The sequence below is a fragment of the Peromyscus californicus genome, unplaced genomic scaffold (assembly GCF_007827085.1).
Source record: "Peromyscus californicus insignis strain IS unplaced genomic scaffold, ASM782708v3 Scaffold_5__1_contigs__length_169319896, whole genome shotgun sequence".
Lineage (NCBI taxonomy): Eukaryota > Metazoa > Chordata > Mammalia > Rodentia > Cricetidae > Peromyscus > Peromyscus californicus.
The window spans coordinates 147,170,048-147,236,912 of NW_026294573.1; the positions used below are offsets into that span (position 1 = coordinate 147,170,048).

Consider the following 66,865-nt stretch of genomic DNA (forward strand, 5'->3'; position numbering starts at 1 on the left):
GAGAGTACAGACTAGAATTACACAGGGAAAGAACAAAAATAAAAACCTGTCCCTTTAATCCCAGGGCTCGGGAGGCAGAGGCAGGCAGATCTCTGTGAGATCGAGGCCACCCTAGTCAACAGAGTGAGATCCAGGACAGCCAGGACTACACAGAGAAACTCTGTTTCAAAAAAACAAAACAAAACACAAAAAACAAAAAAAAAAACCCACAACAACAACAAAACCCTTGTCTAGTTAGAATAGGAGACATTTCTTCCAGCCAAATGTCTAGCCTCCTTCTCAGGGATCAGGGGTCCTCTGGGCATGCTCAGTAACTTGTGAAGAGCTTTCACCTTTTGGAAACACGAGGAGACAAAATGCAAATGAAAAGGGTATCTGTGAACTAAAATGATGTGCTTTCATCAGTGGGACCTGGACACGCTCCCACTGTGAGGAACACAATGATCCTTCAAGGCCCTATAAAGCTACTATAAAGTCTCCCTGAAAAGGCAGATCCAAACCTCTTCATTTGTAGCCCAAACTATGCATGGCTCAGAATGAGGAGCCACACACAGAGTCACAATTCTCAAAGATGATGGAATACTGGCAATTACATCTCCAGTTTAGGTTCCATCTGGTTAAAGCTCACACCCATGAAAATGTTAACAAAATCAGAAAATGACAACTCTGCAAATGCACCAACCAAATATGAAGAAATGAGCCACACCTATCCTGGATGGGGCCCTGCAATACCGTGTCTGGCAACCAAACAGAATGCCAGTATCCTTCCGGGAAAACTTGCGGGTTAATCGATAGAGTCCTTCTTAACAACAGCCCATAAACTATCAATATTTCTTCCCACTAGCTTTAGATTTAAAGGAGAGAAAAAAAGGCATACAATGAAAGCTTTTGGAACAAAGCCCATTTTTTGAACATGAGGTCTTACAATATCATCCAGGCTGGTCTCACACCCTAGCTTAGGCTCAAATGATCTGGTAGTTTCTGATGTATATACCTGGCTGAGCTGTATACTCAAAAAAAGTAAGTAAATTCATCTAGAAGGGTGACTTTTTCTTTTCTATAACATTTGTGTGTGGTGCATATGTGGGAGTCAGTTCTTAACTTCCACTATGTGGGACTCGGATCAAATTCAGGTTATCCAGCTAAGCCGCAAGTGCGCCATCTTGCTGGCCATTTTAATTCAATTAAAAAACAAAAACAAGCTGGGTGGTGGTGGCGCATGCCTTTAATCCCAGCACTCGAAGGCAGAGCCAGGTGGATCTCTGTGAGTTCGAGGCCAGCCTGGGCTACCAAGTGAGTTCCAGGAAAGGCGCAAAACTACACAGAGAAACCCTGTCTCAAAAAACCAAAAAAAATAAAAAAAGTCATTTACTCCAGAGTTACACCCAAATCCACAGTAGCACACAACTCTCACGCATATACACTACACTGATACCATGTTCTTGGATTACAAACTTCATTCCAACCTACATTTCTTCAAGGTCTTCAGACATACCAGTGAGGAAAGGGGAGGCTCCTCCTCATCTCCTTCCTAGAGAAACCTCCGATTCTCCATATCATTTTGGGCCTCTCTGATTTAGCTTACATGATAGGTCCTTATAGTCCTTACCTTCTTTTCTGAGGACGATCTAACTGCTTGGGCCCTTAAATACAAACCCATTCTTTGGGTAGAGTCCTGGCCTGGTCATTTGTGTGTACAAGTCCATCCTCGGTTGCATACTAAAATGCAAGTTAAAACAAACAGGATCAATAGATGGACAGCTTGTCACTGTGGATGTTATTTTAACTAAACAAATTTTAACAAAAATATATGACACGTAGACCCTAGGAAATAACACAAGCCACACACACTGACCTCAAGGCTTTATTTTATTACTTATCAAACTCTTTACTAGGTGGAAGTTACTTTGAATATATGGATTAAAAACGGACACAAAACCACTAGACCACAATTAAGGAGGATCAAATCCGATCTTTTTGTTTTTTGCATGTACATCTGTAGACCAGAAGAGGTCACTGGATCCCACAGATGGTTGTGAGCTGCCATGTGGGTGCTGGGAATTGAACTTGGAACCCCTGCAGAGCAGCCAGTGAGCCATCGCTGCAAACAGAATCTGATCTCCTAAGTTAACATGATAACTTCCTTCCGGTAGGACAGGATATCATGTATTTGAGCATCAATTACCTTGTCAGGCATTATACATTAACCTACAAACCCAGTGAATTTTAAATTGTTTTAAATTTGAAATAAACCACTGAAATAAATTCTCAGTTGGGTACTAAATAAAAATTTTTGTATGAGTCATCAAAAGACCCAAAGTCAGAATGTTGAGGAGGAAGCCAGTATTTATTGAAAACTCAAAGCCCTTGAAAGTAATGGCTAATGGAAAGAGCAAATGAGAAGTATTAAAGGTGTGTGAGGACTCCCTAGAACCACCAGGATAATTAATCCACCATCAAAGACACCAGAGCCTTCAATTTACTGGCCAAATTAACCCTCTCACTGCCGAATGCTTTCCAAGTATTTGCCTCCTTCAGAAATTCTACTCCCCATTTCTCTTCGGCATAGTCTCCTTCCTTCCTTTTATTCCTGACAGGGTTTTCTCCAGACCATAGACTAGACCCAAACCTCGCCAAACTCTGATCTTCTTGCCTCTACTCCCAAGTGCGGGGCTTCTGGACATGTGCCACCATGTTGGGTTTATGAGTTGTTGAGGCTGAAACCCAGGCTTCCTGCATGCTAAGCAAAAAGCTGCTTCACTGGTGGAGCTGGATGGCCACCCTGCTCTTGATACACCTGAGGCTAGTGCTAAGCCCAAGGGTGGCATTACAAGTGTGTGCCACCACAACCAGCTACAAGGTTGGGTGGCCACTCTGCACATCAGAATTTCTCCCTATTTAAAAACCCCATACTCTTGCTAGCTTTGTACCCCTACTCTCATAAGTAGGGAATTCACAAAGTGGGAATAGTTTATGAGAGAAATGTTACTGAAGTTAATGGGGAAATATATCTAAATTCTTTATTTAAAGAGCATGTTTTCCCCCCCTTTTCTTTCTTTTGTTTTTTCAAGACAGAGTCTCACCATGTAGCCCTAGCTGTTCTAGAACTTACTATGTAGACCAGGCTGGCCCCACAGAGATCTGCCTACCTCTGCCTCACAAGTGCAGGGATCAAAGGTGTGCGCCACCACATTCAACAAAGATAATGTATTTCTAAAATGACATTTGTCATTATGACACCAAGTTTTATATTCATTTAAAAGATAAAACTGGCCGGGCGGTGGTGGTGCATGCCTTTAATCCCAGCACTCGGGAGGCAGAGCCAGGCGGATCTCTGTGAGTTCGAGGCCAGCCTGGGCTACCAAGTGAGTCCCAGAGAGAGTCCTACACAGAGAGTCCTACACAGAGAAACCCTGTCTCGAAAAACCAAAAAAAAAAAAAAAAAAAAAAGAAAAAGAAAAAAAAAAGATAAAACTGGATACCACTGGCAAATTTCATTTATTCAACCAATTATTTCCTGGATATTTGCTTAATATATAAGCATATAAAATTAATCAGTAATTATAATCATACAAGATTAATCAGAAAGAACCAGAAATAAAAACATTAACAACAGTAACTGGCATGGTGATGCATGCCTTTAGTCTCAATATTTGGGAGACAGGCAGGTGGATCTGTGAATTCCAGGCCAGCCAGGGCTACATACTTAAATCCTGATGGAAAAGAGAGAAAAAGGATGGGGGTGGGGGGGGGGGGGGGGGGGAAGACTAGAGACAAAAGCAATAGAAAATGGCCAACAGCGATCCAGTACACTGTGGGTGAAGACAAGCAGACTGCACGAAAGGGACAGTTTAGGAGAAGTCATCTACAGACCTTACCACCCGGAACAAAGCCAAGGCAGGTAGGACCCCATAGGAACCAGCTCTTACCTCAAGAGCCAACAACAAATGGGGTGGCATGGACTTTTAAAAGACAGTGGAAATTGGGTCGGGTATAAAGATTTGTTTTTTTTTTTTTTTTTTTTTTTGGTTTTTCGAGACAGTGTTTCTCTGTGTAGCTTTGCGCCTTTCCTGGAACTCACTTGGTAGCCCAGGCTGGCCTTGAACTCACAGAGATCCACCGGCCTCTGCCTCCCGAGTGCTGGGATTAAAGGCGTGCGCCACCACCGCCCGGCGGGTATAAAGATTTGAATTCATGCCTCACAGCTTGAATTATTGAAGGCAGATATTGGAACTACGGGTTTGGATGACTGAGTCCCAAAGCAATCCTGATTCACTGATCCAGTTTATAGATTCTAAATCTTTAACAGGTGTGCCCTGCATGCCTATAAGCTCAGCATTTGGGAAGCAGAGCTGGGCAAGTTGAAGGCTAGCCTGATCTACATAGTGCTCCAAAGATCAGCTGAACTACATGAGTGTATCTTAAACTAATTTAATAAATAATAAAATAAAAATAAGTTCCAAACACTTCTAAACAAGAGCAGAATATCTAGAAGAAATAATGTAGCATCATTGTGCTTCTGATTATAGCAGATAATCCTAACTTTGAATGACTCTAGGAGTTCCTCAAGAGAATGTATCATTTTTGAAGCATGTCATTTAAATTTTAAATCTTTCTCATTTTTCATTTTGTACATATATGTGCATACACACAGGCATGCTTAAGCACACATGTACGTGCCACAGCACAGAGATGGAGGTCAGCGGACAACTCTCGAGAGTTGGTTTCCTCCACCATGAGGGCTCAGGTAGTCAGGCTTGACTGCAAGCATCATTACGATCTGGGCTATCTTGTCAGTCCGTGTCAGATTTGACATAAATCTAGAAACGATGCTAACTATGAGTTTGGGGAAATAAGTATCTATAATTGCCAACCATGGTACTTTTTACCTAAGATTAATTTTGCTTAATCTCATTATTAATGTATGTGTATGAAAGTAAATGAAATTGGTCACACCAAGCTAAACCATTAAGCCCAGCTGACCATTAAACTTGAAAATGCCTCAGAGTTCCTACAAAGGGAAAATACAAAAGTCAAAGTATTTTCTCCATAAAACTGAGTAACTTTTTCAATTCCCTTCTAGTAAAAACTATGTAATTTGTAGAGTGGCGGTGGTAGTACACACCTTTAGTCAGGAAGATCCTTGAGTTCAAGGCCAGCCTGGTCTACAGAGTGAGTTCCAGGACAGCCATGGCTACACAGAGAAACCCTGTCTCGAAAAGCCAAAAAACAAAACCACAAAACGGCTGTATAAAGAGAAAAAGGTGGACTGTAGGTAACCATTTAACACCCAGTCCTCCAGAGGCTGAATAATCATTTGAGAAGAGCACGAGCTACTGACCCATCAAGAACCGGGAGTTATTCTGGAAGAACATGCTAAGCCAGGAAGAAAAGGTGACTTCCTCCTCTCTGATAGAAAATAGTCTTTGAGACAATGATGAATAGGGTAGTGGACGGGGGCTATCTAACCAGACACGGTTTTACTTGAGACCACGCCCTCCAGAGTCATGGACCACGCTTGGGAAACACATCCTGGCAGTGGACTGGCCTCCACAGACCCAGCTCGCTCACACAGTGCTGTGCATGAGCAGGGCCATTCTGGAGTCGGCTAGTCTGAAAACTCGGGCTAATTTTAGCACTATGAGGAAAGATTTGCCCGTAGACCAGTAGACTACATGTTACTGGTTTGTAGACATGGTAGGAAGTGTACTGGACTTTAAGTAATCGAGTGACTTCAGGAAGGCATGAGGTTTGCTCAGATGAATGGGAAGGAACAGATTTTATTCACTGTTACACACCTGTTGCCAAGAAAAGCTTGTTCCTAAAGTCAGAAGACAGTGATGGACATAGGCAGCAGCAGAGATGGATGAGAGCAGTCAGCGGCAGCAGAATCAGGTCATCTCATGGAGGCCCAGCGCCCTTCTCCAGCCCAAGTACCCAACAAGTCTGTTAGCTGGGCTGTCTATTTATTTTCTTTTTCCAAGAAAAACAGAAGTTTTTCATTTTCATTTTTCACCAGTGCCATTAGAAGAGGTTTTCTGATTTTTAAATACTCAAGCTTGAAACTCCACATTTATATGTTTATTTTTATTTATTTTTTATTATTTGCAGTACTGGAGATTGAACAAGTACTCTACCACTAAGCTATATTCCTACCACTCCTTTTATTTATTTACAAATTTTAAAATTACTTGTACTTATTTTGTGTGTGTTTGGGAAGGTGCATATGTATGCTGTAGAATGTATGAAGTCACAGGACAACTTCCATGAGTGAATCGCAGGAATCAAAATTCAGGTCACAAGGTTCGGTGGTAAGGGCCTTCTTAAAAAAATAAAATAAAGTTAAGGTGGGTGTGGTGGTGCATGCTTTTAATCCCAGCACTTAGAAGGTCCCTGTGGGTTCGAGCCTGCTCTACACAGTGAGTTCCAGGACAGCCATAGCTACATAGTGAGACCCTATCTCAAGAAATGAAACAAAATTCTATTTTATGTGAATGAGTAATTTGCTTGCATGCATGTATATAAGTGCATGTGTGCATCCCTGATGGTTGTGGCCAGTCTTGTGGGTTCTGAGAACTGAACCAATGCCCTCTACAAGAGCAGTAAGCACTATTAGCAGGCCATCCATCTCTCAAGCCCCATTGTTTTGTTTATCTACTTACTTATTTTCATTTTTTGAGATAGTGTCCCACTTTGTGGCCCTGGCTGGCCTGGAACTCATAGACCAGCCTACCTTTTCCCGTGATTAAAGGCATGCACCACTATGCCCATCTTATTTTATTTTTTTAAGTCAAGGAATGAAGAGACAATTCCAAGGAAAATGCCCCTTAGCAACCCTGTTCTTCATGCACACACCTGTACTGCTCACCCTCATGAACTTTCCCATAGCACACAAGTTTTAAAAGCACAGACAGATTACAGGGAAAGAGGATTATGGGGCCAGAATTACGACAGCAGAGGAAAGCCCTAATCTTGTCAGGAGGATGACCTGGAGTTAGGTCCTCACCAGAGACCGGACCTACACGCTTCAACAAGCAAATCCATCAGCACAGGCACACATGTTTCAGAGAATCAGTTTCTTTCCTAGCTGCATTTTTTTTAGGCAGACCAATCTTAATAATAAGGGCCCTGAGGATTTTTCTTCTTCAAGCTACTGACCTGGTAACCTTGGAAGAAGTTAAGAATTTCCTTAACTCCAGTATTGTAGGCCAGGCCCTGCATTCTGACCACCGTGCCAGGCTGGGGCGGGACACTGCTAAGATTAGCAGCTGTAGGGAAGTAGCCAAGACTATTAGGCGAACCTGGGGGGCTAAAGGGAGAAAAAGCACAGTGAACCAGCAGGAACACACAATGTGGATATTTACTCTAAATATATTACTTAAGAAACTGATGTTTTGAAGGTGACGTTTCTTATGCTGCGATGAGGTACCTTTCCTAAGACGGTAAGATTGTCACAGAGGTTCTGCCTCGCGTTTCCACAGCAGCCAAGTGGAGAGGAAGGGGGGTTAATGCAGTGTTAGATGCAAAACTTTCCCGAACCTCTCAGGTTCTCAAAGGGAGAGAGAGGAAGAAGAACTAAGCCGTCTCAACCACTCCACCGCTTCCAAAGCCCAGATCATTGATGGTTAATGAGCCAGTTTTCAAGAATATTAAGGCGTGAAGAGGCATGGCTATATGGGACTAATAGGAACCACAGCCAGAGACCGAAAGTGTCAGAAGTGAACGGCCCCGAGAACCAACGGCTCCCCGTGTGCACAAGGAGACACGAAGCCCAAGAATGCCACAGCAGAGCAGATCACACCAGGGCCATTTCTGCCAGTGTGACTCTTTAAAAACAGGGGAGGGAAAGAGTTAGAAGGGGCACTTAACAAGCTGAGCTGATCACCATTGAAGCGAATGAGGCCTCCTGGCATTATCAGGAGCCATTTCCTCCCAGAAGCATAAGACCTGTCTGTGCCAGGCTCACGATGTACCTCTAGTGACCATTATTTTAGTCTCATTAATGAACTCACCAGTCAGCTTTATGAGAGTCCCACCGAATCTGCTCTCTACAATTGGAGTCCAGATCATTTCAATTTGAAATATGTATAGGAATATTTTTTAACCCAGTCATGAACTTAAGAAGCAATACTGACTCCAACTTTAGATCAGGAACCTCTAGTCATCTTCCCGTAGAAATAACTGTACCACTCCAGAGTAGCCCTCTACGTAATTCTGCCAAGTAGGTCAGCAGATGTGCCTCTAGCCCACAGATTATGTTAATTAGCTCAGAAACCATTCATTTGCTGTTTCACAGGGACAGTCAACACCTTCAGTTTCACAGCAGTGTTCTCAGAGTATGATTTAACACATCCAGTCTTAATCTTATGAATAAGATTGTGATATTCTCTTACTCTTATTATCATTTATTAAATATTAGAAAACAGCACTGGGCACCCCGCACTAAACCTGTAAGTCTCTAAATCGGTGACCTCAACTATGTGACAAATTTGAATTACCCAAGGAGAACTTCACACTTCTGAAGAGAGCCCACCTGTCCACCCATCCAAATTACAAATGCAAGACTCAAGAAAGCCAAATACCCCATGACTGTACCAGTAAGTAAAGCAACTCAAGTGATCTTAATGAAAACCAAGATTGAGATCACTGCTTAAGAGACTTGTGCAATCAACACTAGAATTAGGGTGTGTGCTGAATGGCTTCTAACGCTCTGGCCCCCCTAAAGCCAACACCTCCGAGTTTTTACAGAGGAGAGATAATTTCCTATAGAAAACATATCAGTTAGCACTTTGTCAAACGACAAAACCACACTAATCTCTCAAGTATAGTATTTTCTTCATATTTAACCAATATTCAGTGAGTATATCTTTTCATACCAAATATCTGATATAAATCTAATATACAAAGACCACATATTTCAATACAACTAGACTCTTCTATAAAAGATATGAGCCGGGCGGTGGTGGCGCACGCCTTTAATCCCAGCACTCGGGAGGCAGAGCCAGGCGGATCTCTGTGAGTTCAAGGCCAGCCTGGTCTCCAAAGCGAGTTCCAGGAAAGGCGCAAAGCTACATAGAGAAACCCTGTCTCGAAAAACCAAAAAAAAAAAAAAAAAAAGATATGAAAGTCTTGTCATGTCCCTAGCATATTTATTTTCATATACTGTCCTATCACATTTTATTGCTTTTGTCTGAAGATCTTCTATAAATTCAGTTTGGAGTCTTTGGCACCTTCAAAATATATTCAAGATGGAGGCAGATAAGGGGCCAGTGAGAGGCACAGCTTAGAGGGGAAAGGCACTTGCTGTCAAGTCTGATCCCTGGGACCCACGTGGTGGAGAGACCCCCACACACAAACACAGAATGAACATAGATATTAATTAGATACAGCAGGGATGCTGCCATTTTTTTTTTTTTTTTTTTCCAGACAGGGCTTCTCTGTGTAGCTCTGACTGTCGTAGAACTCACTCTGTAGACCAGGCTGAACTCGAACTCACAGAGATCCGCCTGCCTCAGCCTCCCTGCTGGGATTAAAGGCGTGCGCCACCACGGGCTTCGCAAACAAAAACCCAAGTAGTCACCATAAGGATTGACGGCTCAGTGGAGAAATGCACGGCTGCATAAACCATGTAACGTGAGTTCTGTCCTTGAAATCCACACAGAAACGGAAGGTGACAGCTGATCCCACAAAGTTGTCCTACAGCATGTGCGTCTGTGCGCACACTATTAGAAGAAATCTTTTAGGAAGCCCCAATTCAAAATTTAACATTATACAAGACAATTTATTCAGATCTTGAGGCAGCAATTATTCCAACGACCTACAACCCAACTTCAATTTCATCTCACTTCTTTCTTTCAGTTTTTCGATACAGAGTTTCTCTGTGTAGCCCTGGAAGTCTTATCATTTTCCTAGCATACTTATTTATATACATTATCCTATTGTATTTTATTGCTTTTGCCTAAAGATCTTCTATAAATTTGGAACTCACTCTGTAGACCAGGCTGGCCTTGAACTCACAGAGATAGCCTGCCTCTGCCTCCTGAGTGCTGGGATTAAAAGTGTGTGTGTGTTCCACAGCCACCCAGTTTCTAGTCTCATTTTTTAAAACTATAATTACCTATTAGATTCTAGAAGCCATAAGGAAACTTGAGGAACCTGTCTATCTCCTTGAGAGGGAAGAAATTTCTACAACCTAAAATCTGAATTCCAAGATTTTGCAGGGATTACTCAAATGAAGAGCAAAATGAACACATTTTAAAATAAAACTGTCAGAGGCAAACATGTAACTTTATATAGAAAATCAAAGGACAGTTACTAAAAAAACCTAATAGGACTAACAAGTTGGAACATGTTAAAGAACTCAACCATTAATTGCTTTTCCATATAAGACAACAAACATCACCACAATTAAAAACAATTCTATTTATAGAAACATCAAAAGGAACATTCCCAGGGGAAAACACACAGAAACACAGGAGTTGTACACTACGTATTCATAAAACTCATGCTCTAGGCCTGTTTCAAGTTGGAAGCAGGAGTACAAGTCATCCTCAGCTGCACAGCGAGTTCAAGGCCAGCCTGGGGTAGTCAGGGTGTTCCCCCAAAGAACCAACAAGCCAGGTTTATAAATAGAAGCTTGAGCTTTGTTAAGATTCTCCATTCCCTGAGTCGGGGAGATGTTTCAGCTGCTAAAAGCATCTGCTGTGCAAGCCTGATGACCTGTCCAGTTCCTGGAACACAGAAACCTGGATGCAGTGATGCACATCGCATATGATGAGATCAGAAGGGGAGATAGAAAAACTGGCTCCAAGCACGTCAGCCTGGGGTACACTGCCCAGCAGCTGAGATGAGGAGACCTAATTCAATAAAGTAGAAGGTGGAAACTAACTCCCAAGCCCTTAATATGTCAGGAGCATGGGTGCACCCATACAAAATTAATAAAAAAGAAAAAAGGGTTCTTCACCAACTTCAAAGTCATCATGAAAAATGCCCAGTATAATCCATACATTTTTAGTTAAGATCAAATGCAGTAAATAGCTGAGGCTGACTCCAAATTTGTAATCCTCCTGCCTCAACCTGAGTGTTAGGATTATGGGCATTATAAGTTTCAAGGTAGCTCAGTAGCAGAGAGTATGTTTAACTTGTATGAGAACTTCAGTGTGGTACCCAGTACCACAATTAAGAACAAAGGCAAGGGAGATTGCTTAAGAGGTAAGGTGTTTGCCCTGTGTGAGGATCTGAGTTCAAATCACAGGAACGCACGTAAACAGCTGGATGTGGGAGCGTATGCAGCTGTCTCAGTGGTGGTCATATAGGAAATGAAGACAGATGGGTCTCTGGAAGCTTGAAGTCTAACTAGATTTGCCTCACAAAAAGGTAGAAGGTACCAAGACTGCCCTTAACCTCTACATGTGCTCGGGGCACACATACACATTTATTTCTTTTTGGTTTTTTAAGACAGGGTTTCTCTGTGTAGCCCAGGCTGGCCTCAACCTCACAGAGATCTGCCTGCCTCTGCCTCCTGAGTGCTGGGATTAAAGGCATGTGACACCACTGCCCAGCCACGTACAAATTTATTATACACTAAAACAAAGAAATAAAACTAATAAACACAAAGTTCAGCTTGTTAAGTGGTTATGGAACAACAAAATTTAGACTCCCTATCTGAAATCCTACAAAAAAATAACTCAAATTGATGTGCCTGTCAAAATGGCTTAATCCCAATAACTCATTTCCAGCCGACACACACAGATGCCTGTACTCCCACACCATACAGAGACCCACTAATAAATTTAAAAAAATTAAAGGTGAACTCAAATTGAGTCCTTTATCTAAATATGAAAGCTTAAAATATAAAAACTCAAGGAAAGTACATCAAGCTTTTGTACCTATACTTAGATTTGACACCAGAAGTGGAGTTCAGAAAGGTAGAAATGATGCACACACACACACACACACACACACCCCTTTATATGTATCTCAAAACAAGTAACAATCAAAGGGCTGAGAAGATACATTATCAATAAGATGCTTGCCATCAAGCAAGAGGATGGAGTTCAACCACCAACACCCACATAATAAGACACACGTGCTAGTATTAGTTGCATCTGTAATCCCAGTACAGGGGAGGCAGACAGGTGGCTTCCTGGAGCTTGCCAGCCAGTCAACCCAGCTGAACTGGCAAGCTCAGGTTTGCTGAGAGACCCTGTTTCAAAAATACAAGGTGAAGGTGAGGAAGACCCAACACTGATCTCTGGCCTTCACATGCACAAAAGTACACACATGCACACACACCCACACATGGCGATGGGATGGAGGTGGGAGTCTGGATCCACACAAAAATGTAAACTCAAATCTTTACTGTTGCCTAGTATATATTAGGAGTGTGACATCTTTTACTATCATAATAAAGATGTTTTTACATAAGATTAGATATAATATAGAGAATGTAAGGAGCTCAAGCACCAAGTTCTCAAACTATGCTTCAACTACTAACATAAAGCAAGACTGCCAGGAGCTTTTGAGGGTTGAGATTTTCACGTCTCAGTGGATCAGTTCTCACTCACGCTTGGAATGAATGATTTAAGTTCTACAGAATGTTAAACACTTGACAGCACTGGGAAAGAACGAAATGAGCACCAAGGGCGATGTCAGGATCACACTGAACTCCAGGCTCTTCCCATGGTGAGTTCGGGCCTCGTAAAAGAAGCTGGCCAAGAGACCGCGCTTGAACTGGGTGACGGTCCTGGGGGAGAGGCCTGAGAGAGGGATGGGAGGAAGAGGACGAGGACAACAAGGCTCTCAGAGCTGTGGAAACCATCGCAGCACCACGACTGTGAAGACAGGTCAGTGGGACGCTACCACGGCTCCCTCTGTGCAAGGTGCCCCAAGAGCACGAACCACAGCGTCTCTCCTCCTCAGAAGTGGACAGAGGTGAATGCAGAAACTCACAACTGGTCAAGATGCAGAGTCGAGTGCGCAACCGCGAAGGGGATATCTCTAACACACCCTCCCCCAAGGCTCAGGGACCATCACAGAAGGGAGGGCAGGGGACAGGAACAAACCCTGCCTTCCGCCCACGACTGGCCAATCTCCACTCAAACACAAAATTTATGTACCAATTTAAATACATGTGTTTGGTAGACAAAGGAAAAGAAAGAATGGGATCATGCTCTGTACCCAATTGTTTCCATTGTCTCAAGGGCCTTATTGTCACAACAGATTACTAGTTAATGTTGGTGTACCTCAAGTACTTAAGTATTTTTTTGTTTTTTGAAACAGGGTCTCTGTAGCCATGCTAATCTAATCTAGAACTCGTGGTAATCCTCATGCCTCAACCTTTCAAGGTGCTAGGATTAAAGGTGTGAGCTACCATACTTGGCAAATAAACTCGTTATTTTTTTAAAAAAATTACTTTGAAATTTATTTAAATTCAATAAAGAACTTCCCCATGTATATGCAAGTTCTTTCACAAAGGGGCCTGATCAGCGAACTCTGGTCACTGATCTTGGTGGCAAACGCCTTGACCTGCGGAGATATCTCCCTGGTCCAAATATTTTGTTCTTAAATTTTAGTTTTAAATGACTCCAGGCTGACTGCTCAGTGATAAGAGTATTTACCCTGCTTGTATAAAGGCCTTAAGGCTCAAACACGGTACAGGGTGGGAACCGGAGAGATTTTACAACATGAAAATAAATACCCCATGTTTTAGTAAGTTTATGTGTTTGTGTAGGTAATACCACTCGAATTAGGGAAAGTAAATTAATAAACACATTAAGAGTTAATCCAGGGCTGGAGAGACGGCTCTGTGGTAAGAGTGTGTAGTGTTCTTCCAGAGGACCCAAAGCTTGGTTCTCATGCCCATCACCAGGTGGCTCACAACTACCTGTAACTCTATGCACATATGCATAAATGAAAATTATTATATAAATTATATATTACATATACAAAAATAAAAATGCTGGTTGTTTTATGTCAACTTGACACAAGCTAGAGTTATCTGAAAGGAACCTCAATTGTGAAAATGACTCCATAAGATCCAATTGTGGGCCGGGCGGTGGTGGCGCACGCCTTTAATCCCAGCACTCGGGAGGCAGAGCCAGGTGGATCTCTGTGAGTTCGAGGCCAGCCTGGTCTCCAAAGTGAGTTCCAGGAAAGGCGCAAAGCTACACAGAGAAACCCTGTCTCGAAAAACAAAAACAAAAAAAAAAACAAAACAAAACAAAAAAAAAAAGATCCAATTGTGGGATATTTTCTTAGTGATTGATGAGGGAAGGCCCAGTCCATGGGGGGTGGTGCCGTCCCTGGGCTGGTGGTCCTGGGTTCTATAAGAAAGTAGGCTGAGCAAGCCATGAGGAGCAAGCCAGTAAGCAGCACCCCTCCATGGCCTCTGCATCAATCAGCTCCTGCCTCCAGAATCCTGCCATTTGAGTTCCTGTCCTGACTTCCTTCGATGACAAACAGGGATATGGAAGTGTGAGTCAAATAAACCCTTTTTTCCCCAAGCTGCTTTTTGGTCATGGTGTTTTATCACTGCAATAGAAACCCTAAGATATATACATACATATATACGTGTGTGTGTGTGTGTGTGTGTGTGTGTGTGTGTGTGTATCAATCCAGAAGCAACAAGATAGATAAATCTAAAGCATGGATCTTCAATTCAGAATTTTCATGTCTGAATCCTCCTATAGAAGTTAAGTATTAAAGATGAACTTTGGGATACAAAAAAAATTATAAGCTTTATTGTTTAAAAATAAACTGCTATATTATATGGGTGTGTATATGTGTGTGTGTATCCCCCCAGGACAGGGTTTCTCTGTGTAGCCCTGGCTGTCCTGGAGCTCACTTTGTAGACCAAGCTGGTGGTTACAAACTCAGATTCCCTGCCTCTGCCTCCCTACTGATAGGATTAAAGGCATGAGTCATCATGACAGGCTTGTTTGATTTTTTTAGATGTAGGTACTTCCTCCTCTATAGCCCTGGCTGACCTGGAACTCACTAAGTAGATGAGGCTGGCCTTCAAATCAGAGATTTGCCTGCCTTGAGTGCTAAGATTAAAAGTGTGCACCACCATACCTGACATCTGACTAGCTTTTAAAAAAGAAGCATGTACATATTTAGAAACATGCATGGGGGCTGGAGAGATGGTTCAGAGGTTAAGAGCACTGGCTGCTCTTCTAGAGGTCCTTAGTTCAATTCCCAGCAACTACATGGTGGCTCACAACCATCTATAATGAGATCTGGTGCCTTCTTCTGGTGTGAAGGCATACATGCAGGCAAAACCCTGTATACACAATAAATAAACCTTTTTTTTTTTTTTTAAAAAAAAAGGAAATACACACATGTATTTTTTTAAACTAATAATGACACTTTTGGGCTAGGCAGTATTCAAGATGAAAGTCTTTTACTCATTATACATCTATACTCTTAGACTTAATGATGAGTATATCCAAAATTTTAGAACTACTAGGTGAAAAAAGACGTATTCATCCAAAGTCATAGTCCCAAACTTAGAGAAATGATTAACCATACATGTTAGTTCTTCTCATCTTTGGCATTTCAATTCAATACTCATGGTCATTTCTAAGAGAGTCCTTCTTACAATAAGGCCCAGGCAGTGAGTCAGTAATGGAGGTGACTACGGACACATACTAGAGGCAGAAGAACTACATTAGGGGCTCATCATCTTTTAGTCCTGACATTTAGAAGACATAAAGAGGCAGACAAAGAGTGTCCTGATACAAGAGCCCACCAACAATAAGCATTCATACGGGGTCTAGAGGTCAGCTCACCTCAGCACTCACGGAGTCAAATGTACTGCCTTCCACACACTAGGTGAGCACTTTACCATGAACTCCGCACCCCACCCTACCCCACCCCAGCCCCTTTGGAGCCATTCTAAGCTATTAAAGGACAACTTCCTGGTAACCATCACGGCTTTAACCCCATTCTTACTCCCCAGCAGATTCTCAAAGCGCCTAATCAACAAGTGTGGTTAACTGGTTCTACTGTGAGACCCCAGCCTTCACCAATTACATCATTTGGTAAGATGCAAGCAACGAACTTTTGTTCCACCCCTGGGACCACACAGTGGAGTCTCCAAGTTGTTCTAACTTTCTCCTGTGCACACTGTCATGTGTGTGCGCATGCGTAATTTTAAAGAAATATAAATTTGGTATGGTAGCACACACCTGTAATCCCAGCACTTGGGAGGCAGAAGCAAGAGGATTACTGACAATTTGAGGATAGTGTAGACAACAAGGGGTACAAAGTGAGACCCTGTCCTTAAAAAATAGAGGGAGGAGAAGATAGAAGGAAAAACAAGCACATGATAAGACGCACTGACATTAAGACAAGGCTCCCAACTCCCCAGCGCACACCCTCTCTGTTATACAGTTCCACCTCCCAGAAACTGGCTGCAACGGAAATGAAGTAAAGACATAACATACGCGGACCCTAGGAAACACTGAATAATTTCAACCTGGATTTGTTTATAGTATTTATTTAAGGAGCAAAGAATACAAGCGCCGGGAAATTTAAAGCAACTATTATTTATTACGAGCTGACATTCAAGCTAAAAAAAAAAATACAATTGTTCCCATTATGAATTATTCTGTTTTGTGATTCAACTCCATGTTGTTACCACCTGATCCTAAGGAACAGTTACCCACTTGCAGTCCAGTAACAGGAGGTGGAAGGGAGAGCTGAGCTCATGGTCAGTCTAAAGACTATTCTAGTTACATATCGCAAAATACATAATAAACTCCAGTCTGTCTTAAAACGACCTATTGGTCAGAGATATGACCAGAAGCTGTGGTCCGCCATGCTAACCTTCAACGAGAGAGACAATATTCTTTTGTGAGCTCACACACTGGTTCTCAAAGGAGTCCTTTGTTTCTGTCCCTTGCTGTCACTTCCTGTATAACCTTACCTGGGATAGTACGCTGTGTAGTTCATGAAGAGCTGAGTGCCTGCTGGGTAGTATGCGGTGGAGGGCTGCAGCGCCCGTGGACTGAAGAGCAGAGACGGCTGATAAATGGCAGCTTCAGTAGGAATCACTGCTGTGGGAGCTGGGAATGTGTAGGAGGGAGGAGACAGGCCTAAATAAGCAAAGAGAGAGACTCTGAGCCACGTTTGCGACAGCTACCACGGTTGTTAGCACTCACGCCACTTACTCTTCCCCATCTACATATTTTATAAACATTATTTTTATGTGTCTATGTATACACCTGTGTGCGTTAATGTGCAACACGTGCAGGCAAGAGCCTTTGGAAGCCCAAGAGGGTGTTAAGGGAAGCTGTGAGCTGCCATGTGTGTGCTGAGAACCAAAACCAGGTCCTCTGCAAGAACAGAAAATGCTCATAACTACTGAGTCATCACCCTACCTCAGCTACGTATTTTCTTTTCTTTTATTTTTTTAAAGATTTATTTATTTATTATGTATACAGTGTTTTGCTTGCATGTATGACTGCAGGTCAGAAGAGGGCACCAGATCTCATTACAGATGGTTGTGAGCCACCATGTAGTTGCTGAGAATTGAACTCAGGACCTCTGGAAGAGCAGTCAGTGCTCTTAACCTCTGAGCCATCTCTCCAGCCCCTCAGCTATGTATTTTAAATGAAAAAAAAAAAAAACCCATCACAGTTCTTTACATCCCAAGCAACTTCCTTCTGATTTTATGGATTTTTTTACCCTTTAGTAGGACACAAAATCAAGGCTATGAGGCTGAAATGCTGCACCATGCACTGTGCCAAAGCACATGTGTCTCAGGAACCGTTCCCAGGGACTAGATAAACGATACATTATGTTCATCCAAAAGCAATCCAAAAACACAGGCTTTGAAGCTCATCTACACCTTCAGACGTATACAAAAAGTCCAAGTAGGCAACAGCCCAGAGGAAATAGATATATAATGCTTTCCCCAAACCAGCTGATAAAAAACTGGCTTAGCTGGGCTTGGTGGTGCATACCTATACTGCCAACACTCAAGAGGCAGAGGCTGCGGTTATCGTCATGACTGAGACCAGTCTCCTCTACATAGCACGTTTCAACCCAGCTAACGGGGCTACATCACGAGAGTGTGACTCAAAAAAAAACAAAAACAAAAACAAAAAACAATGAAACCAAACTAAACCAAACGAACCAAACCCCACATGTACAAAAGGTATCTCAAATTTTGAATAAATGAAATCTAGGGGCTGAGGGTATAGTTAAGTGGAGTGCATGCTTGGCCTGGGTTAGGCCCTGGGTTCAATCCCTAGCACCATGGGAGGATGGAGAGGAAATTCCTGTATCTTCTAGCTATCCTGCATTTTCTTTGATCTGAAACTCCCTAAAACTGGAGCTGGTCATGATCACTAGCTTTCCAAGTAGCATGAATACACTAGACAGACCATATGCACTGACTGGAATATGGATAACTAAGCTGACAGAATCTGGGGTCCCTGACTTTAAGCAGCACACTGAGATCCATTAGATTCTGTAAGTAGCAGATTCCCAAGGAATAACTTTCACACACAAGTCTCTAGGATAACTTCTGGTTTTCTTTGTTCTTGGTAGTTTCTCTTTCATTATGAAGAGCATGGTGGGCAGTTATTACCATGGATTTCTGGTTCAACATCTAAGTAAGTATGTGTGTATATACTTATCTATTACAGTGCCATGGGCCCAGCCCAGGGGTTTGTGCATGTTAGGTAAGCATGCAACCACTGCACTACATAAACAGCCCTTGAATGTTTGAGACAGTCTCATCATATAGCACAGGACAGCCTCGAACTCATAACTTATTCAGCCTCCCTAGTGGTGGGATTCACATGTGTACAATCACACTTGGCAGTGATTAAAAACTCTGCTAATGTTAAGCAATGAAAAACCTTTAAATTATGTTGTTAGGCCTTCACGATTACAGAATGCCGACACTGTCAACTGAGAAGAATGGACCAGGCACATAGGTGGCTCAGTGGTGGAGCATGAGAAGGCTCTAGGTTCAGTCCTCAGCCATCACACACACAAAGCCCCCAAGATCTCAAGCATGACAAAATTATGTAGCCTGTGCTCATAACTTGCTTGTAAAATCATCAAGAAACTCATTACGTACATACATGTTACGTGCCATTAACAGGTGTTGGGCCTATAGCTCAGTGGTAGTGTACTTGTCTAGAGTGATCAGGACCTTGAGTTTGATCTCCAACAACACAAAAAAGGAAAAAAAAAGGTACATATTCTGTTTCAAAACAAAGAAAAGTAAAATAAAAACAGACAAGACACGAGAAGATCTGGGCATTCCTCAAGTGGAAGTACGGCTATTTCTTATTTTCCTAAAAGAGAAACCAGGCGTATCTATGTATGGGGTATAAAAATAAAGTTGACTGTGAAATGGACTTTTTCTTTTTTTTTTTTTTTTGACATTTGGCTGCCCTGAGACTAGCTATGTAGACCAGGTGAGTCTTGAACTCTCACCTGCCTGTGCCTCCCTGTTGGCCTCAAAGGTGTGCACCACCTTGTCCAGCTTAAGCTGACTTCTTAGTGAGTTAAAGTGCCATACTGTAATATATTAAGACTATAGCAGGGGCTGGAGAGATGGCTCAGAGGTTAAGAGCACTGGCTGCTCTTCTAGAGGTCCCGAGTTCAATTCCCAGCAACTACATGGTGGCTCACAACCATCTGTAATGAGATCTGGTTCCCTCTTCTGGCTTGCAGGCATACATGCAGGCAGAACACTGCATACATAATAAATAGATCTTTAAAAAAAAAAAAAAGATTATACCAACATTTCTCTAAATTCATCAAGAAAATCTTCCATGGGAAGTATCAGCCCCATCAGCAAATTGCTTTAAGTCTTTGAGAGTATATAAAAGAGCAGGCTATTTCTTTAAGTCTTGTGGTTGTGATATAATGAGTAGTCACCTGAAGTTTGTGGCACAGATGGGCAGAATACAAACAAATACATACTGAACTTCTGATTTTTGGGTTTTTTTTGAGACAGGGTTTCTCTGTGTAGTTTTGAGCCTTTCATGAACTCACTCTGAAGCCCAGGCTGGCCTTGAACTCACAGAGATCCACCTGCCTCTGCCTCCCGAGTGCTGGGACTAAAGGTATATGCCATTATTCACCCAGCTGCAGAAATATATTCTTAAAAAATTGTTTGTAAAGACTAGGTCTTCAGAAATATAATTTTTTATGAATACAGATTTAAAATTTCTCCTTTGCTGGGTGAGAACCATGGCTGAGACCTACAGTCCTAGTAGTACCCAGGAGGAGGAGGTGGGGAGTCACTGAGCTTCGGGGTCACATGACTACATTTTGAGCTCTAGGCCAGCCTAGTCTCAAAACTTGATTCTACAAGAAACTGCACAAGAAACAATGGGCAAATTTGCTTCATGACATCTGACGGATCGTCACTAAGGGATATTATGCTAAATGGTACTGACATCAACAGTGATTTACAGACAGAAGACATTCAAGTATTACCCTAAAGTATTTTTTTTACACTTAGTAATAAATTTCTAAAACCTTGTATCTCATGAGCAATAAACTATTAGATATTCACCAACAGCAAGCAGCAGGTAAATGAAATTATTAGAGTTCAGGAATTCCAAGGGGAAAAAAAAGGATTAAGCCCCACCAAACACTCTACAAACAATACTTAATTAAACAAGTTAATTGACATAGATCCCTCTTTGCCTCAAAATAACTCAATGCCTAATAGACTGCCATTTTAATAGAATCAAGCAGATCAACCCAGTGTACTTTTCCAGTTATCTCTGAACTCTATCCCAAGTTCTTTAAACATATCCAACATGTTATGTGAACTTAAATATATGTGAACTTAAATGTTAAAACTGCATTTTTCAAAAAAGGCTCATGTTTTAACATCAGGTTTCCAAATGCTCCTTAGCCATTAACTAGAACTTGCTTCTAGACTACGGGGCTTATTCCTCTCAAACAGGATTCCAGATCGCTTGCACCCAGTTGCCAATGAGCAAGAGCACAGCTTGGAATTAAGCACTGATCCTGTGATCCAATCAAATATTGGCTAAGTCAATTACGCATTTATATATAAACGTAGTTTACTAACTTGCTCATTCCAGATATCCTGGAGAGCAACAGGAATGCTCTCCAGGTTATCATTCTGAAGACACAGTAGATGCTCAAAACAGTTAAGAATCCAAAATGGGCATCAAATCACCCTTCTTAAAGTTTAACATGTAGAAGAACAATGAGTGAGTAAAAAATAAACGAAGACAGAAAGGAAAGGATCCAGCCAGATGTACCTTTTACCTTTAAATGCGTATTAATTTATCTACATAGCCAGGTTGCCTCCCAGAGTCAGTGCTTATCTGGAGCACACTAAGCCTCAGAAACCCAATGCTTATCACTGGAAAAGCAAGAATATAATTTGAAAGGAGGTGTCTGTAGCATCTCTAATTATGGGTGTCCACAACCAAGGTCTTAACTGATTACCAGATACTAGTGATTTCAGATGGGAAAGGCTTTTGTAACCACCTCGCCTGCCTCAGAAAGAACCAGGGCACAGAAAGCAGCTTAAGCACCTACCAGCACACAGCGTAGAAGAGCGCCAAGACCCAAGAAAAACTTACATGGTAACTTACATGGCGGTGGGGATAAGCCATTTCGATTTAAAGTGCCCCCCATTAACACAAAGTTCATCTCCTCAGCTGAACACTGAAAGACTTCAACGTATCTGTCCTTCATGGTTTTTTTATGATACTTCTGTGCAGCCATGAACGCTCTGTCTGCAGACTTCATCTGGATAAAGGCATCTCCTGACGGGCGTCCCTGAGTGTATGAGGAAGAAGAGAAACAAAAGGAGACTGTCTCCTTCAACAAGGAAATAAATGGTCGCCTACAAAGCATGCAAGGTGACAATCACCCGTAGTATAAGACATGTTTAGCCACAAAATCTGGGTGACAGTGTGATCCACTGAAATCTGATTTGGATTTCATTCCCTAATCACCAGAATGGCCCACAAAATCTTGAAGAAAAAGTTCTGAGAGATCATGGCTGAAAGTGATCCCTTTTGGTTCCTATTAAGTTAGTATCAAATTTACAGTACTTTAAAAGGTCTCGTTGTGACTGTAGTTTCAAAATATAGGATTATAAATTGGATTTTTTTCCTCTCCTGAAAAATCCGATTAAATACCATTTGATGAGAAAAGCTAGTAATATATCCTCCTTCAGGAAACTAAATAAGCCTGTGTTGTCCTCTGGCTCTCTGTTGGTTCCTCTCTGACCTGCTACATCCTTTTAGCTTGTCGCTCACCCCTGGAAGATTAGGTTGGAATGCATCTTAAGGGTAAGTAACAGGGAGTTGCAAGGTATGACGCTAAGCATCCAGATGCTATCTGCCATTCCGAGAAGCTATTCTCTCCCACATGCTCCCACTCTCTCCCAACTGCTCACAGAAGTATTCAGGGGCAGCTTTTGTTAGCTAAACTTCCCCTCTGGAAAAGCAAGCCCCTAAGTCTGTGTTGCATACAAGTAGAACACCTTGGTAATATCTTTACATGAACAACATTGGAGAGGAAAAATGAACCAGTTTATAGGACTATTTTTAAAGTTAGTTCTCCAAGTCTTCTAGGGAACATTTATAATATTATACCGTTTCACAAATGATTACCATGCAAGTTACCATAATAGTCACCATACCAGGGAAATTAGCAACACACCAGTCCATGATAGAAACCAACATTTTCCAGGCAGATAAGAGCTTGGTCATCATCAGAGGAGCATTTTCTCCCAGGTCACGGAGGTCAAAGGAGAGGCAACCCTATCTACTGTTGTTAATCAAAGGGTAATGGGCCCGAGGTTATTAGAAACAGTGACTTGAAAGGAGTAACTCCCTAGTGCTGCTGAAGAGTGGGGAGTTCTATTTCAAAGGCTTCCTAACAGTGAAGCGTGCTCGGAGTGGTCAGATGAAAAGGGTGTGGCTCACACAGATTCAAGTGTTAGATGAACACACGTGGTGTAGACTGTGCATGGGCTCAGGAGCTTGGACTACCTGTGCCGAGAAGTGGAAGGTAGTTACAAAAGTGAACAAACTCCAAGTGGGAAGTGGGAAGCTAGCAGTCAGAAAAAATTAGTATTTCCACTCCAGGTCTGTAGTCAATCCATGAACACTCTGAGAAAACGACTGTTTTCCAAAGTTAAATTCTTTGCTTTTAACAGAGTTCCTGAGTTTTAAACTAGTGCTACATGGCCTGAGTATTTGGAATGTTGTCCTGCTTAAGACAGCACAAAATACCTAAGAGGATTAATTCTGTTTCACCAAACCTGAAGTAGCACCAAGCAAGGAAGTAAATACATCGGGCATATGGAAAGAATTCAGTCAGCCTTTTATAGAAAAGCTTTGCAACTATTCTTTGATGCAGCTGAGACTAATATCCACACATGGCTACGGAGTGCAACTCTCCAGGTCCTCATTCACCTGAACGTAAATGGATGTCTAACACATATCTAAAAAGAATCTGAAGTAAGTCCTGTGTACCGTCTGTGGATATGAAGCACTTCAGAACGTGGGTATGTAAGCTCTTTGCTTACATTTGGACTGTGACTACTCTCACATCAAAACAGACGAGTTGCAAGTTCAGTAGCTACAACAGGAAAACGCTGCATACACTCATAATATACTGCTGATAATGGGACAGCTTTCTGCAATGAAGGAAACAGAGCTGAATTTCAACTATCACACTAATAGCAGGCTAGTTTTTGGAGTATATCCTAAAGGTTTCTTATACGTACAGCCAAATCTTTTCTTAAAGACAATGTAAAACTTTGGACTATTTATTGTACTCTTCCTAGAGGGGGAACCTTGACCACCAGAAAGAATGGGCAAACACATTTTTCAATAATCAACTTCCTTACCTGGTGATTCAATACCATGTGAACCCCATGCGTACGAATATCTGTGGAAAACTCCCCCAGGAAGTCCAGAATGTCCTCTACTGTGGCAGCATAGGGAAGACCTCGCAGACGTATACAGTCTCTTACATTTGTGGGGGGCACAAATTGCTGAGGTAGTACTGGGATAATGGGAGGGGTTGGAAGTGGAATCAGAGGCGTTGAGGAGAATCGGTTCAGCACCTATATACAAGACAAAACACAAGTGACTTCAGTCTTGCTGCTCCTATGTGTCCTATAAAGCACCACCAGTGTCACCAGGAATCCTGTTAAATCCAGGATCTAGTGAGACACAGCTGTGGCGCACACTTGAGCATGGAGGAGACCATAAGTCGAATCCTCGAGGGGTAGGGATATGCTGGGGCATACTCATGGCTCTACTACACAACTACCACAAAATATCACTGGTTCTCAGGATCCTTGGGGGATATGTAAGTGCAAAGAAGTTTGAGAAGCCCTGATGAAGGGCTCATGCATTTCTTCTGGGAAAATGTGATGTCCACTTCTATCAAATACATGGTAGTACAGGCCTGCAATCCCAGCCCTCAGGATGCAGATACAAGACGGCTGTCCATTAATTTAAGGCTGGTCTGCTGTATAGAGTGAGTTTTAGGTCAACCAGGGCTACATAATGAGACCCCGTCTTTACAATAAAAGCACACACTCCATATAATACTATGTACTTGTTAGGCAGTGTCTATCTGGGCTAATGTATTTAAAAATCTAAGCATACTGCTAGATGTGGACTTTTGTGGTCATTTTATTCTTCAACTTCATTTCACTAAGTACATTTCACATAGTGTTCCCTTAGTATTATCTTCACAGTCCAACTCTAAACTCAAAAATGGCCTCAGGTACCACCATGCCAGTTTTTAAATATTTTTTTATTAATTTCTTTCTTGTGTCTATGTAATTTCTATTTAGGAACTTACTTAATATATGAATGCATACTTCAACTTAATAAAATAAAAATTTAATGCAAAGGTCCCAGGAGACCCCATGACACCGACCTGCTGAACTTCTGCCGCCGTGCTCCTGAAGAGCTCGATGTATCTTTTACCCAGCAAGTCCTTATGCTTCCGCAGGGCGTTCTGAGCATATTCCTCACAAGCAAAGAGCACAAAAGCATCTCCTGTCGGTCTGCCATCTGGATAGGTGACGAAGAGGATGCCTTCCTTTCCTCCAGTGATGGGGCAATGCTGTCCGAAGAAGGCTACCACCTCTTCCGCTGTAGCTGTGAAAGGCAGTCCCCGCATGCGGACAATGACTTGATTTTCCTTGGAGAGGAACTGGGCTACCTCATTGGACGTCCCTAGAGAAAATGAGTATTAGAAAACACAAGGAGAGAGTTAAGATATCTATATAACAAAATTGGATAAATGATAAAACTCCCAACAGCATGCTTATGTTGCAGGGAATCAAACCCAGCACCTTACCCTATCAGGCATGCGCTCTACTACCGAGCCACATCCAAGGCCCTTCTGGCAATGTTCTGAATCTATAGTGAAGATCCACGCCACCAGTGGATTTTTTTTTTTTTTTTTTTTTTTTTGGTTTTTCAAGACAGGGTTTCTCTGTGTAGTTTTGGTGCCTGTCCTGGAACTCACTCTGTAAAATAGGCTGGCCTCAAACTCAGCTTACCACTGGATTCTTAACAATAATATCCTAGGACTCAGAATTCCCTTCCTGCGAATTTGAAACTCTTCCCAGAGACTTTTCTAAAGTGCCCCTCTTAACTTAGGAAGCTGGCCAGCCAAATCGGAGTGTCTACCCATTCTTCTCACAGGCAGTAAAACCATCATGGTACTTACAGACAGGTCCTCGGTCGGGATCAAGTTCAGTGCTAGTTTTTTCCTAATGAGTTCAACGTTCAACAAAAGGCACAAATCCTAGATCCAGAATACCTAGGTCTCCTCTAAGCTATCCTGTCTACTAGAACAGACTTTATTCAAGCTTAACATCTATGTCTTAGTTCCCACATCTGCTAAATGAACAACTTCATAAACTATGAGAATGAGCTCGGTTAATAAAGCACATTGTGTCTATAATTTCTTCATTACCTTTAATTAAGAAACTTTTATAGAGAATAACGAAAACACATGCACAGTTCTAATATTTACCATAGCATTTGTATACCCCTGCATGGGGCAGGCACCGACAGGCACATCTGCAGACTCCCACCAACACCACTTTCTTCAACAGACAATGCTTATCACACCATGCCCAGACAATGAAATCCAGTTAACTCGCTGTCCCAGTCTGCAATGTGCTTGCCGTCAGAGTCTAGGGCACAGGAAGAACCTAGCCACTCCAAACACATCAGCTACTCCCAGTTAATCTCAAATACTGCTGTGGAAGTTCAGAAACTGAGTAAAAAGTAAAGCGTTCCACTCTGAAGTCTTAGGATTTAGCCAAAGAAAATAGCAGAAAAGAAAAGAAAGTAGAAAGTTGGAAGAAAAGAACACTTTTTGTAGAAAACAAGTTTGACAGCTGAAAAGATTCACCAGTGCTCTATTATGTGAGATTCTGCATTTTATGAAAGTCACCCTAGCATAATCTGACAGCTGGTCAAAAGTCTATTAAAAAGGATTCAGTTCTCAGATTCAGCTCTCCTACTTTCAGAGACCCATCCTAAAGAATAGTACACACAAACATATGAAACTTCACAACATACTTAAAAATGAAAAGTAAGCTCCGGGAATTCGGTAGGGATGAATAAACACACGGTATAGAAGCCGGCAGGGGCACAACGGGACGCACCGTTAGTCCCAGCACATGGCGGCAGAGGCAGGCGTTTGAGGCCATCCTGGTCTACAAAGCGAACTCCAGGGCAGCCAGGGCTCTGTTACACAGAGAAACCCCGTCTCCAAAACCAAAAACCAAAACCAACCAACCAAACAAAACCATTGTATGTAGAATATTGCATACAATTAACATTAAAGAAATTGAACATGTGCTGTTTAGAATGTATTAAAAGAAAGTAAGTTTTAAACCCACATGAACCAAACAATAGAAGCTTACAAAGTAGATGTCTAAAAATTACCTTAAAAAAAAAAAAAATCAGCCAGGCAATGCGGCTCATGCTTCTAATACAAACACCGCAAGGCTTAGGGAGGAAGAAGAATGCCTGGAGTTTGAGGCTAGCTTGATCTACATAACAAGTTCCAGGACAGCCTGGGCTATGAACTAAAACCATCTGAAAAATCCAAAAGGGCTGGATTGATGGCTCAGTTGTTAAAGAACACTGTCTGCCCTTCCGGAGGACCTGGGTTCAGGTCCCAGCACCCATGGGGTGGCTTTCTATAACTCCAGTTCCAGGGGCTCCAATACTCTCTGGCCTCCTCAGACATCAAGCACAAGCACGGTACACACATGCAGGAAAGACACTCACACACACAAAATAAAAACTCAAATCTTAAAAAAAAGCATGGTTCACACATGCAGGAAAGACACTCATACACACAAAATTAAAAACTCAAATCTTAAAAAAAGGCACTATTTTGTGCATCTTAGATTTGTTTGTTTGTTTGTTTGTTTGTTTTTTCAAGACAGGGTTTCTCTATGTAGTTTTGGTGCCTGTCCTGGATCTCACTCTGTAGACCAGGCTGGCCTCGAACTCACAGAGATCCGCCTGGCTCTGCCTCCTGAGTGCTGGGATTGAAGGCGTGCACCACCACGGCCTGACTGCAACTTAGGTTTTAAAGTTACAACTTACTCAAAAACTAGAGATGCTATTTTGGGATTAATATCAACAAAATATGCTAAATATGTGAATGTTCTAATAAGAAATTTTGAAACCTAAAACATTTAAAATGTCTTTATTCCTCCATTCTTATTTCTGTGAATACCATGTCTGAAAACACTAGACTGGGACCTGATGACCTCACAGCCCACAAAAAGGTGGAAAGAGATAAAGAACCAAATCCATAAAATTATCCCCCCAAATACAAGAAACTACCATGGTCCTGAGCACTGGTAAATTCAATAATTTAGAGAAAATCTAGAAATAGATTTGTAATAGCCTCAGGTACTGCAGGTGACTGTTTCCAACAGTTCGGACACATTTTTCTCAAGAACTACTCTTTCTCTTTATACGTAACTGAATATGACCTTTCACCTTTATATGGTCTCATTCTTAATGGCTACTTAACCATAGTAGATTGGCTCAGGCCTTAGGGCAAATGTTACAGTACATTAAATTCACCGGCAGTATTGGAAGTTTCTTCTCCCTATTTATAAACCAAGCCCCATGTTTTACTAGGAAAGAAGCATTTATAGTCACAGGAATCTTCTCTTAGTGTGTGCACAAAACTTCAGGACTACGCAAAAGCAACTTACCTCCAGCAATTTTAAGAAAATCCTCCCCTGTTGCTTTGTAAACCTAAGAAAATAAAGAGATGTTAAAATCACTTCTAAACCAGCCATCACATGCTGACTGCAGTCAAGTGGAGAGGTCGAGGTGGCGGGCTGTGACACCTACCTCGATGTACCGGGTGCCCATGTGATGCTTGTGCCTCTGCAGCGCTAGGTCTCTGTGCTCCTCACTTACAAACCTGACCAGTGCCTCTCCATTCCTCCGCCCCTGAGCATTCAGACAAAGTGCTGCGCCTCCCCTTTGAAAGAAAGAGAGCAGATGGCAGGTGGGGAAAACAGCGAGGAGAAAGGACAGAAAACCCTGGACTCCTTCGGAGTCGAGCAAAACAAAGAAAACCAACTTGGCGATATTGAGTCCTTTGAAGAACCGCGCGATGTCTTGATCCGAAGACTGCCAGGGCAAACCTCGAGCCCTCACCACTGTGTTGTCGTCAATGAGTTCCATCTTGCTGCTGTGAAGGAAACACAACTTCATGTTGCCTCATCGACACAAGGCAAGCTGCGTGGCGACAGACGAGGCCTGAGCTTCATTTGGAGATCAGACTGACTGGCAGGCAACTCTGACTTCCTCTGTACCCTCAAAACTTGTCTGCAGACAGCGCAAAGAATTTGTTATGGCACTAGAGAAAGATGGCTGTGCATGTCCCGTCAGCTAGCTCATCCAGGAATCCATCTACCAGCTGAGAAGCTGCTTGCTTGCCATACATTCAGAAGCACCTCAGATCAGTTAACAGGAAGCAACTTCTCTCAGCACCCTTACCGCCCGACCTAGAAGGAAGGGTTCTTTGTCTTGGTTTTGTTGGTGTTTGGACACAGCACTTCAATAAATCACCCTGGCTGACCTTGAACTTGAGAACTTCCTACCTCAGCCTTCCACACACTGAGGTCCATCCGGGGTGGGGCTTCAGTTGTTTTTCACATGTATCGAGCACACATGTAGGAGTTAAATCCAGCTTGGCAGCAAGGATCAGAATAAAGCTACAATTAACCCACACTAGGCATGTGGTCAGAGGACTATTTAAGTGACTCCCTCAGTAAGCTGGAGGGCCAGGCAGCACAGGTGTTTATGGAAACACTTGGGAGTCTCCACACCTTAGTGAGTCACTTACAAATCACCCATTATTTTGATACCTTTTGATGGTCTGTCTTTTTCCTGTTCCTATTTTCAGTAATCCTAGGACATTTTCCTACTGAGTCACTTTCTCTAAACGAAATCAGCACTAAAGTCTCTCCACTGACGAAGCTGTCAAAGTTTCTATTCGTCACCAGGTGCCAGACAATCTTAGGACAGTGACTGACTACCATAACCAAGACACCTTTGATCATAGAGATACCACGCCAGGCTCCTCCCTCGATGTCCACTGTGATAAAGCAGATACTGATAGTATATATGTAACTTACCCCATGAATATAAGAACACCTTTAAAGATCCATTTGTTATTTATGTGTATGTATGTGTGCCTACATGAGTTTATGTGCACCACATGCACTGGAGTCACAGGCAGTTGTGAATTGCCTGGTGTGGACTCTTGGAACCACACCTGGGGTCCTCCACAAGAGCAGTAAGAACTCTTAACTAATGAACCATCATCATTCCAGTCCCTCCAGAACTTTCCCATCCTATGACTTTTCTTTATAAAGGGCAGACAGATATGAAGACTAAAGTAAGAATCACAAACAGAGCAGGTACCTAAGCCAATTAAAGTAAGTAAACACGCCAACACTTCACTAAATTTTTCTTTTTCTTTTTTTTTTTTTTGGTGGTTGTTTTTGAGACGGATGTAGTCCTGGCTGTCCTGGACCTCACTCTGTAGACCAGGCTGTCCTCAAACTCAGAAATCCACCTGCCTCTGCCTCTTGAGTGCTGGGATTAAAGGTGTACATCACAACCACTCAGCACAAAATTTTAACCCCAACCTACAAGCTTGCTTTAAGTAATAGATGACTTAACAATAAGAAATAGTAACTGGCAGGTTTAATAAAATTAGGGAAATCTATAAAGGGACTTAAATGTCATGAGCAAGAACAAATCAAAGGTTCAAATGAATAGAAGTACTTAAGCACTCACCAAGTGCCACTTTCAAATTTGTAGTTTACTCTCTCTGGATCTGAAAATCTGTGATCTAAAAATGAGAATATACAGTCATCATTCTGGCTACTAGACAGCAAAGATGTGCAAAACAATCAAAAGTAAGATTAAAGGGATCAAATCCCAGCACTACATAATCACTACAGTGATACTCACTGTAAGGCTCTGAGATCATTGCTAAAATTATGTTCCCCATGTCTTCCACCTGAGAGGCTCCGTATCGGGAGACAGAGTCATTCTTCTCAAAGTTGAGACCTGTGCGGCTAAGTTAAGGAAACACTGAGAGGTAAAGGCAGGAGTTAAACTTAAAAGGGAAGTTCTTTAGAAAGCTTAGCATGGCTGTTTCTGAGCAGCCAGGACTGCACCCAAAGTCCTGGTGTCTCCCTCTCTGTCCTCTTGCAGCAAGTGTCCAATTAACCCTATCCCAGGGCATTACCAGTAAGAAGTTTGGTTTACTTAGGAAATAGCAAATACATGAAAACTGTGCATTTAATGTCAAGTGATAAAACAGCTAATTAGAATCTTTTATCATTATACATACAAGGCAATGCCCAGGTAACCTAAAGATATGGTTGTCAGCCCAGAACAGGAGGAATAACTTTTACAATTCACACTTGAGAATACTAGTGACATCATTTCCATGCTTTTACTCAGAACTTCCCTTCCAGAATACTTTTAAGAGACCTCTGGGATATCATATCTTAATGGTAATACATAAGTATTATGTATTACTATTACTATTATCATTTTGAAATGCAAGTTCTTTCACAGCAAATCTGAGAAATAATTCAAGCACCTGGGATGAGCAATGTCACGTGTGTTTTGACATGGTGACCTCACTGTGCTGCCCAGGCTGGTCAGGACTCCAGGCCTCACTCAAGCAGCCTCAGTGTTGAGTGTAGTTACACGCCATGGCCAACCCTACCGCTCCCAGACTGTGTCAGCACACTTTCTGGGTAAACCAGGGCTTGTCTTCCACATTTTGTGTTATGGATAAATCACAACTGTTTTTAAATATTGAAGTATTTTTAAAATTTGTATTACATTTTAACTATTTGTGCTGTGGCATTCAGTGTGTGGTAGCTTGTACACTCCCCACGTGTGACCATGAGGACAGCTGGGAGGGGGATTCGACCCTTTTACCTTGTGGCTCCCAGGGACTGAACTCGGGTCTTACCTGCTGAGCCATCTCACTGGTCCAGAATACATTTCTAAAGATCTATTTACTTAATGTACACTGGTGCTTTGCCTATATATACTCTGTGTGAGGGAGTCTATTCCCCTGGAACTCGAGTTACAGACAGTTGTGAGCTGCCATGTGGGTGCTGGGAATTGAACCCAGTTCCTCTTGGAAGAGCAGCCATTGCTCTTAACTAGTGAGCCATGTCTCCAGTCCCAGACTACATTTTTAACAGGAATCAAAGACAATACCGTGAGAATGCACCTATTCCCTAGAATGAAGGGACATGTCTATGTTGTGCGGAGTAGAATGTTTCTTATTCCATACTGTTCCCTACCTGATATTTTTAAAAGCTTAAAAAGCATTTTTTAAAAAGAAGAGGGAAAAAGATACGATCCCTTATGGACTACTTAGGGAAACGTAGATTACAAAATTCAGAAACTCAGAGGCTAGTCAGTCAGTCAACCACAAGCACTTTTTCCCATCTCTTTAAAGTCATTCCCGCCCCTCAGCTTCCCCTCCACCCCTCAGCCCCCCACCCCCACCCCTCAGCCTCCCCTTTTCTCCGTAGGGACAGTTACCAGGCCATGCCTTAACCCACTAAACTCCAGCTTATCTGTAAGCTGTGATAGCCTCAGCCTCTGGGCTTTGTGTGAAGATGGAGATAAAAAGGCGCAAAGCTGGCATGCTCCCCTCCTTCAGACACCCCAATGCCTACTCTCAACCATGATGACCACATATACCCCTAAGACTGAAATAAACATGAAAATTCTCACAGGACGACCGTCAGTCTCAATGGTAGACAGCTTCGCCTCTACCCTTCCACCCTCTGGTGAGAAGATACCTATGTGTGAAGGACCAGAGTCAGTCCCAGGAGATGTTCAGGCAGATAACGTCAGTCTACTCTAAAGGCTATCATCTGCAGAAGCTACCCCTGCGTATTTATGAATCCAAAAGAAGAGAACACTAGGAAGGACAGCTGCCCTACGTTCTCAGGAAGAGTCAGGAAAGACTACTGGAATCTTTAAAGAATCAAGGAATGGAAACCAGCCCCACAGAATAAGTCTGGTGTCTCAGGCTCAGCACACGCTTCACCACATGTAGGCCATACAGTTCTTTGTTGGAAGGGCAGGGGTGGGGATGGGGGGGGGTCTGTATACTGTGTGACTGGCAGCATCTTGTCCTCTACCCTCCAGTTATGATATCTAAACACACACACACACACACACAGGCTATGCTAGTCAATTTTGTTTTTCAAGACAGGGTTTCTTTGTGTAGCCCTGGCTGTCCTGGAACTGACTCTGTAGACCAGGCTGGCCTTGAACTCAGAGATCCGCCTGCCTCTGTCTCCCGGGGGCTGGGATTAAACAAAAGCGTACGCCATCACTGCCTGGTCCTCTATTCAGTTTTTATTCATCATCTTTCTCTTCTATAATTGCACAAATGAGTTCCATAAAATACCCATCTCTCATCTTCTTTATTAGTTTAGCACAGAGGAACTGGCACCCAGCACGAAGCCTTCCTTAGCTGCTCCAGGCCACAGCCAGCAACTCTGTCATCTACTGTCCCCCGAGAAAACTGCTCTTCGATGGTTTTACACATTACCCGAGTATGGACCTCACCCGAATCTCGGTCACTCGTCCGTACATTTAGCACTCTGGAGCGGCACTATAGCTATGTCAGGGAAATGATGAAACGGTAGATGCTTCTACAGAGCTCACAGCTACAATTTGCTGTAGCCTAGAGTCCAGGGTGCTGAAGGTCAGGGTGCCGAGTTCCTTCCCAAGGTCTGCTGCGGACTACAGATGCTGGCACCCCAGGTACTTCTGGACAAAGCTGTGGGCTGTCAACAGGCTGGGGTAGGCCATCAATGACCCTCACCACACACCCACTTTCCCCATGTACACAGAGGCCCCCTGACAAAACATGGATCTACATTTTTTTGTTTCACACACAGGTTTGACATTTCCATTTTGTTTTGTTCTGTTTGTTTGAGACAAGTCTCACGGTATGGTTCTGGCTGCTCTGGACCGTGCCAGTAGACCATGCTAGCCTTGAACTCTTGATGCCTCTGCTTCCCGAGTACTGGGATTAAAAAGACATAAGCCACCGTGTCCACTAGGTTTGACATTTTCTAATCCTACTTCTAGTGATTTTAGTCTTCCTTTTCATATTATGATTAAGCAAATCAAATATCTACCTATAAATAATTCTATAGAAGCCGGGTGTTGAGACCAGCCTGGTCTACACAGCAAGTTCCAGAACAGCCAGGACTACATGGAGACCCTGTCTTGGAAAAAAAAAAATCTCTAGATACATGACATATCAAATCATAATAGAATTGTTTACAGGATTCCCACCAAAATATACATACCCACATGATATGCACACGTATGTACATATTTACACAGGTATAAATAAAGGCATTTAAAACACCATTTGTGCCATCATCCCCTTCCTTCACTTTTCACAGCATTCCATCACCAGGTAGGGAAACAACACCCACAAAATGAAGAACTAGGATTTAGAGATGTTCCCCAACTCAGTTTCTCCACAGTAGGTAACAGGACTGGATCGTAATACAGCCACACTTTGCTGTACACACGTCCCTGCTCTAGGCTAAAAAGTTTGTTTAATTTGTTTACTTTGAACAATACTTTGAGAAAAATAATTAAATTTATAGGAATAAGTCAAGGAGAGAGATCAAAAGTAAAAATGCAAAGTCTCCTTTCTGTGTTGAAATAGATTTGTAGCTAAAGAATCACTTTACTAAATTCTCATTTTTAATTAAGACTATGTCAGGCTGTAGAGACGGCTCAGTGGTTAAGAATACATAGTGCTCTTCATGAGGACCTGAGTTCGAATCCCAGCACCCACCCACGCCAGGTGTCTTCCTGTTGTTACGACTCCTCATATCTCTGACCTCTGTAGGCACTTGCGTTCATGTGCACATACCTCCCACACACATATACATAATTAAAATAACAAAAATAAATCTTTAAAAAAAAAGAATGTCACTGGCCTTTGGCTAATATGTTTCTATATAATATATCCCACCATATTTTCCTTGTGCCACCAGAGACCAGCAGCAAAAAGTCATAAAACTTTTACAAGTCACTGGACCGGCTAATGCCCAAATCACCTCTTTACACATGTGTGTGCACACATACACACCGCTTAAATCTGCTCAATCCATTTCCTTACCAGAACTGAAACACAAACAATAAAGGGGAGGTCTTTCTGTCTTGTCTTTTGTACATGCTAGGAAATGTACTGCTGGCGAGTTACATGCCTGGCCCTGGGCGGGTTTATTTATTTTTTGATGATTGGTTTTTATTTTTTACATGCACTGGTGTTTTGCTTACATGTGTGTCTGTGTGAGGGTGTCAGCTCCCCTGGAACTGGAGTTACAGATGGTTGTGAGCTGCCATGTGGGTGCTGGGAATTGAATCTGGGTCGTCTGGAAGAGCAGCCAGGGCTCTTAACCGATGAACCATCTCTCTAGCTTTGGGATTGTTTCTAATGTTTTAGCAATAATACTTTCTTCCATCAAAGCCTATTATATTTTGAATTATTGCTTCACATCTGATCTCGGGAGAAGGAGAGATGAGCCTGTGCCTCCTAATTTCCTGCAGAACTAGTCCCATCAGTTACTCACGGAGCCCTCAGGCAGCCGCCACAGCACAGACAGGCTCAGCCAGCTTTACAACCAGAAATGCCACGAGGGGATAAAGAGTCCAGCCTAGGACAGTGGGAACAAAACCCTACCTCTCAAGCTGTACTGAACAAGGTCTATCCACAGAAGGTGAGGCTGTCCCAGCAGCAGGAGCCTTCCTTTATCACCTTTGGTGAAATGGGCCAAGGGTCTAGTCCATCAAGACATCTATACCAGCTTAATAAACTCACAATGTCTTTCCTGACTGCCAGGAAACGACACACTTGCAGTGCATTTACTTTCCACATGTAAACAACTTTCTCAAACTACTTCTTTAGTTTATATCTAAGACAATCACACATAAAACAGCATACGTTTCAAATCTCAGAATCACATCCCAGTAGAAATTCTGTATCAAAGCCCTGCAGAGACTCATTAGAAGACAGTCTCCTTACCTGCCTACTGTATTTACAGCAGACACAAATACTATGTTGCCAGACCTATTACAACACCCGTGGTACGCGCAAAGGAAAACAAACAGGGCGCACACAGATGGGCTGCACCAAGAACCAACATTTCCAGTGTAGGAAGGAGGTGAAGGACAAAGTAACAAGTGCTGTGTAGGCTTTTAAAAAACAGAATGCAGGGCTGGAGAGACGGCTCCGAGGTTAAGAGTGAGAGCCGGGCTGCTCTTCCAGGGAGCAGAGTTTGATTCCCGGCTCCCACATCCAGGCTCAACCCGCCCCCAGCTCCCCACCCCCACACAAAATAGATGCTACACAACAAGTTGGAGCATTTGGGGGGCACAGGGAGGAGGATCATAAGGTCTTCCTCCACAATATGGCAAGTTTGAGGGCAGCTGGGACTACGAGGGACTCTCTCACACAACTAAAAGGATACTTGCTAAGGCAATGCTGGTGCACGCCTTTATTTAATCCCAGTACCGGGAGGCAGAAGCAGGAGGATCTCTGAGTTTGAAGCCAGCCTAGCCTGGTCTACAGGTCGAGTTCCAGGACAGCCGGGACTACAGAGAAACCCTGTTTCGAAAAAGGAAACCACTGCAAACTACAAGTAGGAGCCACAAGAGTAAACTTTCTTACACCAGAAATAAGCTGGGAAAAGAATTTAAAGTCTTAGTTTAACTCCAATTACTCTTTTCTTTCTTTTTTTAAATATAATTTATTTATTTTTATTTACTTATTTTTATTTATTCGTTTTCCCTGCATGTATGTCTGTGTGAGGGTGTCAGATCTTGGAGTTACAGACAGTTGTTAGTTGCCATGTGGGTGCTGGGAATTGAACCCGGGTCCTACAGAAGAGCAGTCGTCAGTGCTCTTAACCACTTAAACATCTCTCCAGCCCCAATTACTTTTTTCAAGGGGGGGAAAGATCCCTACCTAACAAATCCGACTTCCTGCAGGTATTAGTTAATGAAGGACCAAGTAACGGAATTTCAAACAAATCTGAAGAGGCAGATACACCACAGAAGCGGTAAGATGTCGGTAGGCACTAGCCACAGAAACGAACGTGGCAGCTCACGTCTGTAATCTTAGCTGCTTGGAAGGCTAAGAGGCAGGCTCATGAGTCTGAAGCTACCTAGCACCACAGTGAAACAGCAACTCAAAAACCACACAACAACAACAAAAACAAGACAAAAGAAAACAGGCATACGCAAGAGTTGGAGGCTGTGAACTGGCACAGTGCTTTGCTTGTCTGGCTACACAAGACCCTGGCTTTAGTCCCCAGCATTGCAACAACCAGAACACAAATACAAGATTTTTTGTTTTGTTTTGTTTTGCTTTGTTTTAGCTAGAATCTCATTCTGTAGCCCAGGTCATCCCAGAACAAACTATCCAGACCAGGCTGGCCACAGATCCTCAGTGATCCACTGGAACCTGACAGAAAGGTATTTATATGGAGTAAGCAAATTAGGGAGAGACTCTGTGAAAACAAAAACCAGGTCTTCTTTTTTTTGGGGGGGGGGGGGGGGTTTCGAGACAGGGTTATTCTGTGTAGCTTTAGAGCCTGTCCTGGAACTCACTTTGTAGCCCAGGCTGGCCTCGAACTCACAGAGATTCGCCTGCCTCTGCCTCCCGAGTGCTGGGATTTAAGGTGTGTGCCACCACTGCCCTTCTTTCTTTTAAATTTTCCTTCATTCCTGAATGCACTTTGGTTGGATCAAATCCACCCTCACATTCACCCCTCTTAACTCCTTCTATGTCCCCCCAAGTCCCCTTCCCAACTTCATGTTCTCTGTTTCTCTCACAGTACACCTATGTACTCTCCATTTCCTATGTGCGTGTCATGTATGTATGAATGTGTGTATGTATGTATGTGTATACACACACACACACACACAAACCTATGGGTCCAATTAATGCTGCTAAGGGCCTTCTAAAACATTTTTCTGAGAATTCTCACACTAAGTTTTTTTGTTTTGTTTTGTTTGTTTTTTGAGACAAGGGTTCATCTCCATTTGACTACGTAGCTGAGGATGACCCTGAACCCCTGACGTCCATGCCTCCACTTCTCTTGTGCTGGAATTACTGATGTGCACCACTACATAAACATCTGGCATATACAGGACTAGCGACAGACATTAGGTATTAAACCCAGGGTTTCCTAGGTGCCAGACAAGCATTCTACCAAATGAACTACATCAGAAGCAAAATATCCTTCTAGAACTGGTAAGTCACACCCAGTTAGCCCGTGCACCAGCGGGACAAGCAGTTATTGCTACTGCTTCACTCACAACAGACCACAAGCCAATGTATTGGCTAACTTGGCCCACACTGTGCCGACACGTTGCCAAAGTTAATTCCTTCCCTCTCCAGCTAACCAAGTCAACTACCAGAGCACACCTGAGCTGCACACTTGAGCCTCTCGTTCATTTTCATATAAAGAGGTACTTATAAGGAAAAGTTAGAGCTCTTTCCTCCATCTTTTAAGTTGTGTAGGGATTTGTGATAATTACAAAGTCCTGTTCTATTAATCACAAAAATATCGTGCAAAATTGAGCCATAAGCCAGGCAGTGGTAGCACACACTTTTAATTCCAGCACTTAGGAGGCAGAGACAGGCAGATCTCTATGAATTGGAGGCCAGCCTGGGCTACACAGCAAGTTCCAGGACAGCCAAGGCTACACAGAGAAACCCTGTCTCAAAAAAAACCAAAACCAACCAAACAAACAAACAAAAAGTCATAATCACACAGTATTTACAAAAGGAACAAACAAGTGAACACAGCCATTTACCTGAACTGAAGCTTTCAAAGCTCTTAGCCAGTGTCACACAGGTTCAAAACTTTAATTGTAAAGCAGTACAAGTAAGATTTTCAATCAATAAGGAAGTCCATTTCAAGTTGTTGGCAGCTCTGTTATCTCCTTCGATACACCCAATAATCCGAGAGGAAAACAGTCATGGTGGCCAGGCACTGGATAATGTGGTGGCATGCACCATGGCATTATTCTTTGAACTCTTTCCTATTTTAATACAGATAAACTGAGGCTGATGCGTGCCAACAACTTAGCTCTAATACATGAGATTCCAGAGTTCGTGTTTTTAAGCACTACGCTATGCCATTTTTTGTTTTCTGTTTTTTTTGTTTTTTTCCCCAAAACGGGTAGCTTTGGAGCCTGTCTTGGCTGGCACTCACTCTGTAGACCAAGCTGGCTTAGAACTCACAGAGATTCACCTGCCTCTGCCTCCCTAGTGCTGGGATTAAAGGTGTGTGCCACCATGGCCTGGCCAGCTATTTTAGTAAATGAATAAAAATCATTTATACAAATGGCTTTGTAATCAAAATGCCAATAGGAAGTAGCTAGTATTAGTTTTTCCAAGGGATCTAATATAATTTCTTAAAAAAACATGAAGCACCACCCTATCATCACCCTTTCCTACCTCACCTGATTAAATACATTGCAGTTCACAGTTCACCTGATAGATAAAGCTTTTCCAGACACCATCGTCTGACTCACAAATGGCTAGCACACCTACAGCTGGAATTACTCTGGACACCTAAACCAAAGCTAGAAACAGTTTCAGAGCAAACACAAAAACCTGAGGAGAAGTGCTAAAGGAACCAGAGCTACATCACAAAATCCCCGACCCTGACTTTTCTCAAAGCAGCCATCCTTTCCGTTTACACAGACTGACAAGGTCCACAGAACTTTCTTTTGGGAACATTCAACATAGAGAGAGGCAAGTTTAGGTCCCACAAGGGCAAATCTACAGAGTGGCTACCCTCTCAAGACCCAGCTACAAGACATCAATACTTAAGCTTCCTTTTCCACTAGAAAATAACAATGCTAGGGCTGGGGCTGGGGCCGGGGCCGGGGCCAGGGTCGGAGCAGGGGCCAGGGCAGGGGTTGGAGCAGGGGCCGGGTTGGAGCAGGGGCTAGGGCAGGGGTTGGAGCAGGGGCAGGGTTGGAGCAGGGGCAGGGTTGGAGCAGGGGCTAGGGTAGAGGCAAGGGCTAAGTGGTAATACAATTGCACAGAAAAAGACAGCATTCTCATTTTATTTCACCTTCGGTAAGTACCTTGAAAAACCACACATTCTTTTTTTAAACTCAGTCTCTCTCTCTCTCTCTCTCTCTCTCTCTCTCTCTCTCTCTCTCTCTCTCTCTCTCTCTCTCTCAGTCTCTCTCTCAGTCTCTCTCTCTCTCTCTCTCTCTCTCTCTCTCTCTCTCTCTCTCTCTCTCTCTCTCTCTCGGTTTTTTGTTTTTTAGTACAGAAAACAAAGTGTTAACCACAAAACTGCATGGAGATAAAACAGTCATAGCCGTACTATATACAACCCAGCAATCACAATTCTCGATACTTAGCCTAAATGAATTAAAAATTTATGTCTACCTGCAATCATGTATTAAGCTTGTCACAACTGGGAATCAACGAAGTTTTTGGTAGGAGAGTGAATGAACTCTGGCATATCCCGACTAAAAGGAGACAAAGTATCAAACCATGGGAATACATGCAAGCACCTTAGACATGTCTTGTTGGGTTTAAAAACAATGTGAAGACTATTGCTATTTTATTTTGACTACAAGACATCCTGGAAAAGTCGAAAGCACAGGGACATTAAAATGTTTAGAGAGGGAAGAACAGGTGAAGAGTTGGGTCTTAAGAACATAAAGTCGGGGCTGGAGAGATGGCTCAGAGGTTAAGAGCACTGACTGCTCTTCCAGAGGTCCTGAGTTCGATTCCCAGCAACCACATGGCGGCTCACAACCATCTGTAATGAGATCTGGCGCCCTATTCTGTATACATAATAAATAAATAAATCTTTAAAAAAAAAAAAAAAAAACATAAAGTCTTCTCTAGTTTTCCAGTACTAGGTTTCCTGATATTACATGGTGGAAAAATCATTATATACCTTCAAAAACCCAAGAATGTCCAACACCAAAAGTGACCGCTAATGTAAACTGAGGATGATGTGTCAAAGGAGGTTCAGTGGGTTTGTTTGTTTTTTGAGACATGCTTTCTTCTGTGAAACAGTCCTGGCTGTCCTGGAACTCACTCTGTAGACCAGGCTAACCTCAAACTCATAGAGATCCCCCTGCCTCTCCCCTCTCAAGTGCTGGGGTTAAAGGCATGCGAAACCACCGCCCAGCTAGGAGGTTCAGTTTTTTGTTTTTAATGATTTATTTAACTTTATTTTTTGTTTTTGTTTTGGAGCTGAGGATCGAACCCAGGGCCTTGCCTAGCAAGCGCTCTACCACTGAGCTAAATCCCCAACCCTAACTTTATTTTATGTGCATTGGTGTGAAGGTATCAGGTCCCCTGGAAGTGGAGTTAAAGACAGTTGTGAGCTGCCATGTGGCTACTGGGAATTGAACCCAGGTCCTCTGGAAGAACAACAACCAGTGCTCTTAACCACTGAGCCATCTCTCCAGCCACTAAGAGGTTCAGTTTTAACAAATCTGTATGCATGTGCCACAGTGAGGAAGGGGTGGGGGATCATCAGCAAGAGCTGATGCAGTACCACCTAAGTTCCAAGCAAGCCTAAACTGTATAGCAAGTCCCCCTTTCAAACTGAAACAAAAACAATACAGTACCAGGAGTTTACATTTTAATTGGATATAAAGTGAAGAAATACCCCCAACACAGTACCATAGCCACTCACCATCCAAACCAATCCACATTTCTACACGTGCATTGAAAACAACAACGAAATACATCAGCTGGCCAGCGCGGTGCGTACTTATAATCCCAGCACTTACAGAGGTAGAGGCAGGAAGATGAGGAGTTCAAGATCATCCTTAATGACATAGCGAGTTGTAGGTCAGCTTGGGCTACATGACACTGTCTGAAATGACTAAGATTTAAAACTGCACAGTAGGAAAAGTTAAAAAGTGTGTCAGCCTACACACTCTGGCTACTAGTGGGACAGAGAAGGTTACAAGAGCCAGACTATCACCTCAAAAAACCATCAAATACATTTAATGACTATCTTCACACTTCCACTTTCAGGACAGTGTTTAGTGGTTTCAAAGAACCCAGCTCTTCGGCTCAGACTTGCTCGGACAGATGAACACCGCGATGTTAAGTTTCCTCTGACCTCTGAAGTTGGCTTGGCAGCCCTAGTCAGGAAATGACCTATTTCTCTGAAGACAAAGTTAGATTAATTGATCACGGTGGGAATGAAAAACAAACACTATTGCTAAGAAAACGTCATAGCATTTCTAAAACGTCAGAGGGGGGAAAACACAAATATTAACCAAAACATTTAATGTTAGAATCCATTTTTTTTTTTTTTTTAAAGACAGGGTCTCGTGCCGGGCGGTGGTGGCGCACGCCTTTAATCCCAGCACTCGGGAGGCAGAGGCCGGCGGATCTCTGTGAGTTCGAGGCCAGCCTGGTCTACAAAGTGAGTCCCAGGAAAGGTGCAAAGCTACACAGAGAAACCCTGTCTCGAAAAACCAAAAAAAAAAAAAAAAAAAAAAAAAAAAAAAAAAAAAAGACAGGGTCTCAAATAGCCCAGGCTGGCCTGGAATTTGCTACATCACTGAGGATAACCTTGAACAGCTGATCCTCCTGCCTCTACCTGACAAGGGCTGGGATTACAGGTGTGACCCAACCCAGAGCTCCATCTGCAGTAGGCACTCTACCAGCTGAGCTACACCTCAGCCTCGGGACAAGTTGCATTTAAGAAAGAGAAGAAAACCCTGTCTTTGTTTTTAATCCAATGCATTGCTAAACGGCCATGCGTTCTACTTCCAATGTCAAGAACAATGCATGTAAGGAGGAAGTTCAGCTTGACTTAATCACAATTTATCCATTTACTATAGACAAATATTTCTGAGCTTTATCACTACTGCACTTGAAAAAGAACTGCCAACATATGCTTACAGAAGTATGGTCAGGCTGGAGAGCTGGCTCAGCAGTTAAGAGCACTGGCTGCTCTTCCAGAGGACCTGGGTTCAATTCCCAGTACCCATATGGCAGCTCACAACTGTCTGTAACTCCAGTTCTAAAGAATCTGACATTCTCACACCCATGCATAAAGATAAATAAATTATTTTTAAAAAATTAAATGGAAAAGTTAAAAATAAAAAATAAATAAAATAAAATAAAAAAAGTAGGGTCGGTGGGAACAGTAGACAAAATCACGGGCACATTTTGCTGCCCCCTCCCCAAAGGTCAGCAACTAAAATACAGCCCAGAGCAAGGAAGCAACCCAAGTAACATTCCTTAAACGCCGCCAAAGCCTCAACCTTACATATGCCAAGACAGCTGGAAGAAAGAGGTGGGGGATTATGTTTTATCAAGACAAGATTTCTCTGAATTGTCAGCTCTCTGAGAAAAATAAGAATGTCTACACAGAGGACCTATGCGTACAGCAATGGACATTTTACCAATATGATGAGAATACCACCAGGTAAAGGTTTCATTTCCGGGGGTGGAGGCAGAACCCAGCGCCACTAGATGCTCTACCACTGAGCTACATCCAGCCTTGATTATTTTCTAGTTACTTTTATTTTCTATTTTATAGAAATTTTCTATTTGCATCAAATAGTTTAGCATTTTGCTAGCACTGAATTGTATGTGTATGTTTGTACCCTAACTCCCATGGTGACTATCTGGAGATAAGATCTTCATAGAGTAAAAACTTGTATGATCTTGTAAAGACTGAACAAGAGTGGGGCGCACACCTTTGATCCCAGCACTCAGGAGGGAGGCAGAGACAGGAGGATCTCTGTGAGTTCAAGGCCAGCCTGGTTTTATAAATCAATTTCCAGGAAAACCAGGACTGCTACACAGAGAAACCCTGTGGGGGTGGGGGTGGGGAGGGAATGAGGTTTTAGTTACTGAAAACAATTAGAAAGTTTAAGCAATGTACAGTTCGGGGGGTGCACTCCTGAAATCCCAACACTCAGGAGGCGGAGGCAGAGGATCCCATTCTGACGACTTATGAAAGAGAAAGGAAGGAGGATGACAATAAACACCAGCAGCCCCACAATCCTAAAATAACCTAAACTGGACTTCAGGAGGCTCATTAAAAAAAAAAAAAAAACAAGCCGGGCGGTGGTGGCGCACGCCTTTAATCCCAGCACTCGGGAGGCAGAGCCAGGCGGATCTCTGTGAGTTCGAGGCCAGCCTGGACTACCAAGTGAGTTCCAGGAGAGGCGCAAAGCTACACAGAGAAACCCTGTCTCGAAAAACCAAAAAAAAAAAAAAAAAACCTGCATGGCTATTAATATTTTTAAAAAGATTTTGAAATTTATTTTTTTATGTGTATGTGTAATGTCTGCAATATATATGTATACCTTGTAGGTGCCTGGTACCCACAGAGGCCAGAAGAGGGTGTCTAATCCCCTGAACCAAGAGTTATAGAAGGTTGTGAGCCACCCCATGTGGATGCTCAGAACTCAAGTAAGAGCTCTAAAGTGCAGAGCCATCTCTCTAGCACCCCACAACCCCCAAAAGTGGCTTTCAAGGAGCAACCTAACCCAATTCTCAGCTTCCCTCTGATACCGTAATACATAACTACTTATTAGCACATTAAAAAGATTCCAGATGCAAGACAATGGGTCATTCATGATATAAGATTTCTAAGCATTAAAACTTAATTTAACAATATGTAAAGTGTTCAATCAACTTATTTTTGTAGCCAGGTGGCACACACCTTTATCTCAGCACTTGAAGGGGCAGAGAAAGGTGGATCTCTGGTCTACATAGTGAGTTCTAGGTCAGCCAGAACTACTTAGTGAGATCCTGTCTTGAAAATAAATAAAATTTAAATAAATAAATAAATAAATAAATAAATAAATAAATAAATAAATAAACCCCACTATATTTGTAAGTAAATACTTTGGGGACAATCCATTCCCCTCACTCAATTTTTTTGAGACAGTCTCACCATGTATCTCTAGCTGGCTTCAAACTCACAGGTATATACACCGGCCTCTGCCTCCTGAGTGTTGGGATTAAAGGTGTGTGCCACCACATCTGGCTTAGTTCCTGTTTTATCATGCACCCAAATATCTTACTATCATCACAAGATCTGGCTGGTATATATTTGAAACAGGTATAGTCTAAAGGGCACCCAGTACCTCAAAACAAAATCTTATCTACTGTAAAGAAGCCAAAATAAACCCCAAGACCAAAGCAACCAAGACCAAGTGGCTTCGGAATCTCTAGACAGTGTGAAGTCTTCCCATTTTATCTAACCCATCATATATCTGTGTGTGTATATCTTTACACACACACACACACACACACACCCCTATATATGATACACTCACGTATTTATTATCAGAAATGCAACCACCTCATATAAACTTGGAAACCATGTAACTGCTCACTTTCGGTCATGACCACTCTAAAAGACGCCTATAGTTTATTTTGTTACTTCCTCCTGGCACACATAGTATATTGACACAGTTTGGACAGGAACAATTTTATCCACACACTGACAAAGTGTAACGCATTTTCCTTGAGCCAGGTGCAGTGGTTAATGCCTTCAAGGCAGCACTGGGGAGGCCTCGTGAGGCAGGAGGATGCCACATGCTCAAAGGCAGCCTCCCTTCAGGCCATAACAAGACTTTTCTCCAAAATGTAAAACAACAAATAACAACAAAAAAAGAAAAGGATGGGGTGGGGGTACAAACCCTTAAACACTTTAAAGGATACTCTCCACCATTGCTGCCACGTCCAGCTTGTCGATATCAGGTGAGCCAGGGCAACATTTCTTGAATTCTTTTCGAAGATCAAAAAAGGAATAGAAGCATTCAGGAAGTAATACATTCTGAGGGAGGATAAGGCAGAGGCTGTTAACTAGGTGAACCTGGTCCACATTTCTCTAATAACTAGGAACCTAACAATGGAATATAGTACATTTACCAGTTTTTAGAAATATAAAATTCAGGCCGGGCGGTGGTGGCGCACGCCTTTAATCCCAGCACTTGGGAGGCAGAGGCAGGCGGATCTTTGTGAGTTCGAGGCCAGCCTGGTCTACAGAGCGAGATCCAGGAAAGGTGCAAAGCTACACAGAGAAACCTTGTCTCGAAGAAAAAAAAAAAAAGAAATATAAAATTCAGTGTGGAATGGCTCCATTTTTAATGCTTGATCATAATACTGAATTAGATCCTGTAGCAATTTCACAAAGGCACCTCACTATAATGGAATGGATAACAGTGTTACAGTCCACTGTGCCTTCTAATCAAACCATTTTTGTTTTTCTCGTTTTGTTTTGTTTTGTTTTGGAGACAGGGTTTCTCTGTGTAGCTTTGGCTGTCTTGGAACTCACTCTGTAAAGCAGGCCTGCCTCTGCTTCCCGAGTGCTGGGATTAAGGCGTGCGCCACCACAAACCATTTTTTTTTAATTTTAATTTAGCTTTATGTGTATATGTGTATTTGTGTGCATGTGCACCAGATGGGTAGGTTCTCACAAAGGTCAGAAGAGGTTGGCAGAACCTCTGAGACAGGAGCTGCAGGAACTGATGGTCAGATGTGAGGGTCAGGAACCGAACATATCCCTGCTAAGCCCTGAACCACGCCCCGCCCGATCAAACCCTTTCTGAAGCTATGACACATGTGCACTACGGTGCTGTTATTTTTCAGGTCACAGTAGACTTTTTCTAGCTGTTATCATTTTGGACCATCTGTATTTTCAGGTATCATTTTTTCCCAGATAAATTTAGACTAAGATTAAGTGGTAAGATTGTGCAGTTCTAACTACTGTTGAGTCCCAGTAATATGTACATTTGTTATCAAACATGGCTAGGAGTAGTAAATTCCCTACTCTTTGCAAAAGATTACTTTTGTGCCAAATTACAGTCCTGTATTAGTTTTTGCCCCTCCTTCTGGCTCTACCTGAGAATTCGAATTAATTTTAAAAATATGCATCACAGGGACTGAAGAGAGGACTCTGGTCAAAGCACTGTTCAATCCCCAGCACTCACATGGTGACTCAATCACCTGTCTCTTCCGGACTGGGAATCTGACACTCTCTTCTGATCTCCACAGGCACGCATGCACATGCCACACACAATCCATGCAGGCAAAACACCAATACATATAAAAAAAATAAAATAAAATAAATCTTCAACCAACCAACCACAGGCTGGTCAGGTGGCTCAGTGGGTAAGGAGCTTAAGCCTGATGATGAGTATGATTCCTGAAACCCACATAACAGTGGAAGGAGAGAATGGACTCTAGGTTATCCTGACCTCAACATGTGAATGTGGCATGCTAGCACCGCACGCATGCACAGTAACAAAACATTTAAAACCAAAAGGCACACAACTAGACAAGTAGTCAAAGTGCACTAATTCTGGAGGCTGGAGAACTGTGAGACTATGCCCAGCCTGAGTCATATAAGACTGTCTCAAAAAAGCCAAGGGTGGTAGAGTGCCTGCGTACCATGTGCAAGGTTCAACGCTCAGAGGTTCAATTCCCAGCCACAGATCAAACAGAAGAGGAACTTTAAGTCAAAGCAAAGGAGAAAGTTACCTCCTATTCTTAGCTCTGAACACCACTCTTGTGGCTAGTAAAGGTCACTGTGCAGATAAATAAATACTACAGCACTGGTTAAAGGTTTTGTTAATTTGTTTAAGACAGAGTCTCCTTGTATTATGCCTGGCTGACCTCAAACTCAAGGCTGGGCAAGACTTGAACTTTCTTTTTCTTTTTCTTTAGTTTTTGGAGAAAAGGTCTCTCTCCACAGCCCTGGCAGTCCTGAACTCATGACCAGACTGGCCTCAAACTCAGAGATCCACCTGCCTCTGCCTCCCTAGTTCTGGGACTAAAGGCATGCGCCACCACACCTGGTTAAGTCTTGAACTTCTGACTGACATCCCTTGCCACTCCCCCTGAATGTGCCTCCACACCTAGTTTTATGCAGGCTGGGGGATAAACCCAGAATGCCAGACACACATGCTATTAGCTGAGGTAAATCCTCAGCCCTGAAGGGTAATTCTGGGCTGCTGCTTTTTGTTTGGAACCTACTATATGACCCCAGGCTGGCTTAGAACTCATATCCTGGCTCAGCTTCAAGGGCACTGTTGTTATAGGTATGGATCACCATTCCTGAATAAAAATTTTCTTTACAAGGCAGAATTCAGATTTCCCCCCTTTTTTACATTATTTGCTGGGTAGAGCACACACATGTCAATGCATGAATGTGGATTCTAGTCAGCGTGATTTTCTCATACTGTATCTGAAATCAGCATCATCGAATCGCAGTAACTATGTGAAGCATGAATTCTCACAATGTCCTATGCTCATGACAATCTACAGCACTAACTCACACAACAGGAAAACATCAGTTTAAATCACTATTCCCAACTGAAATACTTAGCACTTTATTTAGTGTTTATAAAGGTACTGACATTACACTAAATTATAAAAGCAAAATAAACAAGTTTGTATAGTATAAATGCTATTGCAAAAATAATGCATCCCCACAGAATTCTAGAGAATATGTAGTATTTGAATGTAAGGGAAATTTGTTCATCTTTTGCTTTCTGTGTAGCAAGTTATTTTCTTTCATGTTTTGCCATTTTGCGTGTAAAGGAATATATATAATTTTTATTACAACACTATTTTTATAGAAATGGCTCGGGAAACTACCATGATTTCCTCTGGAAGTTTTCTCCCCTTCAAAGCAATCCATCTAAAAAATGACAGAAGACACTATGCTGGGCACAGTGGCCCTTACCCGTAACCCAGCACTGAGGAAATAAGGGAGGAGGCTCTTGAGTGAGAGGCCATCCTACACTGTATTCATTGACAGGCTAGCCTGGGCTATAACCATCCCGAAACCTGCTGTAAAAAGCTTTTGCCAATAGTGAAAGAACTAAGGAATTAAGTCTTGGCCCTTCATCTATGACTTGAGGGTTGGAGGGGAAACCTCCTTTGTACTTGAGTCAATGACATGGCTATTGGTATGCCATTCCATAACATCAACCAGTTACTAGATTCCTAGAAAAGAAGTGATCAACCTTCAAGATGGAGGACCTGGGGTTCATCCTACAGACTTCCCAATTGTACATTTAACTAACTTACCAGCTTTCCCTACTTTAGAGAAGGAAGACAAAGAAGTCTGGGCTAACTGTACCTGCCTGCGTCTATTTCAATCTACCAACTTTCTTAGCCTCACAACCTTTTCAACCTCAGCGCCTGCCTAGTTGCTTCCACAACTAACTAATCAACTGTTAACAGAAACTACATTAGCACAAATCGGCTATACTGGGTGAGTTATCTATGCTCTTCACTGTCCTACCAAAATACTCTTCCCAGGAGAGAAACAGTAGATCCAGGGTAAGACTCAATTTTCTTATTGCATGGTCTTTTCCACATGAGAAAAGTCAGAAAAGGTAACCCCACTGATAAAGATTTCAGTGCACCGCTGTAATCCCAGCACACAGATGAGGCAGGGGTACCATGAATTTGAGGCTAGCCAGAGTTAGTTCCAGAGTAAGACCATCTCAAAAAATCCACACATTTACAGAAGCAAACAAAAATTTTAAAATTCGGTTTTCAACACTTACTTCAAATCAAAGGGAAGTGATCTAAAATGTTATTTTACTGTTACGTTGGTAACTGTGATCTAAGCAATCTTAAACAAAAATATTTAGAAGTTTAGGAGATTTTTGATTCTCTTTCAAGGATAAAGCATTTCACATAAATTACCACAATGCTGGAAAATACTAGTCTTTTCTACTTTAAGTGACAAAAATTCAAACCTTCTATTAGCTTTGGAAAATGGTGTAAATCATCGAAGGATACCTATAAAATTACTGCAATCCTAGACATCTCTATGAAAATTACATGTGTTTTTCAATTGTGGTAAAATATACATAATGCTAAATCTACCGTGTTAACCCCTTTTAAGCTCCAGCACCAAGCTACGTGCTCAGACTCCAGTTTTATTCCTTCTAAGTACAGCCGCGCTCTGCAACTGTCACCATCCTTTTGATTCAGAACACGTTTCTCTCTCCAAAACGAAAATCTGCACCATTAAACAATAAATCCCCGCTTGTACGTCTTTTAAAGTAGAATAATTTGGATGCCGTTTTAAAAAGGCTCCAGTCAACCCCCAAAGTACAGCTGTTTTTTCCAGAAGCCAGAATCAACAGATTTGGATAAACCACCTGGTTTTGTTTTTGTTTGTTTGTTTCCAAATTCCTTAAGTCACCCCGCAGAGGACATCCACTTTTCCAGAAGCCCCGCTCTTACCTTCTTGGAAGCCTCGGGATGCAAGATCTGTCTGACATGAAGCTGCCCATCCGTACACAAACAGAAGGAAGTCCCTACCCCAATATTCAGTTCATTGCTCACTGACTGGTTAAACTGTAAAAACAAGAGACACACGAGGGATGTAACGAAAGCAGAATTCACAAGCATGTCAAAGCGGCCAAACTTGAAGACAACCCGAGAAAAATCGTCCCGGGGACTCTGAAGCCGGACAAGGTCAATATCACAAAGGACCCCCCCCCTCCCACGAATCTGCCTCTTTCCCCTAGGCAAGGAAGCTTTCCAACCCATCTGCAATTTTTTGCTGGGAAGAAGTGGATGTCACTCCCCAGCAGCCCTTATATTGAGGATGAGACTGATTAGAGGTCTCTTTTAACAAGTTGCCTTCAGATTACATCATTCCATAGTGCTGCTTTTTAAATGTTTGCATGTTCCAGGTTTCAGGCACCCGTTTCCAATAAACAAGCGGGATAAGGAAGAAGCAGAACGCTATAAGGTGGGTAACATTTCTTAGAAAATCCTCTAGAAATAACTTATTCCTTTAATAGGAAACTCCTGCGCTAGGGCAGAGCCTGGGAGAGCATACATCGCTGCACAGGTGTTGAGACCCGCCCTATCCCGGATTCTAGCAACCGTCAGCACCAACAGCAGCCAGTTTTTAGGTCACCTCAATTCCAACAGGGGATCCCGCCAGCTCCACGGTCACCCAACAGGTAGCCCCACAGGTTCGTACTTGCAACCCCTCCCTGGGATCCCAATCAAGGCACTAAAGAAGTAATGAGGAAGCCGAGCCTTTGGAAACTGAGACTTCAGGCTGAAATCAGGCGGGCGCTCAGGTGCTAGAACCAGCGCGGCACGATGGATGGTCTGCCCCTCTACACCGCTGGGCTGCAGACCCAGACCCACTGGGGACCGAGCCTGGAGTTCCGGGAGCCAGTACTCAAGACTCGGCTGGGGTATAACGCGAAAGATTCTCCCGCCCAAAGAACTCCTCAGGAGGCAACTGGAACTCAGCGCATTTCTATCCCAAGACCCTGGGGGCCGGGAAGCCAAGCACAGCAGCCCCCACAGAGCGGCCCTCCCCCGCCCCCAGGCCGGGCTCCCACACACAAGGCTGGGAGTCTCGCCACCCCGCCCCAGAAACAAGCGGAGGCCGCCCCACGAGGGCGTGGAGCCACGGGGCTGGGGGCCGCCGGGCTGGGGGTGGACGGCGTGGCCCGGCCCAAACTGTCACCTGTCGGAGGGCTTGGTCCAGCTGCGGCGCGGAAGACAGGTTTTCGGCCACTATTTTAGTTTCTTCTTTACAATCCTCCGTCAGTTCCAAGTTATCCGGTCTAACTAGCACTTCGTGCAACTGTCCCACCTCGGGGGGGAAGGGTGGAAAGTGAGGGGTCAGTCCCCTTTTTCAGTTTGGAAATTCTTCCTCCTCCCCGGCTCCCCCCGGGCCGCTCGAGGCTTTCCAAGCACTCAGCCGCAGAATCAAGGCTTCCTGGACACCCAGGGATCGGGTCGCGGCTCCCCCGCCCCACCCCCACCCTACCCGGATCAAGTCGCCGAGGCCCTGGAGGGGACCCCAGCGCCCCAAGAACTACAGCCTGGCCCAGGAGTCCCACGACCCGTAGAGAACGCGGCGCGGCAGCGCGGGCCTCTCTACCTGGGCCAGGTTTCGGAAGACTGAAACGGCTCCAAGGTGCTTAGCCAACAGGTTTGGCTTTCCTGTGGATTCTCTAGGCCTCGGGGCCCCGCTTCATAAGCGTGCAAACGAACAAAAAAAAAGAAAGAGAGAAAAGAAACCCTCTATCTCCTCTCCAGCTTCGACAATAAAGTTCTTGCCCCACTCCTTGTTTGGACCAGAACGTGGTGAAGTACCTTCTTGTTGGCCAAATCCACGACTTTCCATAACAGCAGGATCAGCTCCTTCTCATCCGAACCCAGCTTGGCTCCGGTGGCCCCAGCAGTGATCCCAAAGAGCACCACCAAGTAATCCGGAGACGCCGTCATGACGATAGGTGGGGAGGGGGAAGAGGGGGGTCGGGAGGTGGCGAGGTGGGGTTGGAAGTGAGAACGGGAAAACCTGCGCTAAAAGCCTCTTCCAAGAGAAAAAGAAAGCGCCCACCCCCCTCCTCGCGGCCGCCAGGGCAAAAGGCGGTAAGCAGCCACCCAAGCCCACACCTGGCCGGCGCTCCACACCCAGGGCAGGAAGGGGGGTGGAAGGAGGGAGCAGCAGGCCTGCCCTTTCTGTATCCAATTGCTGGTGCGTCTATGAAAAGAGCCGAGGAGCCCGGCTGCACCCCCGGGAGGCGCGCGCAATGGCTGAAAGCTTTTCTGTTTTGGGATGTGGCTCTACCTGCCCGCCCCTTTCCCCCCTCCCCCACGTGGTGCAGGTAAGAGACACCTGGCGGCGCCCGCCCATTGGCTCCTTCAAACCCAGACGTGGCAGCGGTGGGGGGGGCGCTGGGGGAGGGAGAGGAGGGGGCGGGAGACAAAGGCTGGATGAATGGGGAGGCAAGGGCTGGAGAGGAGGAGGGGAGGGGCGGGGAAGAGTGGGTTGTCATCTGCAGGGTAGCCAAGGCCAGACCGAGAAAGGGGGAGGGGGCAAAGGGCGCGCGACGGCGGGGAAGGGTCCCTGCCCGAGGGGACCCGAGGTGAGGGAGCTGGAGGAGAGCCTTGGCGGTGGGGGAAGAAGCTGAAGGGTCGCGCGGGAGGCCAAGGTGCTGGGAGGCAAAAGGAGGCCAGAGGTGAGGCCCAGGGCGCGGCGCCTGGGAGGGACCGGCCTCCGGCCCCCGGGAAGGTGCTGCGTGCAACCGCGGAACCCGGGCAAAGCCGCTCCCGAGCCCAGCACACCTTGCAGTGCAAACAGCGGGAGGGAGAAGCCCTGCCAGCCCTGCCCGTCGCGGCGCGGGAGCTGACGCTCGCTCTCTCCACCTCGGGGCGAGGAGCCGCTCCCCACCAGCCGCAGAGCCCGACGCCCTCGGGGCTGGCTAGGCAGGTCCCGGGGCGCAGTCCCAGGGCTCACAGCCGCTGAGGGACTCCCGGGGGAAGGGCCCTGCAGCCCCTTCTCGGTCCTACACTTTGTTGTGTCTTCGTTGTGCTGGCTGCTAGTTCGAGACCGGAACGCCCTCCAGGACCTGAGCACAGTTAACTGTGATTTGCCTAGGATACGAAATAAAATGCATCTGCCCCGCAGGCCTCATAAAGGCCTTCCTGAATCCGGCCAAACAAGCTTTTTGCTAAATTTCCTCCTGTCCCCACGCCCTCCACTCCTGCCTCTTGACTTGTTCTTGGAGTGTGACTTGACCAACTTAGGGCCACAGACTCTTGGGCTACGACCAACTCCACCCCCATTCCCCGCCACGAGCCACCAAGGTAGGTCATGTTGACATTTTAGCAAAGCACTAGAGGTGTAGTTCCCTCGAGTTTTCTGTTTCAACCCGGCCTAGTCTTGGGAACAGGATTCCGTCTGAAATATTACTAGCGTGGCGCCAGCTGTGCGGCCCTGCGTATTCTTGATGTGAAGTGGGGCCGCCACACCCTTGCAACCCCTGGAACCCATCGGTACCCTTCTGGGTATCTTTGTCAGGGGAAACTAGAGACCAGGCTTTCCCAGTGGAAGTCTGGACTCTGAGGAGTAGGGCGAGGAGTCGGAGGCCAGCGACGCGTTTCCCTGTATGATGAGGTGCGGCCGGAGGCGGGTGGCAGGCGGTGCAGGTGGCAGCCGCGTCCGTCCGGGAGAGCGGGTGAAGGCCTGGCTCGCACTCCGCCCCCGAGAGGGCGCTGGTACCACCCGGTCCTCCGCTACCTCTCCTGGGCTTCAAGGACGCCTCGCAGCCCCGCCCTAGCCCGGGAGTCTCTGAGCCAACCTTCCTGTCCCTAAGAGTCGCGGGGGCTGGGACTGGGCGGGGGATCTGGAAAAACCACCCAGATTGCATTGCAGTGGGCGAGGCCGCCTGGAGGAGCCGGTTCCCCTGAGCCGCATCGCCTTGGGGCTCTCTAGACGCGAGTTCTCTGTTGCTCAGCTCTACCCAGAGAGGCAACACCTGGAGAGGGCGCGGGCCTCGGCAGGACGCTTGGCACACCAGGCTGGGAGGCCCGACTGCAGGCAAGCGAATGTGCAGAAAACGTGATTACAATCGCACCTGAAACGGCTCCGACAGTACTTTGGAGTTTAGATTCATCCTTTGTATAACGAGTTTCAAAGAACTGAAGGCTTAAAGTCAGCGCTTTTGCTAGGAGATGCAGCAGTAGGAAAGCTAGAATCACGAAACTCGTAGCTGCCCCTCTTTGCAGAGACTTTCCATCCTCCACTTAGGAATGCTAGATTCTCTGTTGCTGACATTAAAAAAATAACTTAGCTTAATTTATCCAACTGGATTTACCTTAACGGGGGTTTTGTTGTTCTTGAATAGATTATCAGGGCTTTTAACAGCCAGGCATGTACTCAATTTATTGAGTAATTTGAATGAAAAGAGAGAAAGAAAAGGAAGACATGATCGCTCCCATGTGTGAGTAAAGGTTTTGTTTTGTTTTGTTTTTTTTGTTTTTTTGTAGGTATGAGGGAGAGCATAGCAGGATGCATCTGGAAGGGCCCATAGTGAACATGACTGAGCCAGGCCAAGTGAGGAGGAAACCTGAAGCAATGGCCAAAATGCCAAAAGGGACAAAAAAAGGGGAGGGGGGCCGCGGATGTAGCCAAAATGACTGGGTTATATAGGGAAAAGTGGTCCGGCCAGTCACTAGGCTGGAGAGTTCAGGGTAGATGATGGGGTTTGCCAGCTAGGAAGACCTGTAACAGAGACTGAAAGATACTGGGAGAACCTGCCTGAGTCAGCTTTGGTATGTTAATATGCGCCTCAGTTCGTCCGGGGTTTGAGACCTAACATCCCAGCCTCTTTTGGTCGTTGTTATGGCTGAACTTGGGGCATTGTCGGGGACCCAGGAAAGCTGGAATGCTGACCGAGGCCGGGAAGCGGAAGCGGAAGAGGAAGGAGTGCAGGCTGTTTCCCCCACTGCTCGCTGCCCAGGTCTGCAGGGCCACCTGGGGCTAGGGAAGTGCAGGCAGTTTCGGAGCTGTCTGTGGCTGGACCACCTAGGGCCAGCTGCTTTGGGGACTGTCTAGGATGCAGATTCCAGAAGGAACACCTGGGGCCGGCACGTTATAGCTGTTGACTTGAAACCTGCTGGGACAGATAGACTAAGGAGATAAAGTAAAATCAAGGAGTTTAGGGGAAATTTTTATCTTGGGTGTACACATGAAACTTTCAGGCCCATGGCCCTGGTTAGGGGAGGGGAGTCCTAAAACCAGGAAAAGAGAAAGGACCCCACCCTCAGGAATAGGTAGGTGGGAAAACTAGCAGGTTGATAGCAGGAATATCTGGAGTTCCTTTGACCTGTGAGAGATGGATGACCCTCTGAAGCTTCCATGCATTTGTTTATTTGCTTTTTGGATACAGGGTTTCTCTTAATAGCTCTGGCTGCCCTGGAACTTACTCTGTAGACCAGGCTGGCCTCGAACCCACAGAGATCCGCCCGCCTCTCCCTCCCAAGAGTGCTAGGATTAAAGGTGTGTGCCACCACCCAGCTTTTTTTTTTCTTAAATCCAGTCATTTATCATGAGACACAGGTGGTTGATTACTGAGTAGTCAATTTTGATATATTAATGAGCACGTCAGCCCTTTGTCCCACATTTGATACCTAAAGTAATTGTAATAACATGCACCCAAATTTGCAGCTTTGTCTTATGATCTAGGTGTTAATTCATCACTGTAAAGATGAGATTCTCAGCTGACAGTCTACAGAAACAACCCCCCCCCCAAAATCAGGGTTTCTCCGGGTACCCCAACTGTCCTGAAACTCGCCTCAAACTCAGAGATCATCTGCCTCTGCCTGCCTTCCAAGTGCTGGGATTAAAGGAGTGTGCCACCATGTGAGGCTAGTCTGCAGAAAATTTAAATTTCAAACATTCTATAAAGAATCAATACTTACCTGGCAGGGGAGATACCATGATCACGAAGGTGGTTTTCCCAGGGCAAGGCTTATCCATTGCACTCCGGATGTGCTGACCCCTGCGATTTCCCCAAATGCATAATTTGTGGTAGTGGGGGACTGCGTTCGCGCTCTCCCCTGTAAAAAAAAAAAAAAGAATCAGCAGGCCAAGTCTATTTTTTCTCTTAAAGGACTTTAAGGATTTGGGCGTGGCAGTACATGCCTGTAATCGTGGTATTTGGGAGGAGAGGACCAAGATCAAGGAGTCCTAGCTACAAGAGAGAGACCTTGTCTACAAAAAAAAAAAAAGACAAAAGCATGAAGGGCAGGCAAATTTCAGTGAAAACTGTAGATTAAATACTGTCATATCACTTTTAGTTTCACAAATTTAGTATCACTGCTCAGGCAGGAGCATATCCTTGTTTTAAGGAAGTATGAATGAAAATTTTAGGGATAAAGAGAAATGTCAGAAAATTGCTCTCCAAAGATTCGGACAAAATCCTTATAAAAATCCTTATAGGCCGGGCGGTGGTGGCGCACGCCTTTAATCCCAGCACTCGGGAGGCAGAGCCAGGTGGATCTCTGTGAGTTCGAGGCCAGCCTGGGCTACCAAGTGAGTTCCAGGACAGGCGCAAAGCTACACAGAGAAACCCTGTCTCGAAAAACCAAAAAAAAAAAAAAAAAAAAAAAAAAATCCTTATAGATGTTAATAGATGATGTCTAACGAGGGATTTTTTTTTTCCTGCCCCAGTGCTGGGCATCATTCGCAGGGTCTTGCTCTCTCACACATGCTGGGTAAGGCTTGTGGCCTCAGTGCTAGGTCAGGGCATCCTTTGTACTCTTCTCTGTAACTTCTGTAAGGCTAAGATCGCTCGCTTGAATAGCAGACTTTGCTTCAGCCTCTCCGGCCCCTGCTGCAGCCATGCAGGTTGTAGCAAGGCTCTGTGCCTCCACTGTCTTCTATGATGATGTAATGTTTTATTATCATAGAATTCATATATTTCTGTTGCTTTTCTTTAGTGAATAGAATAAAGGTAAAGAAAAAGAGGTTTTCTTTGGCTTTAGATTTATTTATTTAAATTTTTTATTGGGGTGGGAGCATGAGTAAGTACATGTTGAGTGTTGAGGACCTGAGCTGGAGTTATAGGTAGTTCTGAGCCACCTGATGTGGGTGCTGGGCACTCAACTCAGTTCCACTGCAAGAACAGTGAGTGCTGCTCTTAAGAGGGCTGAGTCTCTCCAGCCCCTCTCCCCATCACAATCTTTTCATATGCTAAAGTTGCTGTTCAGTGACCTTTCCTAGATTGAATAGCTACAACCTCTTCATCTCCTGCTCTTTATCTGCATGCCTGCTGTGTGTGTTGCTGGTAATTGAACTACTTGATGTTCTACTGGGTTTTATTTGTTTTGAGAAAGGATCCCATATAGCCCAGAATAGTGTTGACTTTGCTATGTACTTGAACCTCTTGTCACTTTCAGAGTGGGTGGTACATGTAGAGACCAGAGGACAAACTACCTTAAAGATTCCAATTTCAGGTCGGGCGGTGGTGGCGCACATCTTTAATCCCAGCACTTGGGAGGCAGAGCCAGGTGGATCTCTGTGAGTTCGAGGCCAGCCTGGGCTACCAAGTGAGTCCCAGGAAAGGCGCAAAGCAAAGCTACACAGAGAAACCCTGTCTCGAAAAAAAAAAAAATTCCAATTTCATCGGAAACTCTTTCTTAGAGTTCTCGCTTGCACACAGCTGGCTGTTACCTATACAGGCCTTCAGATGTGAACTAGACCAGTTTATATGAAAGCATAGGTATCAGGTGGAGAAAGCATGCCTCTGATATGAAGAACTCACTTGCTAGCCTGTTGTCAGGAATTGGAGGAGTTGAGTAATGGGAGGAAGATACATCAGAGAAGACGACGGAGCTACCACTCTGCCAAGAGCTGAGAACTCAAACTTCAGATCATGCATCCAACGTAAGGCAAAGATCTGTCTCCAGCCAACTCATCAGAGATGCACCGCAGGGGCCAGAAGATTGCATGTCAAGAAACAGTGGAGACAGAAGTCCAGCAGCTAGTGACTGAAGTTTTCTTTTTTATTCAGACAGAGTTTCTTTGCGTAGCCTTGGCAACTCACTATGTAGAACAGGCTGGCCTCAAACTCACAGAGATCCACCTGCGTCTGCCTCCCAAGTGCTGGAATTAAAGGTATGCACCACCACTGCCCAGCTGTGACTGAAGTTTTCAACCTTACAGGAATGGAGGAATGACTGAATGAAGAACTTAAGTATTTCACAACAGAAAGCCCCATTATGAACAAGTGTGGCTCTCTGGAAATGTCCACTGATGCCCTATGTCATTTACTAGCCAAATCCTTCAGAAGCAAGAGGAACGTGACACCCCACCCCCGCTAAGAAAGACATGAAGCCCCTGAATAAGAATCTCTCCCAGGTAGGAAATGAGGTTAAGATGTTGAAGACACTCAACCATGTATTTAAGACATTCATCTGTGTCCATGCTCTGCAGTTGGTAATCAAAAGCTGTCATGATTTCTGCAACGGCTCAGATCTGCTTGTACTTCCCTCTACTCAATGCCAGCGAGCCTGGAGGAGCAACCCAGCAGGCCCCTATGGAAGTGTTCCCAGAGTACTTATGCTCATGGTTGCACTCATTTGTGAATGTACTAAGAACAATGGAACTGTACCCCTGAACAGGAGAAACATCATAGTATGTAACTTGCATCTCAGTCTTTAAAATAAAAAGGAAAAAATCTATGTTCTAAGGCTATCACAAGTCATTGATCCTTCTTAGCCATTCACTGTAGACAATGTAGGAGACCTCATTTTCTATTCCCTTATCAGACCAAATCTCTGCAATGGGGAGGTAAGAAAAAAATGACAGTCAAGATGACTAAGTAAATTATCATTTTCTATTAATTATACTGTGTATTCCACATTTAAACACACTACTGGCCTGAACATTTATTATAGTCATTATTATAGACGGTCTATGGAGAAAATATGTTTAGTAGTTGGCCCTGCCTCTTGCTGTCTTGTGGTTTGGGCTTGTTCTTTAGTCTCAGAGAGGCCTGGTTTCTCATTGTGGAAATGGGGTGCCAATGATGACAGGCACTTCATAGGCTTTAAGGAAATGGGGACATGTAAAGTGTCTCCTTTAAAAGAATAGACCTAAGAGCCAGGAAGGTTGTACTTAGAAGACTCACTGAGAGGGTTAGGGTCACTCAAGGTAACCACAAAGCCATCGACTCTCAGGCTCTTTCATAAAAAGACACCAAACCCAGTGTTCTTCTGAATACAGGAAGTTTGGGGCAAGCCTGGGCTACATATTGAGACCCTGTTTCAACCCCTACAAAAGATACTGGCAAGGTGTTTAAGCCACAGAGGTTTAGACCAATCCCCTGCTTGTCATGGGCAAACAGAGAAAAGGGCAGATACAAAACATAAGGAGTCTGACAGCATGGCAATAAGAGACACCCAACCCATGGAGATTACAGAACCATGCCTGCTGTACTGGGCATCTCGGCAGAAAGCCATGCCGCCCAGAAACTCCTCTCTCCTTACTCTGGCCATTTGGTACAACTACCCTCTTTCCACCTATTCCTTACAAGTTCCAGAGAGGAAGCTCAGCAGCAAGATTTACCTTTTAAGTCAAGGTCAGGTTGACAGGTGGGACATTTAAAGACTAACCAGAGAGGAATATGGACCATTGTCTTAGGCTTTTTTTTTTTTTTGCTGTGAAGAAACACCATGACCACGACAACTCTTACAAGGAAAACATTTAATCGAGGGGGCCTCACTTACCATTTCAGAGGTTTGGTCCATCATCATCATCACCATGGCGGGGAGCACGGTGGCTTGTAGTATGACAGTATGCTGGAGAGGTAGCTGAAGAGTTCTACATCTTGCAGGCAACAGGAAATGGTCTCAGACACTGGGAGGAACTTCAGCATAGGAGACCTCAAAGCCCACCCCCACAGTGACACACTTCCTCCACATACCTCAACAAAGCCACACCTCCTAAGAGTGCCACTCCCTTTGGGGCCATTTTCTTTCAAACCACCACAGCTACACTCCCTGTAACAAACCTCCCATGCTCCTGTGAGCAGCTCGAATGAAAGTCAAAGAGATAAAAATAGAAGGGGAGGAGTTAGAAAGAGGAAGGGGACCAAAAGGGGTGTGATTATGGTCAAAATACATTTTATACATGGATGACAAGGTCATAATGAAACTCTCTACAATATATTAATACATATTGATTTCTATAAAGGGAAATGAAGTATTGTCTCTTATTTCCTAAGTCTCTGGCTTCCTTGTAGTCAGCTTAGCTACCCCTTTGACTGATAAAGGGCCAGATAAAACCCAGGGACCAGGAAATAGTTTTCCCCTCGCCTGGTGTGTGTTTGAAGTATATAAAATGTCGTGTTGAAAGAGTACAGTTGGCAGAAACTGCTACTTGAAGACAAGGAAGATCATTTTTATGATGGGTCTGTATCCGCTTCATACAGTGCCGTCAGTGCTTTCTCCCTGGGACTTCTAAGGGGGATGAACAGATAGTCACAAAAACAAATGCATAAACAGTACAAGTGCTCTCAGAATCAGGGCTCTGGAACTCCACAGCAGTGATGTGCATACTCCTCCAGGGAGACGGAAATGGCATTTGAATTCCAATCCGCTAGTCAAGGTGAAATAACAGGAAGAGCTCTGCCTGCACACCCAAGAGCCAAGGGTGGGCGGGTTCGAAGCATACCAAAGTCGTTAAGGAAAAGCCCTGCGATCTATAGAGGAGAGAGCTTAGGAGTCGCTCTTGACTTGCTGTGACCAAGTAGTTGCCAAGATGCATGGACCTTCCCTGAGTCTAACTTTCCTGACTCTGTGTGTGTGTGTGTGTGTGTGTGTGTGTGTGTGTGTGTGTGTGTGTGTGTGTGCACTGTTAATCCCAACACTTGGGAGACAGAGGCAGGCGGATCTCCGAGTTTGAGGCTAGCCTGGTCTACAGAGTGAGTTCCAGGATGTCCAGGGCTACACAGGGAAACCCTGTCCTAAAAAAAAACCAAAGGAAACAAACGGTCTAAAAGGCTAATCTGGAGCCAGCAAGATGGCTCACTGGGTTGATGGACTTGCTGCCCAGCCTGTGTGACACTGCAAGACCTCTGCCATCCTAGTGGTGTCAAGGGTACTGGACCTGTGCCACTGGGTAAAGCAGCTGTGATCCAGTGTGTTGCCAACAAAGACTTGCATCCAAAATTGGTCTGGACATGGGTAACTGAGCAGAGGCTCACAAGCTCTTGTCCTTGGCTCACAGAAAGGTGTGAGTGTTGCTCTGAGGACAAGAGGCTGACATACATACCTACAAGATGTCCAGTGAGAAAATTATGGAGACCACTTTCTAAAAAGCCCAAGTTAGGGGAGAATCCCAGAGAAGAGGGGAGAAGGGAAGAGGGGTCTTCCCTGTTCTGAGATGCAGGCAATGTCTCAGTACCTGTGTATACTGCTTGTCAAAACACAGGAACCGTAAAATACACACAAGACAGCCAACATTCTAGCACACGCCTGTGATCTTAGCACTTGGGAAGCTGAGCCTGGAGACTCACCAAGTTGAAGCCATCTTGGGCTGTATACCATGGATGTATCTCAAAAAAGGGGGCCACTGAATGGCTCACCAGGTAAAGGCACTTGCCACTAAGCCTGAAAACTGAGTTTGATCCCCAGAACCCACGAAGTGGAAGGAGAGAACTAGTTCTCAGAAGTTATCTCCTGACGTCCACACACATGGTTGCAAGCACCTCCCGACCGAAAAAAAAAAAAAAAAGTAACAATACATTTTTATTTTTAAAATGTCAATACAACATGATAATATGCACAGAATTGAGATTTCTACATAGGGACTCTAATTTCAGTGATTGTGTTTATCACTACTACACTGTACTGAATGAGAACCTCTCGGAGCAGATTTTTAGAAATTAAAACACTCTCCTGGGGCTGGAGTGGTGACTTAGTCATTAAGTGCTTGTCAATGCAAGCATGAAGACCTGAGATTGGATCGCTGGCATCCACGCTGTGCTGGGAGGTGGACATAGGTGAACACCTTAGGCTCACTACAAACACTTCTCAGAGCTGGAGAGGTGGCTGTGTGGCTGAGAGTGTGCTTACCAAACCATAACGACCGAACCATAACGAAGCATCCATAAATAAGCAGTTCATCCCTTGCACATGACCGTCAGCTCTGAGGGAGGTGGAGACGGGAGGACAAGTTTGCTGGCCTCCGGCCTAGCCACGAAAATGCAGGCCGTGAGTTTAAGGCAAGGCCCTGCCTTGAAGGAATAGACAGAATGGTAGAAGAGATGCTTTCCTTGATCTTCTCTGGGCACACAGAAGCAAGGGAACCCTCACACACAGGTGCATATACTGAAGACACCTATATACATAAACAAATAGATCTTTTTAAAAGATTAATGAAAATATTTCCCTGGGTCAGCTTGGTGTAGCACTCACACGTGACCAATACTAAGTCACAACAGGAATGCCACAGGAAACCTATTTACTACTGTAGTGATATCACATCTTAAATTCTATAAAGCACTAGCATAGTATGTCCTCAGATTATTTATTATAGTCATGAATTGTGAAGAACATTTGAGACACATTAAATGACATTCTACAATAACTTTACAAAAACCATGTTAGTTAAAATAAACAGTAAATATGTCATCAAAGCTTATGTTTTACAAATTAGGAAGAGTCAAGTATCTATATTCCGACGCCCTTGTTTCGCAATAGGCCAAAGAAGTGAGACTTGCCAGCCAAGATGGCACAGCTCATTGGTCACACTGCTGTACGCAGTGCTCAGGTCTCTTGGCTCATGGCCAATGCTCTTTCCCTGTTGTGTCCATGGCTACCCAGACAAGGTCCCCTGAGAATACTCTAAGTTTTCATAATAGGACTTTGAGACATCTGCGTAGCTTAAAATTTGTTCTCTCGATCAAACCAGGGCCAAATAATAGGGCATGAAGGTTACTAAAATTCCTTATATAAATTCACAAAACTGGCAAACAATGTATGATACATACAAAAAAACCCCAGATCAAACCTGGGGTCTCACGCTTGCTGAACAGGCACTCTAGCACTCCACTAACAGAGACAGCCAGCTCTCTTGATAAAGATTGTGATAGACAGCATATTCTTGAGAGATCTTCTTTATTTCAGATTAGGGAATGTAAGGAGGGTTTAGATGTTCACCCTGAGGTTGGCCCCTCCCTTCCTACCCTCCTGCTGTGATTCTGGAGCTATGGCTTGGCATACTGAGAACTCAGAAGAACTCTGGGGAGAGGCAGGAAATGGGGGGGGGATTGGATGAGCTTTCCTTTTTTAAAATGTTCAGAGATTTACTTATCTGTTTAATTGTTTGAGATAGGGTCTCACTGTTTAGCCCTGGCTGGCCTAGAGCTCTCTATGAAGACCAGACTGGCCTCACCTTCACAGAGATCCACTGCCTCTGTCTCCCGAGTGCTGGGATTACAGGTGTGCACCACACATGGCTGAGATTTGTTTATTCACTCATCCATTTTACAGTGCTAGGGGATAAACTGGGGGACCTTGTGCATTCTAGACAAACATTCCTAAACCCCATCTCCTTTTATTAGAAATAAAGTCTTGCCAGGGTGGCCTTAAGCTGAGCTGAGTCCTGAGCTGAAGATATCCTCCTGCCTCCACTTCCAGACCAGCTCAGACCATAGGCACATGCTACCATAACTGGCTAGGAAGGCTCTCTGATCCTTTGATGACCCATATGGCTATTTATTATGTATCCTCACTTTATTACCTCCTCCAACTGGTTATACCTACTTTAATTTGTCAGTGGGGCTGCACTCTTCACCCCAAGGCATGATTCCTGCTGACCAGCAGCCTGCTGGTAGAATTCCTGCGTGGCTTGGTCACAGGCTCCATGCTTTTGTGTAAAGCCTTTAAGTCAATGACAGCAACAGTCTGGTGAGCTGACTCATCTCTCTTGACTGCCTGTCTCTTCTCCCTACATCCCTGCAACATAGCCCCAGTAATAAAAATAAAACTCTTATGGCTTCCTCGTCCATCTTCTCCTTTGATTTTGAGATGAGACCTCACTATGTAGCCCAGGCTAGCCTTATACTCTCAAACCTCCTCCCTTACTCACCTAAATGATGGCATTACAGACGTGTACCATACGACAACTGGCGTCAGTAAATATTTCCTTAAGAAATATATACAGATGGGCTCGGAGATAGGAGTGGGAACTTAGTGGTAGAGAGCTTGCCTTCTATGAAGGAGATATTGGGTTTTGTCCCTAGCATTGGAAGGAAAAAAAAAGGTGGGGAGTATGGGGGGGGAATATATACATGAATAAAGGAGGAGTAGCATACACCTTGTAATCCCAGTAACAGAGAGGCTGATGCAGGAGGATTGGGAATTAGAAGCCAATTTCTCTGCAACACAATTAGACCCTGCCACAAATTCGTTTGTGTTGTTATGTGTATATGTGTATCTAGACAATAAGCACATGAAGAGACCTAATGTTATTAGTCATTATGGAAATTCCAATAAAAAACAAGGAAGTACTACTTAAACACATTGGGTTGGCTAAGACTAAAGAGACAGGCAGTAGGACATGAAGATATTGGACCCTTACACATTGTTGGAAGGATTGTTCAGTGGTAGAGCCGCACTGGAAAACACTCTGACAGTTTTTCAAAGGGTCAACATAGACTTACCATATGACCTGACTATTGTACTCCCAGGTACAAACCTAAGAAACAGGAAAACAAACTGCCCAGTTGACCCGTGCTTATAATCCCATAAAGCTGAAGTAGGGCAGTCATCACAGTGTGAGCTCAGCCTAGTCAGTGCAGAGAGTTCTAGGCTAGCCAGAGCTACACAGTAAGACGGAAGGAGGGAGGGAGGGAGGGAGGGAGGGAGGAGTATGAAAACACAGGTCTATCCATAGATCTACATAGCAACATCCACACACAACACCCAGATGCTCTCCAACTAAGGAGTTGTTAAAATGTGATAGCCCTCAATGGAGTATTATTTAGCTATGGAAAGGAGTGACAGAGGCTGAGGGTACATTCGGGGTGGAGGGCCTGTCTAGTCTGCATATGCTCACAGGCCCTAGGTTTGATTCCTCAGTACTGGGGAAAAGGAAATCATTTTGTTGAGGCAATGAATTACTGATACATGCTATCACCTGCATCAACTTTGAAAATATGAAATACGTCAACCAGAGAAGCTATTTTTGTATGACTACATGTGTTTGAAATGCCAAGAAGTAGAATTTTTTTTTTTGTTTGTTTGTTTTTTTTGTTTTTGGCTTTTCGAGACAGGGTTTCCCTGTGTAACAGCCCTGGCTGTCCTGGAACTTGCTTTGTAGCCCAGGCTGGCCTTGAACTCACAGAAATCCGCCTGCCTCTGCCTCCCAAGTGCTGGGACTAAAGGTGTGCACCACCACCTCCTGGCTAGACAGCTTACAAAAAATAAATAGCTTTTTTTTTTTTTAATCTTTGTGAATATTCCACTTCCAACCTGGTCTACAGAGTGAGTTCCAGGACAGCCATGGCTACACAGAGAAACTGTCTGGAAAAAATAAAATAAATAATAACAACAAGTGTTACCACGGGCTTAGAGGAAAAGAGCAAAGCGCAGGAAATGTCTGATCATGTTCTAGAATTAGATAATAAAGTTGACTTTTAGACCCTGTGATATCCTAAAGGCCACTGAACAGCATGCTGAAAAAGGACACTTGATAGTGTGTAAACAATGTGTCAGTAAAGCTGATCTAAAAACCAGAGCTTCTTGCACAGCATTAAAACCGTTTCCTCGTGTTCCTGTCGTAAAAGAAGACTGTGCACGCCCCTCATCTTTACGTGTTGTGTGTATTCAAGCCCCGACGTCCACTTGACGAAGGTGTAAGTGTGATTCTGCAGTAGAGCACTTGTTTGCATGTGAGAGGCCTTGAGTTCAAGCCTCCCTCTACTGCAAAAACAAACCAGACATGATGACCTGTAATTAATTCATTGGTGTCATCTTCACAGAGTTACACCGCTGACGGCTGGGAAGGATGAGTGTTTCTTACAGAGGTGACAACCCAGCAGACGCTTGGGGAGACACAGCGCTCGGCCCCAGCCTTCCATCCTCTGAGTAGCGGAAGAGGAAACGGGAGCTGAGATGGCCTGCTAAGTATGCTCATTCTCTCGCTGATATTGATCGATGGAGTTTAGCTAAAATTACGCTCAGAGGAAATGCTGCTTCTGCCTCTCTCTATTTTCCTGCCTCAGTTTAGTCAAAAGCTGCAAGGAAGACTGATCTAATGGGAATAAAACGGAAGACCTTTAAAAATTATATTGATGTATTTTGTATGTGTGTATGTGTGCCAGGGCATATGTGTGGTGGAGGTCAGGAGCTGGTTCTCCCCTCGCCCCATGCCGGTCACAGGGACTGAACTCAGGCAATCAGGCTTGCCAGCAAATGCCTTTACCTAAGAAGCCATCTTGCCATCCCTACAGCTCTATCTTTGGCAGACCACAGCCATCTCTGCCCACTCTGGACACCCTGATTTGAAAGCTCAGGGTGGGGTCTAGGGGTGTGGCTAAACAGGAAGGCAGAAGCTTAGCATATGTCAGTCCTGGGTTCAGTCCCCCGCATGCATATGCGCACACATGCACACAGTCTACAGTAGTTACCACATAAGAACAGCAGGGCTACTCTGGATCACACGTGTGGTATGGAATAGCAGCTTTTAGGCAACAGCTGCAACCTGAGTTATTCCATTTTGAGTGTAAGTGCCAAGAAAGGGTGACTCTCCATCTTGCTTACCCAAGTAAGCAACCTTCTGTACACCAGGAGGCACACACTGACCATTTGTTTGTGCCAATGAAGAATGACATCTGCAAATCTATCGGGTCGTGGGAAACACGTGACACACAAGCTTGTC

General features: G+C 44.1%; 1 protein-coding gene and 1 pseudogene across 3 annotated transcripts; one reads left to right on the plus strand and one right to left on the minus strand.

Annotated features, from left to right (window-relative positions):
• Nucleotides 1-1,644: 1,644 nt before the first annotated feature.
• Nucleotides 1,645-51,915, minus strand: Esrp1 (epithelial splicing regulatory protein 1). Of its 3 annotated transcripts, none has more exons than XM_052717832.1 (15): nucleotides 51,784-51,915; nucleotides 51,149-51,277; nucleotides 49,897-50,010; nucleotides 45,349-45,463; nucleotides 30,540-30,638; nucleotides 30,363-30,417; nucleotides 28,636-28,743; nucleotides 28,401-28,533; nucleotides 28,259-28,301; nucleotides 24,931-25,232; nucleotides 23,885-24,103; nucleotides 21,600-21,798; nucleotides 16,931-17,099; nucleotides 7,159-7,309; nucleotides 1,645-1,719 (listed from the first exon to the last, which is right to left on the minus strand). In XM_052717832.1, the coding sequence occupies exons 1-15, from the start codon at nucleotides 51,913-51,915 to the stop codon at nucleotides 1,645-1,647; spliced, it is 2,043 nt and encodes a 680-aa protein (XP_052573792.1). The 3 variants fall into 3 exon arrangements, with proteins under 3 accessions (XP_052573792.1, XP_052573793.1, XP_052573791.1); XM_052717833.1 differs by having other exon boundaries at nucleotides 21,612-21,798; nucleotides 28,636-28,746; XM_052717831.1 differs by having other exon boundaries at nucleotides 28,636-28,746.
• A 3,973-nt stretch (nucleotides 51,916-55,888) lies between these two features.
• On the plus strand, nucleotides 55,889-56,037 carry LOC128098115 (uncharacterized; annotated as a pseudogene).
• Nucleotides 56,038-66,865: the final 10,828 nt, after the last annotated feature.

Coding starts and splice junctions, on each gene's coding strand:
- Esrp1 (XM_052717831.1), bottom strand. CDS start 51,915: ATGACGGCGTCTCCGGATTACTTGGTGGTGCTCTTTGGGATCACTGCT. Junction 28,534..28,635: donor AAAGGACTCAATATCGCCAA/GTTGGTTTTCTT, acceptor TTTCTTTCAAAG/GGGAGGCGCAGCACTTTGTC. Junction 17,100..21,599: donor ACCGCCATGTAAGTTACCAT/GTAAGTTTTTCT, acceptor TTGCTTATTTAG/GCCTGTCTCCTCCCTCCTAC.